Here is a 72,089-nt window from a genome sequence, read left to right on the forward strand (position 1 = left end):
TTGCCCTGTATTTGGCTCCATCCATCTTCCCATTAACTCAGACCAGCTTCCCTGTTCCTGCTGAAGAAAAGCATCCCCACAACATGATGCTGCCACCACCATGTTTCACGGTGGGGATGGTGTGTTCATGGTGATGTGCAGTGTTAGGTTTCCGCCACACATAACGTTTTGAATTTTGGTCTCATCTGACCAGAGCACCTTCTTCCACATGCTTGCTGTGTCCCCACATGGCTTGTCGCAAAATGCAAACAGGATTTCTTATGGCTTTCTTTCAACAATGGCTTTCTTCTTGCCACTCTTCCATAAAGACCAGATTTGTGGAGTGCACGACTAATAGTTGTCCTGTGGAAAGATTCTCCCACCTAAGCTGTGGATCTCTGCAGCTCCTCCAGAGTTACCATGGGCCTCTTGCCTGTTTCTATGATTAATGCTCTCCTTGCACTGCCTGTCAGTTTAGGTGGACGGCCATGTCTTGGTAGGCTTGCAGTTGTGCCATTTCCGGATGATGGATTGTACAGTGCTCCGTGAGATGTTCAAGTTTTGGGCTATTAATTTATAACGTAACCCTGCTTTACACTTCTCCACAACTTTATCCCTGACCTGTCTGGTGTGTTCTTTGGTCTTCATTCTTTGGTGCTGTTTGTTCACTAATGTTCTCTAACACACTTCTGAAGGCTTCACAGAACAGCTGTATTTATACTGAGATTAAATGACACACAGGTGCACACTATTTACTAATTAGGTGACTTCTGAGGGCAGTTGGTTTCACTGGATTTTAGTTAGGGGTATCAGAGTAAAGGGGCAGAATACAGATGCACACCACACTTTTCAGATATTTATTTGTAAAAAAAAAATTTGGACACCATTTATAATTTTCATTCCACTTCATAATTATGTGCCACTTTCTTTCGGTCTATCTCATAAAATCCCAATAAAATACATTTATCTGTTGAAGAGGAGACGGAAATAGGAATCAATGACTTGTACTCATTTGGGGAGCTCTGATCAACTTGTGTGGGTGTTGTTTTATGTTTAGTTCTCACACCTAACTAGTATGTAAATAAACCAAATATATACTCTTTGGAAATGAAAGACACTGCCTATGGACAGTGACTGCGGTGATTCAATAAACATCTGACATTGTTGAAGTTAGTAATTTATGTTTAATTGTGATATTACCAAGAACAGTTTTATCAATAAGATATATAAGCACATATTTATAACTTTTCAAGTTCTACAGTCAGAAATCGTCCTTAAGAAATCATCTTATGTAAACTGATATAACATTGGAGCCTCACAATGTGTATAAAAATATTGCTTTTCTGCTTCACTGCAACATGACTAGCATCAGACACACTTCATTTTTCCTCAAAGCTTGGGAATATCTGGAGCAATTTCATAGTCTACCAGATCTAAATAAACTCCAACTTCTACTGAAAGATTCTAAGCATGTCACTTTTCTTTTCTCCCTCATTCTCTTGTATAAGTATTTTCATACAGCTTGATTGACACCGACACACCCTAACCCATAACCCCTGAATCTAAAAGGAGAAATATCAAGTATCACATATTGACACTTGAGGTATCAAGTATCAAGAAGTATTACGTTTTTTCCCCTGTACTGAGCTCCCCAATGCCCTGTACGGTTTAGCTTCGTTCAGCTGACCAAAGAGCACTGAAGTAATAAGAGATGTGATCACTGTTAAATAAAATCAACATCAAAAAGCAAATCCATATTTTAAGATTTTAAAAAATGAACTGAATTGTGTGATCCCACTGAACCCTGACTCACCATGACTGCACCTTTTTAAACGTCAGTCCTGCAGTCCATACTGTAGATGTATCCACTAAAGAGATTGCTATAATTCTCAGTATGTAGTTTTTTGTTTTTGCCTTGACTTCACTATGAGAAAGCCGCAGTGATGCAGAGAAGAACAGTCAGTGCTCTAAACCAGCTTGCATGTCTTCCTATGTTTGATTATAAGCTCTGTCTACTGGTATTATACACGTGTGGCCACTCTGTGTCCATGTCGAGTCATTGTGGAAGAGGATTACCTCCCTGATAGCTTTTCCATGTGTGAGGGTTAAATCAAATGGAGGGAAGGAGGAGCGATGTGGCTTTGGCTTCCGTCGAGGACCAGCTTCCTCAACACAAACAGGCCTCCACCCTCTCATAAGAACTTCATTCAGGAGGAACAAGTTATTTGTGCATGTGCGTGCTTTCATTGATGGAGGCCTGCGTCAATGTGCCATCACATACGTCAATTTCACTCCTAAAATCAGGAGCTGGTGAGTGCATAGATGTGTGTATGATTAATTTATAAATGTAATGAATCACAGGCCAATTTTGTGAGTTTGAATAGTGACCAACTTTGTCTTGGCACTAACAAGGTGCCTGTGTTTCAGTGAGGCCCAGTAACAGAGTGATGTGAGATTAGTCACTGCTCAGTCTTCTTGACAGCAAGCAGACAGCGCTAATGTGTTGAGACCTTAAGCCAGAATCTTTCTGTTCCAGTCTTGATATTTGGCTGATATTTGGCTGATATTTTTCGAATATATAGCCTGATAATTTTGTTGTTCTTCCCAAAATGATTTTTTTCTTGCCAGTGTTTTCTATGCCGTGATGCAAAGGCAGCTGCATTTTGTCACTCATGGCTAAGGATGAAATATTTCCTATTAACTATAGTCACTGCTTAGAACTGTTTGATTTTATGGGCCCTCAGGTTTACAGTTTGCCTTGTTACTGATTGCTTTCAAGCTTAATAGTTGCCAAAGCTTATGTAAGGGATAAAAAATGCCTGTCATGCCATGAACAGGTTAATTATTTACAGCTGAACATTGCTAATGCTAGCAATATTTTTATTTATTAAATAATGATATGTAATAGATTTCACTGTTTATAATTACCTTTAGAGTTGAGCAATGAAACAAGTAAGGTCCTGCTATCACTTGCATGCAACAGTTATAAACATACATTCTTTCACCAGCCTCTCATTTTTCTCTCTTTTACAATTAACAATTCATCCAGAATTTATGTCTGAGCCATCCAGAATTTATATCTGATCACCGTGACCAATCAGAACAGAGTGTTAATCAGAATGGTATATGTAATGATATTAAATAGCACAGACAGGACGTGTCCCAGTCATATAGATATGTTATAAAGGTTATTTCTCAGGTGTATATGTTCTGGCTGGTTGATGTTAGCAGCCAAGTGCGTGCAGCAGTGTGTTTTTGATCAGCACTCAGCTGTTGCTTCAGCTTCTTTCAAAGCTCCTTCTGTTCTGAAAATAAAGGCAGGGAGTAAAATGAATAAACCATCACTCATGTGCCCTATCACAAAAGAAAACAAACACATCCTGTCAGGGAGGTGTTGGTTGACACCCTGTGTGTTAAGTCTGTGCCGCCTGTAGGAAATTTGATTAAATGCGTCAAAGAGATGGCGACCACATTTGTCTGGGAGTGGAGCTTTTTCATTTGTCTTTAATACCCAAGTTTAATTTCATGATTGACTAAAGCTCCAGGTGCTTAGTTAATGTCCACCAGATGAGCGCTGCCACAATCCCAATTTTCCAGTGCAAGCTGTGGCTAATAAAAGCCTGGAGTCTTGCAGATACCCCTTGTATTTGGCCTCTCCAAGAGTCAGAGGGAGAGTGAGTGAGACCGCAATGTTATATTATGTTTTTATTAAAGCACGTGATTGACAGCTAAGGAAGATTTTTCCAGTATTAAAACCTAGACCCAATTGGATGGAATAGAGTGCAGTGGGATCTTGCTCTCAGCTGCTGGTCCTGTCTTTTCAGTACTCTCTCTCTCTCTCTCGCTCTCTCTCTCTCCTTATGTATATGTCTGTATCTGAGTTCTTTTACAATCAGAAAATGTTAATTCTGCCTCTGAATTCAAAAGACAGAGGGTGAAAGGTCTGAAGGCTCAGTGTAACTGGAGGAACAAAAACAGCCCATATGTCTGATCCGCATCCAATTAGTCAACTATAAAATCCACATGACCCAATAATTTATTTAATAATAATGTATATGAGCTATTTATGCGTTGATAACTATATGCCATATGCATTGTTAACTATAAGAACTCTTGAGACTGTGTGAAGTCACCAGACTGGGACCAGTTTCTGTAAGTCCATCTGCACTGCCATACAAAATATTCCAGAAATGTGACAATATTAAAACCATGGTTCATTAAAAAAAATGAAAGACCTGTGCACAATGAGAGGTAAAACCTATAAAAGCAGTGATAGGGACTGATATCTGGAACAGCATCAAAAAGATGACTAAGTGGGACTACTCCAAAGGGACATTTAACTTCTGATTCTTACTTTAAAAGGACTATAATTCCTACCAAGACATGTGTCATCTCCTTTGTTCAATTTCTTTCCACATAAAATGTACATAACTGCAATGCTAAAGCCAAATGGAGGTTTACATTTGCACACAAAATTAAAATGACAGATATCGACTAATCAGGTGAGGTATTGTATAATATATAGTTGCAATATATTGCAAATATTTATCGGTTGAATTCGCTGTGGAAAAACAACAGATTATTCATTGCAGTTATACCAGCAGGAAACAATTAGTTCAATAGTCCACAAGCCAGTAAAGATGGAGAAGTGTTGTTTTCTGACTGCTGGATGATGACAGGATTAGTTGGCAGGAACTCAAAGTCCAGACAAGGATCGTACAACTGCAGAGAGTTGAATATGTGAGCAAGAGAGAGAAGGAGCTGTGGTGAATGTGGATTTACCATCTGTAGTTCATTTATTATTCCTCTACATTCACTTAGAACTTTATTGGGAACACCCTTTATTCATTATCTAATCAGCCAATTAAATAGCAGCAGTTCAGTGTATAAAAGCATGCGGACACATACAAGCAGCTTCAGGTAATGTTCACACAAACTTCAGCATAAAAATGTAATCGTAGCGATTTTAACCATGGCACGATTGTTGGTGCCAGACAAGCTGGTTTGAGTATTTCTACAATTGATCCACCTGAATTTTACTGGGACACATACAACCTTCTCTAGAGATAATACAGAATGGTGAAATAAAGAAAGAAAAATTAATTAAGCAGAAGATCTGCTGACAGAAACACCTTGGTGATTGAGGTCAGTGGAGACCTACTCAGTGTAAGTATGTGTTCCTAATAAAGTGCTCAGTGAGTGTATTTACAAGATTCCTCTAGGGGAACTAAAGGAATTTAATATTTTTATATACAGTAAAATATATGTAACACTGTCTTAAATTTGACCAACCACTTATTTACCTTTTTATTGTGTCATTTCTTTTTGTTGTCTTTTTATTGTCTTTTTGTTCTACATGCAAGTTACATTTCACTGCCCCAATGCTGTTGTTATTGTCTTTCAACTGCTCCACTTTTGGGGTCACCGGTTTGGCACAGGTTTTACTCCGGTTGCCCTTCCTGACTCAACCCTCTCATTTTATCCAGGCATGGGACTGGCACTGATAATTAATGGCTCAGTGATTTTATTGGTTCCCTGACCACAGCAGTGAGATTATGGGATCCTGTCGCTGGATCACCAGGGAATTCGTTCATAAGCCTTACTGATAAGCTGTTATATTTGTTGCAGCAATATCTAAGTGTCTACTTGCAAAAACACAGATGACAGTCCCATTAACAGAGAAACAAATGTTTAATACAGACAAATATACATTCTGAACGAAACGAATGCTGCAAAAAACAAATGTTTTAATCCCAGCATTCAGTAGCATGGTCTCTATAGTAACAGGAAGTTAGGATGGCCCTTCAGTTCTGAAAATAGGATCGTGTTGCTGTTAGATAATGGAATCAGAAAGAGGAAGTGGGATCAAGTGGAGTAAATGATCTGAACAATTTATCCAGATGACAAAGTTCAGAGTTCACAATGTGTTTACTGGCTCAGTCAGCTCTAACCTGAAGCTGGCTGAAGAATTATGTGGAGCTCTGTGGTGACCCTTTGAAGAAAATGGCAGTAAGGTATTTGTTTAATATTTGTTTTCAATTTTGAAAGTTTTATTCATTAAGTCTTTTATTCATTTATTTATTCATCTTCAAGCATCTCAAGTGCTTTATTGTGGATAGTGTAACAGTGGATCCAGAGTTTATCCCTGCAGGACAAGGCAAACCTGAACGAGCTGCCTGTCCATCATCATGTATACACATGAGCCCAGACTCATTCACACATTTAAGATCACCAATCTACCTACCAGTATGTTTTATGGAAGAAAACAAAGAAAATCCACATGGATACAGGGAGAGCATGCAAAACTCAGCACAGAGAGTTTAGCGTTGAGCTCAGGATTGAACTGGAGATCCTGGAGATGCAAGGTGGCAATTCTGTACAGTTGTACTACCTCTATTTTAGAACAGGGTCTCTGTTATCAAATTACAATCAGCCCAATGCTTAACACAGGATGAAAACTTTCCCAGAAGTCTGTCTGATAAGAATAAACCAGTTTTCAACAAGAATAAACATAACATACAAACCTTACATATTTATTTTTATCTTGTTGTCACAATACAAAGGACATGCACAAAAAACATATAATGCATGGATCATTCCTTTTTAATGCCTAACCAAAATGCTGAATTTATAGACTATATGATTATTGTGCTATGCTGAGATTTGAACATGGATTTTGATCATAAATATTAAAGGCAATAAAATGCTGAGCAGGAATGATAGAAAAGAAGAGCATGGAGAGTGATCGAAGTAAATGACTGTGTGTGTGTGTGTGTGTGTGTGTGTGTGGCCAGGGGCAGGGGTAGATGTGTAACAGAATCTACAGGTAAAGTAGAGGACAGGTTGTGACTGATAGTTTGCCAGAACTCAACCTGCAGATCTCATCTCCTGTGAAAACAAACCTCCAATGGTCTCACACACACATCCCTTTACTTCTCTGTCTTTCTTTTTCCCCCTAGTAATTAACGCATTGATTTAATAGCAACTAGTGAAGCACTAGTGTTTCGTACATAGAAAGGTATTTTGATACCAAAATCTGACAAAAGTAATATTAATAAGTGACACAAACCTACAACATAAATAAGATTGTTTACTTCACATTATAATGGTATGGCATCTGCATATTTCACATTGTAAGCAAATCAGACACAGGTAAGGGCCGATGTTTATAAATCTGAAAGTACTTTATTCCACTCTTGCCGATAAAGCTGGAGCAGGTCAAAGGTGAACTAATTCATCTCCATGATAATATGGCATTTACCAAATCAGTGCTGATTTCTTCGTTTGATATCGTGAATATTTTATGCAGTCCTCTGTCTTCTCAAAGCTCAGATTTATATAGAGTCTTAATGTGCCCTGTTCAGCACAAACATCGTGTGCTAATGCTGGAAAATAAAGTCCTCAAAGCTCTGTCACATGAAGCAACTGCTGCACAGTGATCGGTTTAGTCCACAGTGATGCAGTCCATTAATAAATGTACAATTACAGGATAAATAAAAGTTCATGTATGATACTGCAGTAGCATACTTACAATAGATAAGGAAAAACATAAAGCTAGAGTTCAGGTGAATGCACAGTATGTTCTTCTTCATCATTAACTTCTTATAGCTGTTTTTCTTTCTCTGTCTTTGTTCTGAAATACCAAAGAAATAACAATAAGTCAACTGCATAGCAATTTCAAGATATTAATCACTTGAATTTATTATAATAGATCTTGATATGAACACATAAAATACAGACACTAAACTAGCTTTAATCTTAAATGGCATAAGTGACCATAAAAAGCCGCCAGCCTTTCTTCAGTGCCGTGAGAAGTAATTAGGGGTTTATCTGAAATTGAGTGCTTTTAGGGAACCTGATCTCCTTGAGGTACAGCGTGTCTGGCCATAACGTCAGCTGAGGGGGCAGCATGCCTCACTTTTTCCAATTACACTTATGTGCTGTCAGAGCCAGCTGGCATTAATTAGTCTTGTTCACACTGTTAGTAACCTGAGTTTAGTGCCATCGCTCCACTCAAACCATGCGTCTGTATCTGAATTCTGATGTGTATTGCATGATGTGTAACAATATATAACTGTGGATTACTGTAGTCAAATTAACTCTTAAAGGTTAAAAATGAGTAACAGTTACAGTATGTGACAGTAATACTACATCACTGCAGCCATGAGCCATGTGCTCCAGCTGAAACTGATTGAATTACAAATTTCTTAAAGATGAACAGAAAAGGACCAGAATGTTTAGTGTGTGTGTGTTTGTGTGTGTGTGTGTGTGTGTGTACCTGCATCTGTTAGTGCCTGGACACATTAAAAAACAGTGTTATTGAATTACCCAAAGCACATAATTATATTTTGTGTTTAATTTTAAGCATTAATTCAGCATTCAAATATGTCAGATAATTTCCTTTATGTTGTATTTATTGAGCTACTTCCTTTGCATGACTTTCTTTTAAAGTTGTTAAAAAAGGTACTAGACTTTGGTCATATGGTTGTTTGTGATAAAGTGATGATTTAAGAGCTTCTGCAGGGAAGCTGGCACTAATTAGGATGTTAGGGACATTCATAGATCTTAGACCAGTGATCTAACTGGAATTGTAGTAATTTTTTGAGCCAGATGTGTCCAGATTTGCACACAGCCATGTGGGATGCACAGTCATTTGTCTATAGCCTTCTGTGTGTGCTGATGTCATTTCACATACTCACTACCATATTCCTGAATTTTATTGGCTGTTTACATGTTATACATGAATTGCTTCACACAAACTCTGATGTTTCAGAAGCTATATTAGTCAAGTTTTGTAGATTGATTATGGTGAAAATGTAATGCAAAAGTATTATCTGTATACATGTGCTGTAAAATAATAGATGCACTGTCTATGACACTGAACTGGGAGTGTGTGATGCAGTCCGGACAGTTACCTTGAAATAAATATGAAGTGTTGGTTGAGTGATTGAGCATGTAGTGCGACTCTAAAAACCTTTCATCAATTTCTAGTTATTATTATAAATAAAAAAATAAAAATGAACACATTTTTATTACATAAAAATAAATACAAAAACATATATACCATTATGCAGCATAAATCCACTAAATCTCCAAAAATCACAAGTTAATTAGGGTCAATTAGGGAACAAAGAGACTTTGCAATTAAATATTTTTTTTAATCAAATATAAAGAATAAATGTATTAAATAAGTTAAGGATGAGAACTTCTAGATAAATAAACAAAGGGAAGGTGGTTTAATTTAAATTACTTCATATAATATCAGCAAATTTCTCTATTTTTACTTTCTGATACTCACCAGTCTTCTCTGGTTACTGAGGCAGAAAGTGCAGATCTGTCTGGGCTGGGAGTTCTCTGAGTCTGGACTCACATCTATAGTCTTATGGAGATGGTTGTGTAGAGCCCCTGTGCTTTTATGGCAGGGTTGCCCATCTCCACATGCTTCTCCCACCAATAGTACATTTTCTAGGTGAGAGATGTAGCTGGAGGCCAGCCGTAACGTCTCGATCTTGGACAGCTTCCTGTCAGCCGGTTCAGTGGGTATGAGTGTCCTCAGAGCTGTAAAAGCCATGTTCACGCTGTTTGTGCGGTCCCGTTCTCGAGCATTGGCAGCATTACGCTGGCGGGTCTCTGGGATTGGCAAGTGAAGATCTGTGACTTCGACTGATGGCCTGCAGCCGTACTTCCGTTTGCGAGAGTCTGCTTTGATAGCGTTGTACCCAGGAGTGGAAAGATGAAAGGATTTGTCTTCAGATCCTGAGCTTTCGCTGCCGTTCTCATCATCCTCTGAGAGAGTGCTAATCTCAGAGTAAAGGAAACGGGCAGGAGACGGGTGAATCATGGCGAAGGACATCGTCACCTGCTCTGTCTTACATTCGCAGCCTTCCAGCAAGAGGGGCTGTGGTCTTCCTCTTCCTCACACGGAAACAGGGACAGACCTTTACACGACTTGTTGCTCCTCAATTCTATTCACCAACACAAAACAAACTGTTGTCCTTCACTTAGTGAACAGCAACACTCTGCGGAAATCCAGCGTTGTCTTACACCAATCCTGTGATGATAGACTCAGCCGCTTCATGATGATTTAATCATTATGAGTTCATATTCCTTCTGCAGATTGCTCTTTAAAGAACCAGTGTGTCAAGCACTAGCCTGAGTGGGTGAATAAGTGGAAAAGTATATAGTGTGTTGCACTAGCGTTCATCCCTCAACAGTTCCACATGTTATTATGGCTGAGTGTTTCCTTATGCCTTGGCTTTATAGGGTGTGGGTGTGCGTGTGTGTGAGAGAGAGTATAGTAGTGGTGGGGGAGTGGCTGGGGACTGCTCCCCCTCTTTCACTGTAAATGCAAAATACAGGGTGAAAATGCGATGGAGCTCAAACACATTTATTGATTTAAACATGTCTCCTTCACTGACTTGGTGAGAAATTGAAACCTGATGGTCTTCTACAAACTGTGTTCTGTATCACCACTTAAGATCTAAACACAATGAACACAAACAAATCCCACTCTTCAACCCACAAATAGTGAACACTGCTAACATGCTAACCTAAAGGATATACAGTTATAATAAACAGAAATTATTACAGTTTCTTTCTGAACCCCTGAAACCCACAAGCTGTCAATGATGTTAAACAAAGATCCATTATATTCCTGTTAGTCTCAATGTAGTCAGTGAACAATTCATAGTAATAACTAAGTAATATGATTTGTGAGGCAAAGCATACTGAGCGTTTAAGGGTTAAAACAAACATATGCCTGCTGAATGTGAAGGCTACAGGCAATTTTATATTATTCTTATTATATATTCATAACCTTAGCTAAATGTGCACACTGGAGACTTTGTGCAGAGCGCTGATTAAAAAGGAAGTGCTTTAGGAAAGCGTGACACAGTGGTGCAGTAGCTAGTTTTGCTGCCTCATAGCTCCAGGGTCTCTGGTTCAGTCCTGTACTCAAGTTACTGTCTGTGTGGTGTTTCTGTGCATGCTGTCTCTCTGACTATGTGGGTTTCCTCCAGGTCTTCCGGTTTCCTTCCTCCTTTATAAAATGTGATCGGTTTAGGTGGATCCGAGTAGGTGGATTTTGTAAGATAAATGTGTGAAAGTGTGTGGACTGGACTTTCATCCCATCCACAGTGCAGTCCTGCCTCATGAAGAGTTATCACTAGAACCAATCTCACCAGGTACTGTAAATTGTAGGTGTTTACAGAAAGGGAGTGAGTTCTTCAGGCAGGCCCTGAAAGGTGACAGAGAGTAGAGGATAATGAGATTAAACTAATCTGAGTTTAAACAAGTTTCAGAAATAGGCAACATGATGAGAAGATCACTGAAGGCATTGATAACTCACTGTTGGTCAGCGAACGGAAAGACAGTGAATGACTTCAAGACAATGACAATGCCTTAGCAGCATCTAAAATCACAAATAATGATGGAGATGAAGTGTTGGATTTGGTTTAGAGTTCTCTTCAGCGTTTTGTATATAGCTCTTTATTTGGCTAACTTTTTAGATATTCAGCGTTACTTTACTTCGTAACCGACATCACCTGCCCACAGAATTTTGTCACTCTAAACCTGATTTTCTTCATTATCCATTTCTCAGTGTCACAAGTGATATTTAATATCTCTGAATGAGTTCAGTAGCAGAGCTATGCTGTCAGCATCTGATTGCTATTACTCCCTCTGCCTCTCCAACTTCCTCCCTTCCTTCCACTGTTAAAATCTAAAAACTATTCACAGAGAACCCCCCTCCTTCTGGCTTTTGGCACAGGTTAGAGAGCTGTCAAAACTCGGAACTAATCCTTCGCACAGCACCGCAGACAGACCGACTGGCTCATTACGGAGTCGGCCGAATGGACGGGTGGACGGCCAGAATGCTGAGGGACACGATTGTCTAGCCCGTGTTGGGGAGATGCCAAGCTCACAAGTACCCGACCCTAATGGGACACAGTCTCTGCATCTGGCCCATTTAAAACCAGAGAAGTGGGACTGAGAGGAAGAATATTTTACATGTCACAAAAATGGCATAAATAGTTGTGAAATGTTATATCTCATTAGATATATGAATAGACCAAAGCAGTTTGAATAGAGCAGTGGAGCGGAAATAAGCACTTATAAAGTCAACTTTGTAAGTAGGAATAATTTGGCAACACAAAACTCACTGCTTTGATGCCTTCTGGTAATTGCCTATCTGTGGCCCTGCTTTTTTTGACTACCGGTCTCTCTATTTCAGGAGCACAAATGAAGTCAGTCCTCCCTGAAATTCCATGCTGTAATTGTCCCGTTACTCAGAAGCCAAAGAATTCAGACAGTAAGCAGGTCAGTGGGCCTGAAAGATGGAAAAAGTGAACTGCTCAGAACCTTGTGGAATCCAGTACCCATCAAAGTCACTCTGACAGTCCTCATAGATTTATATTACTCTTTAGTTTAAACAAATGCTTTGATTTTGATACCGTCTATATTATATAAAAAAGAAAAGACAACCAGATGGATCACATTTTAACATATTCAGGATCTCAGTATTTTACTTCTACAGGTTCTCAGCTTTATGGAACTTTCAGATTACAAATATGTTACCTAATGACAGCAAATGTGTTAATAGAAATTGTTAGCCCTTTAAACTCTCAGGGCCATTTGCCAGGTCCAGATTTTAAACGCCTTACTCCTTAGCTACTTAACTTTATGATTATTTTCACAGTACACAAAAAGTCAAATCCAGATCCTGTCAGGTTTCTTCATGTGTCCTTCTATTGGAACCGTTCAACTCCCAGGGCCATACAGCAGTGTGTTTTTCTGTCAAAAAAATGTCCTAGCTCTGATCTATAACCTTTTCAGGAACATAACAACGATAATATGTCTATAGAATGAGCCCAGCAAAGATCATATCCTTTGAAAAATAACAGACTTTAAGATGAATTAATGAAGATTTTTAGACTTTGAAGCATAAGTTTTAAAGAAGAGATTCTTCTCATTAATAAAATTGAATTGATTTTAAATTAAATTTAGTTAGGGATCCTTAAGACTATCCACTGTTATCAGAGTTTCTAAACATAAGCACTAAATAATTTTATTTTGAAAAGTCTGAATACTATAAACTACTGAACCTCCATTTTCTTACACAAATGATAAGGGTCCTCATGCCATACAAAAGAAGTCATCATACTGACCCAATAACCTTGCTGCGTTTCTGAAACTCCATAACCCATGCTAGGTGTGGTCTGAGTCAGGACCTCATCTTTGAAGTGTGCCTTGTAAAGGAGGCAGCTGGTGAGGGCAAAACCAACGGGGCCTTTCAGCCTGGCCTTGTAAAGTCCATTTCAAGCCTTCTTAAGCAGAGCTTTGGGACCAGCCTGCTGCTCTGCTAACAATGCCTCTCTGCTAATTTAACAGATCTTTAAATTCAAAGCATTCTTTTCTCTATCCATTCTCGCTTGTGAGAACTTCCTTATGTATTTCTGCACCAGGTGCTATACTCCATAACACCAGATCAAGTCAAAGTTCTCCTACACTACAGGTGGTAGAGCCACTAAAATTAAATAGTGTTTTTAACGTTACTTAAACTTTAATTACTTAAACCTAATCTACCCCCCACACCAAGATTTCTAGGTCTATTTTTCAGATAAATTACATATACATTTTTTGGTTTGAAAATGTAACGCAAATCAAACTTAAATCAGCATCCACCTGGTTTCATATCTTTATATCACATTGACATTTTTTGTCATTTACACAGATCAATCAATGCTGGTAACATACTTTAGTTAGCAACTCCTTTAGGTTTGATTGTGGTCATTGTGGGGATTTTTGTATAAAGAAACAGTGGCACTAAACTTAATAAACTTCCAGAATAAATTATATGTATGGCATATTTAGGGTCAGATTTCCTTGTCAGTGGTATTGCTAGGTGACAGGAAATTTCAAATTTGTAGTGATTGTTATTATTAATGGATATTAGCAGGCTTGCCCGGTTTCCATTTTACTCTGAGAGGTAGAGGGCAGGGGGTCACATACGTGTTCCTTATTACATTCAGCCGCATGGTTTGGAATATATTAACTGTGTGTAGTAAAATCCTGCTTTGTGATGAGTGATGCACTGTGATTAATTCAATGCTCTGGGAGGCACATGGCCATGAGTGAGTTTAATAAAACTGCTTGGGTATATGTAGGTCTTTTATATGCAGGCCTTTTAAAGCTTTATCAGAAGTTTAATACTAATCCTTTAGAGAAACCCTGCACAAAGAACACAGTGCACTTTATCTTAAGTAAAGAACACTAATAATAGCTGTAGGTCAGGCATTATAACATGTCAAACACAAAAATTGCATTAGCTTTCAAATCACAGAAGAATGTAAGTAGATATAAATAATGATGTGTGTCCCTCCCTTTTCACAGCACTGATTTATCTACTAAAGCTCTGCTGTTTGCTGCTTGTGGTCATTTGTAATGTAAGCAGTAGCTAACTGGTGGCTTATATCATCCCTACAGCAAGACCTATGAGCTCATGTTTTTGGCTGTGAGGCTGTTAGCTAGAGATTAGGACCCAGAAATCAGTCATCCATTTTGTGTGTGGGGATGTAGTTTTAGGACAAATATTTGCTGCCACTTTCCACCATTCAATCATACAATGTGCAGTTGTGACTATCCAGCTCAAGCTTTGGCTTCATAGTTGATTTTCTTTATGGTTTTTGGCAAACAGTTTATTGCCAGGTTGCCATGCCTAGAAATAATTGAAAATCATTAATGCAAGCTATAAAGTGTTCAAATGGTTTTCAAAACAGTTTGAAGTAAATTTGAATTTTGGAATTACAATCAATTTCTAATAGTAAATTCTCAAACTGTTAAAAATCAGAATCACTGATGCAAAAACAAACAAACATACAAATACTGTTTGTGTGTGTGTGTGTGTGTGTGTGTGTGTGTGTGTGTGTGTGTGTGTGTGTGTGTGTGTGTGTGTGTGTGAGTGCGTGTGAGAGAGAGAGAGAGAGAGAGAGAGAGCTTGCATGTGTGTGGGTGAGTAGGTGTCTGTGTGGTGATGTGTGTGTTCAGTATATATATATATATTTGGGTGTGTGGGTGGGTGTGGTGGGATAGCAATGAGGTAGCAGATTGGGTACATATGATGGTCATTAAATGTAGAGTTCATGACTGAGTGCTGAGGAAATCCAACAAACAGAGCCAATATAAATCATTAGCTGAATCAGTTATTGATATAGGTAAAGTATATTCACCTGAAGTCCCCAATTTATTTGCACATAATGTGATTTCCTGTTCTCATGCTTGTCATTTGGTTATCTTTATTTGCTAAACAGATTCCAGATTCACAAGCATTGCCTCACTGTGTTGTCTTCCAGTTGCAACCCGGAAAAACCTTGTGCATTGTGGGTACACTAAATCTCTGTTTTTCACGTTTGACCTATCTTATCTGAATTGCTGCGGTGAAGTTTTGACTTTGTCAGTAATGAATTTCTTGATACAAAATGACATACAGTGACATCATGTTGTTTTGACCTTCACTCTCATTCTGTCTTCCAAGTGGATTGAGAATGATCCTGGATGAAATGTCCTCACGTTAACTTGCAGACACTACAAATCATACAATTCTGCTTGTAATGGCTGTAAAACTGAAAATAAACACACAGAACGAACAGTTTACAGCTCGAATCCTTTGCACGCTTGATGAAATGCAATAAATTACTCTCCAAAAAAAAACTGGATTTTTTTCCTTCACTGGAACTTGAGAAATATTTTTATTCTTTCCAGAGGTGAGACTTGAGATTTATATTGTAGTGCTATGTGGCTGTCAAGTTCTAAGTGGAGTGGGATACAGCTTTAAGGCTAACGTACAATGACCATATGAACCATATGAAACTGTACAATAAAAAAGAAATCACATAGCCTATAGATATGTAGTTCAAAAGCTCTAAGAGGCATGATACTATGATTTTCCTCCCATCTGTATTTGTACTGATATATTCACATGGATCCAAACTTCAAAATTTTACCCAAAGGAAAGATCACTTGGCAGAAAAAGGAATGTTCCATATATTGTTGTTACTTTCTTTGTTGGGTAACTTGTACTACAATGCAATATTCCAGTTATGGCAGATTGCAGAGATGGCTAAACAGCTTATTCTGTACTTATGAGCTATTACTTCTGTACAATATATTTCAACCATTTTTGGTTATCAAATTTTCTTTTCCTTTAAGGTCATGTTCAGGTTTGTTGTTGTGCAGTTGTGCTGCAGAAAACAGAGCACCAGAACTTTAGCCACTGAACCACTTAGTTATTAAACCACTGTAGAGAGAGAATAATTCATTCACATTCAAGTGAAAAGAGCAACACAACGATTGAGAGATTGGTGTTCATTTCCTACAATCAACTTCACTAAGGAGTCATGAACTAAGTGGTTGGAGACCTCAGAGCATCTGGTATGTGAGATGCCTAGTTTTGTACACCATGAAGTAGGAGGAGATGGGGGCCACTCCAGCACATGCAATGTACTACTGCCTCCTTTGTCTACAGTGCTCATAAAGTCCAACCACACATGCATGGACAATGAGGCTCCTTGTGAAAAGTAAGATGTTCATAGAGAGTCTTGCCAATGGAAACATAAGTAGACAGAAAACCAAGAGTGAGTCTGGAAGCCATTCTTCTGTTCATGGCAAATCCATCATTTACTAAGTTCTACATGGGTTGTGTCAACAATGTATTATGGCATATGATAATGCTTTGGGGTTTTGGAAATTTGTTTAACCTTTTCCCCTGTCTCAAAACTCGATATGGTCTTTTTCTACCCACTTGATATGATGCTTGTCTGGCAAAATGCATTTTAGCATCATCAATAACGATCCTATTTACTTACCGGTTACAAAACCTATATTTGGCTTGCATAAGTATTTACCCCCTTGAATGTTTCCACATTTTGTAATATTACAACCTGGAACTGAAATGGAGTGAATTGGGACTTTATATTATGACTTTATGTTAAATAGATGATAATACTGATGTGGAACGGGAAAAACTACTTAATAATTATGATTGATTGTATATGGTTCACTGACATCCCTAAATTAGTTCTGGTGCCACCAGTTGCCTTTAGAAGTCGTATTATTAGTTGAATAGAGTCCACCATTGTGAAATTAAAGTGTCATGTGATCACAACATAAATAGACATTCCTGAAAGACTCCAGAGAACATATCTAAACAAACAGCTTCATGAAGACAGAGGAATTATCAAAAAAAATCCTGGATATTCTGGAGTCAATTTTGAAATCATGGTTTGATTATTAAATCAATAATAATAAAAAAAACAAACAGTTGTATATGGCACAACAGTGACTCTTCAAAGAATAGGCAATTCATAAAAGAAAATCAGTGATCAATTAAGGATGGCATTATTCAGAGAAGGAAACTGGTGGAAGAATGCCGAGTCATATAAAATTCTCTTTGGACTTTTAAAATCCTCTTTGGCCACAGGACAAAAGGCCACTCTCTCACTCACTTACTCACTCACTCACTCACTCATTTTCTACCACTTATTCAAACTACCTCGGGTCACGGGGAGCCTGTGCCTATCTCAGGTGTCATTGGGCATCAAGGCAGGATACACCCTGGACGGACTGCGATGGGCAGCGCACACACACACACTCTCATTCACTCACGCAATCACACACTAGGGACAATTTTCCAGAGATGCCAATCAACCTACCATGCATGTCTTTGGACCGGGGGAGGAAACTGGAGTACCCGGAGGAAACCCCCGAGGCACGGGGAGAACATGCAAACTCCACACACACACACACAAGGCAGAGGCGGGAATCGAACCCACAACCCTGGAGGTGTGAGGCGAACGCCCAAAAAGCAGTATCTAGCTGACATCCAACGCTCTCCTCACTCTGAGAACACCATCCCCACAATGAAGCATGGTGCTTCTAGCATCACGTTAAGCTTTTCCTTCCACTTCATTATTATAGGTTTAGGGTTCTGATGTGATCATTACCCAAAGCTGCTATACGGGATCTGCATGAATGTGTAAATGTACAGGTGTTTTTCATAATGTGCTTGGTGAGTGTAATGGTGCATACTTATATTATAACTAGATGAAAGCTACTGTAGTCTAGTTTTGAAATGAAATGTGCCTAGATAAGAAGATGTGCCTTATGTGCCATCAGATATGAATGATTAGATCTTCATGATATTATCCGGTGAAAATATCCAGCATTATGACGTTACCATTGATGGTAATAATAATGGCATGCTGGGCTTGTTGGTAATTTTTGATTAAAATCTCATTACATTTTGAAGTTTTCTTCCAATTGAGACATTTATGAGGTATGGTAGGAGAAATTGATGCTCTTAATAAATTGGTATGCAATAAGAAGACAAGAATGCCAAGCACAGATCCTTGATGTACACCGCTTGCTACCAGCAGAGCTTGGCAACAAGACCTTCTGCAGAGCTTGTTGACATAATGGACTCAAACCTATTTAGAACAATTGTGCAGTGAGTACAAAAGAATGATCTGACAGCCACAGTATTAAACCTGAACACTCGCAGTCCATTTAAGCAAATTATATGAAATCATTATTAATGTAGGTTTGTAGTACAATAGACTAAAATAGGATAGCAGGCCTAAAAAGGATGTAATATAACTGTAATATATAATAACTGTAATATATAATTTTAGGTAAAGTGTTTATTTGTGTATATTGCATATTTCAATGCATGTATTAGGTTATATTTCAGTTTACCTTTTTTTCTTGTTTAAAGTTTATACTTGACAAAGAAATGTGTAATTTCCTTTTACATCACAGACTTACAGGCCACAGTTCACCTAACTATAATAGCATATGTCCTCTGGTTTAAAAACTTTACTGTCTTTTGTTGATGAGTTTCTGAATTTGCATTCAAAGCATAAAAAGTATTTTTTTCCAGATAAAACATAACTATCACTTGAGGGTTTTTAGGCCACAGATGGAGTACTATGCTTAAAATATTTAAAATGGTTTCCAAAGGACTATTGTACAACTCATCCATGACCTTTATTGTTTACTAGAGCCCAATAACTATGAAATAAAATACTGTCTGTCCTTCCTGCCAAAGTAGTCAATGGAATATGAGAACCACTTTAGTAGCTCATGTATGAACAAAGTTAAAAAGGCCAATATAATAAAATCATAGAATTTGTGAGTCCTGCTCACATGAACTGAGATAATTTGGTATGCAGTGTCATCTCATAAAATATTTAAATGACATCACATATAATCACAGTGATTTAAAAAATGATATTTAATTCACTTTATGGCTTGACACACTGCTTTACTCTATATGTATCATTTACATTGGCAGTAATTACATGTTTAAGTGCATTAAACAATCCAAGCAGTTAACCTCCTTATTTAATGTACAGTATGGAAACTGCAAGCTGATTATGAACTAAAGCTATAGCTTTAACATTTACTTATATATATATATATATATATATATATATATATATATATATATATATATATATATATATATATATATATATATATATATATTTACTTGCTGTGCTTTCGTTCTTTCACATTTATCCTTTGATTTATTTCCATATAGTTTTGGGTCAGCTGTTTGGTAACACCAAATACAATTACTGCTGATAGAGTTCAAAATGATAGCATCATAATATATAAAAAAGTGGGAAACAAAAGTAAAAATTTGATCTCAGTGAATGTGGCTTAGTTGTTGCTGATCTCCAGGGTTTTCATTCAGAACAGTTCCTAGAGTTTACCCAAAATGGTGTTAGAAAAAAAAAAACGGTCAGTGAACAGCAGTTATTGATGAGAGAGGTTAGAAGACAATGGCTATATTGATTCAAACTAGGGAATTTAAGCTTATTAAAATTACAGCTCTTTAAAACCATGGTGAGCAGAAAAGCAGATTATGCCAGACTTCATGCTGTGGAGGCTACAACATCAAACAACCACATCCAGTTCCACTTATCTCAGTCAGGACTCTGAATCTAAAGCTACAGTTTGTAAAGACTCACTGACACTGAACATTTGGTGTAACTAACAGACCAGGTGTAACCAACAACCATGCAACAGACAAAGCACATTTTTCCCATTCTGATGTTTGATGTAAAAATTAAATGAAACTCTTGACCCGTATCTGTGATTGTATGTGTTGTGTTGCCGCATATGATTTGCTGATATAACAAGTGTATGAATTTGCATTTGTTCAGGTCAGCTGTTTATACGGTAGTTTTATGGCTGTAGTATTTTATTGTGTTTATTCCGGTATTAGGATGCAATGTGACATCCCCCTGTGGAACAACTAAGCAACCTGAAGACATTTCACAATTTAACATTGCAGAATTATCTTCCCTATATTCACATGCACACTGGTTATAGCAAGAATTTAATGGCTTGGCTTCAGATGGATGGGGTTACAAAGAAAATTATTCGTTTTTGTCCAGTCCAAATTGGACAAAAAATTGCAATATTGAGTCTCTAGGTAAATGTTGGTTTTTGAATACGTGGCATGGATTTCAGGTTCATTTATAAAGCAATAAACAGCAAAAATGTGTTCATTACCTCAAAACACAAACCCTGAGGTTTCATTTCTGCTCCAAGTTATTGTTAGCAATGCATTAGACTCTGGAGTAAAGTTATGAGCAAGATGAAGTGCTCCAAAGGCAAGCTGTCATATGGATCATATGGTGTGCATAGTCATCAAAGAAGGATTCTGAATCTAATGGTATGCTGTGTTTCCATAAACTCCTCTCATTTGTTGACTTTTTATTCTCATAAACTCCGTGTCACTGTAAATTATGGCAGTTTTATAAACCAATAATGCACTCACAAAAGCAGTTAAACACTTATACACTTGATGGAGGATCCTATCTGCTTTTCATAGTGTGGACCATTAAACAATTCCCCTTTTCTGTGATCTGATCCATGTGATAAGAGACCATGTGAAAAGTCTTCCCAATTTCCTTCTTGGTTTGCTCAGCGCTCTGTAGTAAACCCAGAAATTTTATGACTATTGCGCAATACAGCGAGCAGTTTTTTGGGAAGAAGTGATGAGATTTATGCTAACGCACTTTCTCTCATGTACACTATCTTTTACCTCATCCTGTGAATGACATATCTGTAAATATCATTTCATAGAGAAATAGATAGAGAAAAGTCACCCCCACTCCCATGTTTCCTGTAATGTACACACATTATTGTGAATCCAGGAGGGATACATATATCTTACAGAAAACAATGAAGCAAAGCCACACATTCCGTACAGTCCACTTGGGTTATAATTCCCATATTCATTACTACATGGGAAAGTGAGAATTGTATAAACGATGCTACTATTAAATAATTTATAGCAGTGGGTAAATGATGATATTTATGTACAGCTATGTAACTAGGAGTACAATAAAGAAAGAATGTGATATGTAGAACTAATACATATGAATCGGGTAACCAAATACCTGAAAAAACACAAATAATCTCATAATGGTGTGCAGTCCAAGTGGTAGATGATTGCTCATGGACTAGAATTTTAACAATTGCATATATCTGAAATTTACTAACTGAGAAATTTGGCTGGAAGCTGAGAAAGAAGGGGTGGGCTCATATTTTGCAAGTGCTAAGTGTCCTCGAGAGAGGTCTAATAGTAGTAGGGAACAGCTGTTCAAATACAAAACCATTTCAGTGTGGTTAATAAGAATAGGAACACAATGGTCATATTTTGTTTTATTATATCAGTGTCTAATGATGAAAAACAAAGAAAAAAATCTTGCTGTGTGCAGATCAATGTTGAAAATCCAAAATCCTTTCACTATAATAATTTTAACAGGATTTTAAACAGTAGTGAACAATTACCTGCAAAGATCAAGACACACATACTGAAGAAAAATGGTCATTCATGTAGGGTAGCATTGTAATGCATTGCGATGTGTTGCTGCCTCATAGATATAGGATTCATGGTTCGATTACTGAGCTTGGGTTACTGTTTGTGTGGAGTTTCGTACGATTTCCCCCTCCCTGTTTTAGCACAAGTTTCCTCTGAGATGTCTAGTGTTGTGTCTATAAATATGTAAGTAGGTGGTAGGCAACATTAAGTAAAGAGGTAAGAAATATGACTACAATCTTTACATGAATTATGTGATGCATTAGTATCTGCCTGGACTGGTTCACAGATGTTTACATTAGAAAAGAGGATTCCACATTATTTTGGTAAATAGAACAAATGAATTTGTTACAAAAATCATGTCCAGGTACAAGTAAATATACAAAGTGTGTAATCGGAATTGAAAAACATCTCATGGACATCTCTAGTTGAGCCCAATTATGAACTCAGGTGAAGTAGATGAGGTTGATGTATTGTCAGGATCAGAACTCACAGACCATACTAACAGTGCTGGGTATTTGTTTAGAGGCATAGTGCTAGGGTTTAAATTTAATATCTAAAACTAACACCTCTTCTAGTTTAGCCATGTGGATGCTTGGAGCACTAAATGGATACAGATAAAGATACAGGTACAGGTATTATTTTGCTATATAGTCCCTATATATATATATATATATATATATATATATATATATATATATATATATATATATATATATATATATATATATATATTATGTTGCTATGTGGGAACCATAGCTCTAAATGCAGTCAGGCCCAGAAAGCCCACAGGGCTTCCCATAGCAGCTGTAATCCATCCATGATTATATATTCCATTGTACAACAGTAGCATATTGTATATCATGTGATTTGTCCAGCATATACCTTTACATTTGAAGTGATTCCTGTCAAACTAAAGAGGAAAAATGACTGCGCAATGGGTTTGTTTAGGGGAATGTGGTGAAAAACCCCACAAATGTTTATTTGAGCTCTAACCATGTTTCCCATTGCCACATAATCAATCAGGGTACCCAGTCAAATGTACTTCCACATGGATGTAGAAGTAAACTTTGGACCTTTATGACATCTGGTGAGATTTCTGAATGTCTGAATTTAGTTTCAGTATAAACCAGAACATTATACTTTAAACTTACAAGTTTCTATCTGTCTTTAATCAGTTAATGTTATATTTAGTAGCATGTAAATAATAGATGTATATCTTAAATGTTTTATACCAAAAAGTTGTGTGTGTGCATGTGTGTGTTTGTTTTACTTAATATTTTTATATCATATTTAATATAAATACACCATGCACACACATACAAACCTTGCATAGCCAATCCACCAACTTACGTTTTTGAAAGGTGGGAGGAAACCAGAGAGCTTGAAGGGAACCCTTTGTGTACAAGGAGAAAAGAAACTCCAGAGAGACAGTAAACCTGAGTGCAGGATCCAAAGCAGGGACTCTGGAACATTTAAAAAATAATAGTTTTTATCATACTCTCCTGCATTAGCATCAGAGATAAAACTGTAATGTATTCAAATCTTCAAGCTTTACAGTTTATCTGTCACATTACAAAGAAAACTTGTGAGGAAAGCTTATCACTGTCATTTGTCCTGCACTGTCCTCTTGTCTTTTGTCCTGCACTGTTTGCACCAGATTGCACAGCTGCACTTTATGTGGCTAGGACTAACTAAGTCCTTAGCTGTGTCTTTGTTTTATGTAGCACAATGATCCTGTAGAAACGTTGTCTCATTTCACTGTGTACTGCAACAGATATATATGGTTGAAATGACAATAAAAGCTTCTTGAATAGACTTGATTGAAACTCAGTTATACTGCTGTTATAAAACAACACAAGCTAGAGAAAGATCTACGTGGTTTTGTGGCAGTTTCACAAAGGTAATTGAAATTGTAATTATTCGTGAATAAATTGCTTGATTCTTCAGTAAAATAAATATGATTAACAATGTGAAGAAGAATAGAACATTAATTGTTGATTATTTATCTTCCCATCATGTATAATTCATTCTAAATTATAATGGTGATTGTGGATGTAAACATGGTTATAATGTCAATTTTAAACCATAGAATTTACTGATTTATTGAAAATCTTTTTAAATAGTGCTAAAAGCAGGAACAAAAATAACAGACAATGTTTAATATTTTGTATTATAAATATGTGTATATTTATATTGGTGGTATTTAGCTGTATGCACTAGACACATAATTTAATGCTATGTCTTCATGTGTTGATGTACTAAACATTAAATATAGATGTTAGAATTATTTTTAGACTAGCTAAAGTAACTATCATTAGCGAGAGAGTAAGTATAATGGGGGCTCACATGCTCCTCAGTATGACTTCACCTTCTGATCTCATTTTTTTTTCTTACGAGTCTAGAGAAATACACAATGGGACATTACAGGCAGCTCTATGGTCATATTTTCACTTTGGCATTATGGCTTATCATTTCTTGGACAGAGATCTTGTTGTAAGTTTTAAGTTTTAGGACCATAAAATTGCAGCTGTGTGACAAAATAATGAAATAGCAAAAACTGCCGTTATAATTTATTATTTCAATTTCCTTTGTTTGCGTTCTAAGCCATACCCACTTGTACACACACACACACTCTCCAGACAGAACCTTTTTTTTCATGGCTTAGTTTAACTCAGCCAGAAACCAAACCTTGATATTTTAATCTCACTGAGAGGGTGAACATTCAAACACTCAGAATACTCTGGTTTCCAACAGAGACAGTAGTAAATAATCCTCTGTCTCCTGTGATCAATACCTGCCTCCCATGCTTTGTTTTCAAACATTAGGTATATAATCAACTTTGTGACCCGATACTTTCAGTGATCCCATCCAAGGCATGTAACAAAAACAAACGGAACAGTTCCCCTTAGATATCAGCTGTACCTCAGACAGTCGTGTGCAGGTCAACAGGGACAAGTGTCTATGTGAAGAATGTCTCAGCTCATTCAGCTGTACAAACAGACACGAGCCTGTATGTGCAGGTTCGACACTGATCTGGGTCAGATACTTCCTCTGTGTGCATTAGTTTTTGTTATGATGGACAAAATTGATCCACATATAGAGCTGGACTATGTTGTATGTTTTCCTTATTCTCATCATCTCAGCGCTAGGTTTTTATTACTCCAACTCAAAACATGTTTTGTTAAATGTGGCTGAGGTTTGTGCTGGAGCAAACGATTTGTCATGCCATTAAAACGATTCAAGTGAGTGTAAGCTTCCACTGACTCACTGTCTGAGTGACTACATTTTATTGGGCATAATTATTTAGTTGCAGTTTGACTTGTCTGTTTTAAAAAGGACTTTCCAGTTGAAAATATGACCTGAAAACATTGCTAACTGACTGCCTTTTATGGTTGCCAATCCTTCACATTTACACATGTGCAAGCACAAGCCAGGACATAGTATTAGTAACGTTGAATTTCTGTATTTAAATGGTTTGAGGTGCTGCACAAGGCTGGCGAGTTAATCTTTGTTTAATAAAACTGGAATGTTTTTGTCTCACTCCTTGCAGTTAAGCTTAAGTCATGGCTCTGGGAGAATGTAAAACACAAGCAACATGGAAGGTGAAGCTTGTTTCAGTTGCCTTGTAAAATATTTAGAGGACATTGTCACATTGCCCAAACTGTAAGAGGCCCAAATTTATCCATTTAATAGTCATCTATCCATTTTCTCTACTGCTTATCCTATATAGAGTCACAGGGAGCCTGGAGACTCCGCCAGGAGACAAGGCAGGGGACACCCTGGTGTAGATACCCACAATCTCAGTGCACAATTTATAGATAAATAAGTTATTTGCAATTGTTTTCAAATAAACTGTTTCTGTAACGATGGCATTTGCTTTATTATCAGACAGATGTTCTGTGACTCGTTAGCATCATGTCTTTGAAATGCATCTCAAACCATTCATGTTACAGGTAGCTTCATACATTTGAAGTGCTGCTCTATAACATTATGACTCATGAGAGAACATAAACAACCAGGCATCAAGGCAGCTCATAACCCTTAACCCTCCCTCCTCCAGGGGCGCTGTATCATGTCTGCCCCTGTGCTCCGACCCCAATCTCCTCAGTTGGGATATGTGAAGAAAAGAATTATGCTGTAATGTTTATGTGGTGATAATAAAAACTCCCCAAATCATAGATTATAGCAGGTACACAGTTTCACATGTTGTGGTGACCACACTGACAATTTTTAAGCTTTCCTCAGTGAATCACATAGAGTGCACTAAAACTGCTACTTTTTACATTTAAAACAAAACGTTACCTACTGCAGCTTTAAATAAAAAAATTATGCACTAACGTGATGTTCTGAAAATATGCCTGGTTCTAGGAATAGAAAGCAAATTGTCCAGAGTAAGTGGCAGAGTGAGAGAAAAAAGAATAACACAAACCTGCCCTGAAGCAAAGTTTCCTGTTTTCATTTGTCTCAGTATTTCTGCTTTGACTCCACCACATAATGCTACACACACACACACACACACACACACACACACACACACACACACAGACAGTCCTATGTCTCACTTTGCCTTGGTATTAAGGAGTTATTTCATGCAGTCTCACAAAATCTCCATTCCAAATAATCATCTGTGAAGCACAAATTTTAAATCACTTGCCTTCAAGCTTTACTTGTTTGTTTATTCACTACGCTGTGAGACCTTTTAAAATGTCAATTTAAAATTGTGCATTATGTTCATAAAAGTGAGCTATATAGAGCAGGGATTCTTACATTTCTTACAGCCAGGACGTGCAACTGTAAAATATATTCCACAGACGCACTCAGTACAGATTTATTTCATGAATATTATTTAAATGTGTACACTATTTTGATTATTTATTGGAGCCATATAACTTTTTAATAGTGAACTTTCCACTAGCAAATCAAATTAGCTTCAAGTTTAAATTATTTATAGATTTACTTGTTGTCTTGGAATTCATCGGGCTAAAATCTATAAGAACTCAATACTAAATATAACAAATGGTGGATTGTGAAAAAAAAATCACTGTAAAATCACTGACCCTCAAGTTACGCTTCACGGGGCCCCTGATATAGACTATACAAAGGTTCTGGCTAAGATCTTACAAGGTCACATACATAAAACTTCCTGAAACAGAAAATCACTGTTTCTATTTCTTATGAAATCTGTTTAAGTGTAATTACATATTTAATAAACCATTTTAACACTATGACTTTTTAATGTGAATTCAGAAATAACAAGAAAAAAAAGAAAAATATCTCCAGAAAGTGAAACAGCACTGCACATCAATCCTTCATGGTAGAAGTTTAGTTGCAAAGAAAAAAGTAATAAAAAGTGCCAGAGTTTAGCTCTTTGCTCATGTGATCACCGGAAATAAACCTTAAAACTTGCAGTCCTGCTGCCTTCCAGTTCTGCTGCCTTCCAGTTTGTGTGATGCCTGCCTAAAATAAAGAATATACCATTCTGCTGCCTTGTTAAGTGCCACTAAAGCTACTTTAGACAGTGGGGTAGTCTCAAGCTGCATGCTGTAAAAATAAGAAGCATGAAGAAGTGGATTTACCACACCGACGAAAAACGTATTTATAACGACTCTGCATGAAGACGAAACCTGAGCCATTCAAGCTCCCTCTAGTGTAATTGACTCCAATTGTTCCATGATTGTTTATTGGGGTAGGTGAGGGTGGGGTGGGGGTGGGGGTGGGCTGGGCAAACTGGTGAGCAAACTGTTCACTGTTAGGAGCTACGTAGATGCCGTTTTGTTGACTGCATTGTGAGGAACATCATTTCTAGGTCGTCCGTAAGATTATGGAGAACTACAAATGAAATGAAGTGCCTGAATTTGAAAATAACAACAACAGCAACAACAACAACAGCAAAAACAATTTGTATTGTATGGAATTTTAAATAGATCAGTGATTCTTAAAGTGGTATCTGGAAAGCCTCAGAGGGCTTTGATTTTTTGGTATTTTGTTCCATTTGTGGAAATCACATGCCACCATCATTAAAGTCATACGTATTATTGAGTTCTTATAGATATTAGCATATTTGACTTGACCTGAATAGGTTCATACTAAACCCCAAGAACTAAAAAACTTACATAGGTCTCTAAATCAGGTCAACGTTGATGATGGAAAGCTCTCTGGCTTTAATAAATAGTCCTAATATTTGAATAGTTGGATTACGTTCAGACGAGATCCATGACATTTATTTTACTGCCAGAGAGGTTTGAACCCCTGGCCAATCTGGCATTCAGTGGACCTCAGTTAACACAGTACGTTTTGGGTATTACTTTTATATAAAGATCTAAAAGTTTCCAGCTGTGTTTCAATAAAGCATTTCAGGATAAATTGTAATCAAGTGCAAAAGCTGATCATCTACTTCATAATAAGATTTTGCCCTTACTGCTCCCGAGCAGCATTTACTCAATGGCCAGGGGAGCATGTGATTGACAGTTTAAATCTGGACACAGCCACCTTTTACCCAGAGCACAGGGAGCAAATTTAGAAGGGATGGCATATTCTCTCTCCTGTCAATCACAGCAACACTAACCAGCCTTAGGGGTCTAAGAGCCAAGGATGCATGAAGTAGTGGATCTGAGGATGCTCAGATGGCTTTTCATTTAGCTGTAAATGCTGAGATAATAAAGAAATAGAATAAATAAACCTTAAAACTAAGTACTTTGAGTTTTCTGTCAAAAATAATATTCTTCAAACAGCACAACAACTTGACAACAATTAACATTTTTAATGTGTTTATAGGAACATTTCAAAGGAACATCCACAAGACTTGTCCTTTCTGGTGTCTCTGTAACATGACAAGCAGTGTTTTCTGTCCTGTTAACTTCAAGAGTGGGAACAACTGTATGTAGCTGTGACAGTATATGTGATAACATCTGAAATCAGCATCTATTGGAATATCATGGAATATCATGCTGAGACATGTACTGCTCAAACCAGCAAAAGCTGAAAGATCATTGATGATCTTCAAATTTCTGGCTCTGATTATTTATCAGTTCAGTTTGGATCGCCGTGATCTATCAGCAGGATCTTTGACTTAAGTCCTTTGTTGAAACACCAACAGCAGACAAGTTTCTAGCCAATCATGAACATTCATTTGAACATACATTTTCGCATTACACCCCCCCACCCACCCGACACACACCCACCCACACACCAACACCCACATACACCTACACCCGACACACACACCCACACACACCTACCCACACACACACACACACACACACACACACACACATAAAGCATAAAACAAAATTCCATTCCATTCTTCCTCACAGGTGATTGGCTGGTCTCGGACACGCCCACCTTTTTTTGTCTATTTTTTATTTACGTGTGTATTTTTATTCTCATCTATTTGTATTGTCTGCGTGTTGTTCTTGTCTCTGCGTATTAGAAAGCGATGGCACTAAAACAAACTGCTTGTATGTGTAAACTCCTCTTATCCTGCTTCTGATGTACACAGTCCTGTACAGCAGCAGGCCACCAGAGGTCCATCCGTACTTATGAGTACGCTAGTATGCAGTGTGGGACGCAGCCAGGAAGCACATGATCATCGGTGTTTACATGCAGCACAACATATCACTGTTACTGGCTTTTTGACGGTTTGATTAAACATCAGTGACTCACAGACTCACAGGATCTGCGTCAGTCTGACGATTCAGCTCTGCTTCATACACCGGATTGGGGATCTATGTGGCTGTGTTTTCACCAAGCGAACAGAAAGGTATTGTAGACTTTACACTACCGTATTAAAGCTTTTAGTGGTATTTGTTTAGTCCCCGGTTGTCATGAGGCTAACGTGAATTAGCACGCTTGCTAACTAGCCTTGTTCAGATCAACGGCCGAGGAGGAAGTGAACAGTTAGCTACATGGCTAACTGACAAGGCAGGTCCATCTAGGTCTGTTTACATGTCTTTAATATTCATAAAGAATAAAGTCTAAACGGGAAATAGTCACAGATATAGATGGAGGATGTCGGTGTAAAGCTGTCATCGTTATATGTTTGTGTTTATGGGTTTTTATAGCTTTTTGCTGAAGAAATCTTTCTTCCTCACAATTTCTGACAGTTTTGAGCTCGTGGGATTGTTTGGGCTTTTTAAATAAAGCAAATGATTTTTTTTTTATTTTTAAACCTATATTCATATAATAATAATAATAATCATAATAATACATTCATTGAATATTTATGTCAATGGAGAGTTCTTATAAGCAGAATAAGACTGTGCATGTGTATGTGTGTGTGTGTGTGTGTGTGTGAGTGAGTGAGTGTGTGTGAGTGAGTGTGTGCGCACTAGTGTTGTGTATTTAAAGGCCAACAGCAATAACAGATGTATAGCTATGTGATCCCCAGTGAATGAACCCCAGTGAACTGCCATGGGTGTCATCGAGGAGAGTGATGTGGAGCGTAAGTACACACGTTTTATTACATTTATTTCTTCTCCATCATCAAAGGTTTCATCAAGAGCTGGTCTTTGATTTTGAAGGTCTGTTTTTGATCAGACCTTCCAGTGCACCATTATCTCAAACTGGGCTAGAAAAACCATGAACGGTTACCTAACCTGGTGCTGATCTGGTGCTGGCTGCAGTGTTGTTATGAAAAGTGCTTCTTTCACCCAAATTCAGTTCACCAGAAATGTACACTCGTCTATCTGCCTCTTTATTTCTAAGAATGCCAACACAATATAGCAGCATAGTACAGAGGTAATGGCATGTTAAGGATTAAACAGCATTCTGACATCAATCTAGTGCTTAATGTGTTATTCCTTGTTCCCTTTTTCATGATACCTAACATACATGAACGTACATAACGTTGTATAGACATCATACAATCATTGGGCTCTATACAACTGATTAGTTTACAGATCTTTCAATTCTGCTTTGGTTATGGAACAAAATGATTGGCTTTTTCCCTCCTTAAAAGTGAATATAGTATTAAATCAACATGATCAGTTTCATCTAATACCAAGTGATAAAAAGCCTTTCAAATGAAAATTTTAAGGTACACAACCAAGAGGAGGATAGTCTGAATAAACCGTAGAAGTATCATTGTCTTGAGGTTCTTTTGAGATATATGAGCTCAGGGTTAAATATGGGCACCATTTAAAGATTCAGTGCATTTTTACTTAGAAATTCCCTATTTTAAGCCTCCACATTCTTTACTTTGTTATAAACAGAATGTTCTCTCAGTAACACTGCTGGCCTGTACTTTAATCACTGTAATCCACCTAGTGTGATTGAACAACAATGTTATTTAACACTGTCTGTTGGTAGAGGGAGTAGGAGGAAATGTTTTTTTGAGAAGTGTTAGTTCACAGATCTGTTAAAGAAGCACTATCTGATTTTTGCATCATAGCCACAATACTAAAATGTGATACCGTTTGGCTGACGGTCACATGCCTTATTGTCATGAACAGGAACTATCCTTTGAAAGTGTGGTTTAAGGCAGTAAAAAGCAATAGTTTTCCTCTGAGGATAGAGCTAGGACAGCTTGTGACACTCTGGATTTTTTTCTAACACTATTTTTCAGACAAGGAAACTAAATCTTGTCTAGATTGGGTGTGTGTGTGTGTAGACATTCCAGTTCAGTACAAGGGAATGTGTTTTGATAATTGTTTGATAATTGATGTTTTTTTTTCTGATAATGTGGCGTGTGTGTGTGCTTGTGTACACAATCAGAGGTGACCCTGGCTCTGCTGGATGCAGCTAATGATAAGGATGTGGGTGTACAGGAGCAGGTTCGGAAGTCCATCCTTACGCTGGGGAACCAGCAGCCAGATAAAGTGCTGTCCATGTGCCAGAACTACCTGCTTAAACACTCCAAGGTCAGGCAATGATGTTGATGTTGACTTTTTTGATCCTGAAACTTGACATTAGCAGTTTTTGTTAAGTACACATACAAAAGACGGTTTGCCTTAAATTAAACATCATTTTGGTAGCAAATCATGTATATTTTTATGTAACATGTGCTTTTCGTCTTTTATAAAAGAGACTCACGGTGGTTTTGAGTCTTAAATAAGCATCTGCCATCCCAAGATTTACACATATCCCAGCCAACCAGTTGATCTATGATTGAAAGGTTTTTTTTACTCAGAAATGTTTGGACAATGAAATATAAGAAATGGACATTGATTAAAGGCCCTCGAGGACTTTTTAAAAATATCTTTCTACTAAAATATGACAGTCCTGCACTTAGCCATTACAATGAATTTGTCATTTCCTTCCTACACTAATGTAACTCAGCATGTGATCTCTCTGATTATCTGTATCACATCAGTCTGCAATATTCCAAGTGCTGTTTATATTGGAGGGTGGGTGGGGGGTGAAGTTAAATGTGATACAGATGAACGCTTAAGTGCATGAGTTTCTTGGAAGAAAGTTTTTGGTCGATTCTGACCCAGTATTCTGACAGTATTCAGAAAATTAGGGCTGCATGATGTCTGTTATTAGGTTTTGAACTTCCCATGTTTTTTCTTCATAAATCCTATTTCTATGTTTATTTTTAGCCTTTGTTAATCTAATTTCTCTAATTCAGTTTGCGAGAGTCTTAACACGAACTGCTGTCGTTTGCTTAGCTGGTGGCAGGGCACCGAGTGGTGGTTCTGAAGACCATAGAGCTGGTGGTAAAAAGCAAGATTGAGGACATCAGTTATCCTAAAATAAAGACCACCATTACACTGGCCTCAGATGAAATGACCAGGTCTAAGGTAATAGTTCAACATTTAAAAAACAAGAAGGAAAGCAAGGATTAGACTCACAGTATTGTCTGATTCTGATTTTGGAAAATTTCTTGTTATTACTTTCACTTTATTAGTATCTCAGCTATGTTTCTTCTCTGCAGGAAGTTGTCAATGACTGGCAGCAGACGGCTAGTAACATATTGGTCGCCATAGGGAACAAGTACATCAATGAAATTATGGAGGACATCCTTGGCAAGTTCCAGCCAGGGGTTCTACCTCATTACTTCGTGGTCCAAACATTAGCCAGTCTCTCAGACTCCAATGGTACATATTTTGCCCTGAATACATTAAGGCTAACAAGGTTGTTTGCACCTGTTTAAACTACATGTCTGTTCTCACTGAAACTTCATATTAAGCACTCAAACACATTTGCTGTGATGATTTGTTTTATTTGACAGATTTGCACATTCTTTCCAGGAGTCCTTGAACATTAAATATAGTGTTTATCTTTCCTTTCAGCTGATGGCTTTGTTTCAGATCCTTTTTCAACCTCATGTTTATCATACCATAGTATGTTAGATTGGAATGACTATTTTACTTGGTCTTCATTGTCACTTTCCTCCAGTAATGTCACACTGTTTTCTGAATGACTTCTACCTCTACTTGCAGTTTATGGCATGGTTCCGTTCCTCAGTGCTATCTTGGGTACCATGTTGCCTATGTTAGGACTGGCCAAGCAAGACAACATGAAGTGGGTCTTCTCCTCTGGTAAGTCTAAGTTTAAATGGATGCAAACACGAGTAAGAGCTCCATTTTTTTGTTAACAGCATTCATTCAATCATTTATTCATCCATCTTCTGTAATGCTCTTATCCTGATCAGGATCATGGTGCTCCCAAAGCATTTCCTGGAAACACAAGGTCCAAGGCAGGGAAACTAGTTCATTGCAGGGCTCACATATATTCACACAAAGGAGTAATTCAGAGTTGCCAGTCCATCTACCAGCATGATTCTGATAGATAGGAGAAGACTGGATAACCTTGAGGAAAGCCACACAGAGACAACATATATGTTTATGTACATAGTTTAATTTTTAGATTATGTTGTTGTTTAATATTATTCACTTTAGCTTTACCTTTAAGTTGATGATTATAATATTTGGCATAGTATATATGAATTTAACTTCACTGATTGACTGTGTTAGAATAAATATGATTACAATGAATCAACATGTTATGCCCACATCATTAAGTGTCCTTATTCCCCGTAGCTCTTTCACGCTTCAGTGAGAGCATTCTGGAGTACCTGGCCAACTTGGACAAAGCGCCGGACCCCACAGTACGCAAGGACACGTTCTCCAGTGAAATATATGCTGCTTATGACATCCTCTTTAACAGTTGGCTTCAAAGCAGAGATGCCAAGGTACAGTAAATTAGACAGAGTAAGAAACCAATTAGGGTTAACTTAATAACCCAGTTACACAGAGACGGTTTGAGAAGACGTTAGTGACCTAAGTCTATGATGGGAATCTTTATTGTTTTTAGTTAAATTTGGCTATTTAACCTACTATATATTTAAATTTGGACCACTTCCAGAAATCCACAGTGCAAACTTTACTCTGCTTCCTCAAATAACTTCAAGTTTCTCAAATACATTGAAGTGGTTTTGGTATTTAAAGACCTTCGTGGTAGAAATATGCTGTTGCATTTTCAGTTAATCAGTCAGTGATGCCTCTGTCTGGATAAATCTGTAGCCATTTCAGACCATTTATTCAGTCAGTCCCTCAAGGAGTTCACAATTTCACGACAGCAGAAATGAATGTAAAATCAGGTAAATTCTGCGATTATTGGGAGGCGCTTGTAATTTAAAAAAAAAAAAAAAGTTTTTCTCCAGGCCAGGATGTCATGTGATGTCATCACAACGCACAACACATTCAGCCAAAAACCATCTGAAGAATCTTTTATTTCTTTCTCAGTATTTCATTTTGGTAATTTTTTCCCTTTACTTTAGTCTTTCCAATGCCATAGCGTAAGAATATCTAGCAGTAACTAATTATTACACTGTCTTAAGTACGAAAGCACATTCAGCTCTTCTTAATTTAAACTTAAACATTGCAGTGTTTCAATCTTTCATTTCATAGAATTTATTAGAATTCATGGTGTTTTTCTATCAAGAGCAGGAATATCTGATTATTTGAATGTGTAGGGACATATGGGTAGTTCTCCTGAGGGAAAACAAACACTACAACGTGAAATGAAAATAATTAAAGACCGTGTATGCATAGCATTAATTGGTCAGTGAAAGGTCCTCACATGTATAGTAAGAATGTGTTTGCTTGTGTATGCTCTTACCTTGCAGTTGCGTCTGACCGTAGCAGAAGCTCTGGGGTTGATGAGTCACTTGATGCCTCATGACAAGTTGGAAGAGCAGCTCCCTAAACTCCTCCCTGCAATTCTTAGCTTGTACAAGAAAAACCTTGAGCACTACATCATCAGCAAGGTGCAGCTCTTCATGTATTTACTCTGATCTTTACCATTCACGTACCCCTGAAGCTCCAGTGGAGCACTTAATTTACGGTCTTTGCCAGTTTCATTTAGAAATACTTTTGCTTTTATTGCGTCAGTGGAGAATAATGATCAAAGCGATTACCTCAGTCGAGCATGTGTGATTTTGTTCAAGCAGTTCTGTGTTGTGTGTGTTTGTGTGTTTGGGGGTTATAGAGCCTTTGTCAGATCCTGGAGGCCTCTGTGAACATAGGCAGCAGGGTGCTCGAGACTCAGATGGATAGCCTTCTAGTTGCTCTGTACCAACAGGTTGTGGAAGTGCTTTTTTCTCTCTCTCTCTCTCTCTCTCTCTCTCTCTCTCTCTCTCTTTTTTTTTCTTGTGCAAGACATAAATGGTCTGTGTCTTAGTAGTATGCTGTTGCAAAAGAACAGGTTTTAAACAGGCTCGGTTTGTTTAAATAGCAGATTACATGTGCAAACCTGCCAAAGCCAAAAAAAAAAAAAAAGATCAGTGTCATGCACGTAAAACATTTTTAAGTAATGAAACTACCTAAAAATATAATTACCATAATTGTATGTTGGTTGTATAATTTCAGGTTCAAGCACACTGAACTGTTTATGACTTTTTACAACGTTTAAAAAAAAAAGATCTTTTTTTTTGTCTTCAGCAACAAATATTTCCATCTTTCTCCCATGATGTGTTCTTTCAGGTGTGTTCACCTGTGGACTATAATAATCCTCCAACTGTGAAAAACCACAATGAAATTCTGCGATGCTTCACAGTCCTTGGTAGGTTTTTTAAACTTTGTAATTTCAGATTAAAAATCATTTGTTTCAATTTTTAAATCATTTAAAATTCAGTGGATTTAAGTGAAAAAGTGACTTCTACAGCATATAAACCCTGTGAGAGAGGGATTTCTAACTTTCACTTATAGATCATTAATTCCTTTATGAACAGTTTACTCTTTTACAATATTGTTCGGTCCTTTGGTGACTAAAATGTGAATGGTTTTGCACAGTGAGAGTAGAATATGTGTTCACAGTCAGGTGACTGTCTCTGTAATGCACTGGCTGGGGTAAAAGGGGATTAAGTTCAAGTTGAATTAATCTTCAGACGCCTCGGCTCCTTCGCTTGCTGAAATTACATTTCACAAGTAGATGTTTGCCGTATTGACTAGGCTTTCCTAGGGCTTTTATAGAGATTTTTCTCTGCTTGTGTAATTCCTAGTGGTTTATTTGAATCTGAAGAATACTAAGTGAGCCAAATAAATGTAAAATGCACCAGCAGCACATTTTTGCGCCATTATTTCTCTCGATAATAGTAATTGCGATTTCTAACTAAGGTTATACATTAACTAAACTATCTAACTAAGGTTATACATTAGTCTTGAAAGTGATATTTGAAAGATGACTGTGAACCAAAATCAAGTAAGCTTTTCCCATTGGGATGTTTCTCCACATAACTCAAAATCATATATTGTTGTAATTAACTGATAGATTTGCAGCTCTAGTGCAAGCGTTTGAGTGAGGATTCGTTAACTTGAGTGCCATTTCGTTAGAAAGCATGTGAATAGAAGAAAATATCTGTATACACTGTTGTTTTGTGTATTGTAATGCAGTAGTGTGAGTCCTAGTCCTAGTGTCATACTTACTGCTTTGTCTGTCTTTGATACAGCTAAAACGTTCCCAGACCGACTGATGGTGTTTGTCCTGCAGAGGCTGGAAAACAATAATGAGAGAAACAGAATAAGCTCCCTGGCTGTACTCAGACACCTCATCAACTCAACAAGTGAGACTTTGTCGTCATTGAATATTCCACTTAAGTGAGCGATTTAAGAGGCTGCTGATTCAACACGTCAGTGTTATCTGATGTATCATGTGTGGGAGATGTTTTCAAGTTGTTCTTTTCAGACACATTTTATTATTATTTCAGTAATCTATGAAATTGAAACTATGCGTGCTAAATATGCACACAAGATAATATATTGGCCTATTATTTGTAGCTTCCATAATGGAAAACAAGAAGCTTCTTATTCTTGCCAGTATGAGACAACCGTTAGCAGACAACAGCAATAAGGTGAGATTATTATTGGGCTGTGTATGTTGAGTATAAATTACTTAAAAATCTTTGTATGCACATATACTGAAGTTTATATTTATTTATTTATTTATTTTACCATATTTAACATTTTGAGGGAAAAAAATACACACATTGGATATGGCGCCTAGAACATTTTTAGGGGTTGACCTGTCTCTTTATCTGTGCAGGTAAAGAAGAGTGTTGTGCAGGTCATCAGTGCGATGGCTCACCATGGCTACCTGGAGCTGGAGGGAGGAGACATTCTTGTGCGCTTTATAATTCAACACTGTGCACTTCCAGACACTTACCATGTATGTAGCTATTTTAAAGCTCTATTCACAATCATTGAGTCTGGCATCTGAATGAGACTTGTTGTAAATGATACAAATTTAATAGCGGAAGTCTTTTGACAACTCAGTAACCACTGATTACTGAGTTATTCAAACCGTTAATATCATATTAAGTATTTTTCAATTTTCAATAATAAGAGCCATCTATCCTGAAGTATAATATTAATATTACAAAATCTGCATAATGAAGATATTTACTTCTTGGTATTCTATGAATGATTCAGCAGAACAGTGTGACGTCTTGTATGAATCTTACTATAATTAGCTTAAGGCCTTGTCTTTTGTTTTTTAGCTGTTTTGAGATTGTTATTTTAGTATTTTGTTCATTTGTATAACCTGAGGATAATTTAGAGAGGCTACTTTCTAAATAGACAGCAGACTGTGCCAATCTGCCTGATATCAATATTGCTATTCGGAGCTAATGCTAACGATCTTGGATTGCATTGCAGCGAGGACAACGTCCCTTGGATCCAGAGGAGGTGACTAATGAGGCACTGAGAAGCATGTGTGATAACACACTTCATCTCTTCACCACGACTGTGGGCCACCTGACAGATGTGAGAATTGCAGAAATAAATACACACATTGGCATATGGACAGAAGGATAGGAATAGCTGTAACACTCAATATGGACTGGAAGAGAGGAAGCTTTTATTATATTGTTCATTAGGATGTACATAGGATGCCTTCGAACATAACAGCTAAGGTTGTTTAACTCTGTTCAGCCTCCATTACTGCAATATTGTATAATGCGACACTAGCATAAAAGCAGGATTAGGAAGCATTGTTGTATGTGATACATAGCAGTATTTTAGCCTGGTAAAATAAATTGTTATCTGTATGACACCACAAGGAAGGAACGTTATGAACATTTAACCGTAGTATTGCACATTTAGCCAGCATCAGCAGCACTAACCCATAATAGCAGTGTCTGTGTGTGTGTGTGTTTGTTCTGGAAGCGGTCAGCTCTTTTTCTGTATAGCTCCCAACATTAACAGAGGACCGATGACAGAGCTCTATCATCACGCTGGCACTGTGAGAGCTTTATAAAGTGTGGAGAGAGAGAGAGAGCTATTTTTAGTGACTTTGTTTTGAGGTTCTTTATATAGGACTACATAGATAGATGCTATCATCTGACATTTGTACTTTATCAATTATGTTATAGAGAAAAATCTACCAGAGCTCTTGTGCTGTGTGTAAGCCACATTGACAAGTCAGTTCATGTGCTGTAGGTGCTGTGGCCGATGCTGCTGTGCTACTTGACCCCAAGTCAGTACTTCAATGCCACCACCCCTCTCTGCAAAAGCCTTATCTTGCTGGCCAATAAGAAGCGATCAGCCCAAGACCAAACTTTCACCATCAACTTCAGTGCACCAGGTGAGTACTGTTCATCAAAGAATGTAGTATTCATACTGTCTCACACACACATACACGTCATCAAATGCATGTACATTAACTCATTCGTGATGTTAACACATTCGTGATGTCACTGATGACTGTAGCTTAAGCTTCAGACATTTTTAATTTAGAGGGCTTTTCCACTGGCTAAGTTATCCTGTGCCGGTTAAACTAGGCCATTGCATAAACTCACACTCTGGCTCCACAGATGCTCACAGCTCTGGCCAGGTGCCTTTTTTTTTTTTTGCCTGCCTTTTTCCACTTCTTTTTGGAAGCAACATTTCGCTTACAGACATTTTGTTTTTATTAACAGTTGTTTGGCTGGCCAGTACTGTCTGGTTCTAATTAGTCAAACCAAAAGCCATATTTATCAGATGAATATAGGTCTGGTGTTCTGGAAAGGCAGGAAAATTGTTTTTCACCGCAGCAAAGATTAAACTGCACTCGCAACTGACTGATCATTCAATTTTAATTGTAATTCTTTTGTATAGAGCGACTGTACATAGGTTACCCTTGTCTTCCCTTTTCCTAATTCTCTTGGTATTTCTTTCTTTCTTTTTTTTTTTTCCATTTTGTCTGCATAGGTTCCAATATTCCCTCTCCGCATATGCTAATGATAAGGCTTTTGGTAAGTGAATCTATTAACCATTTTCACCTGGCCATTATAATCCCCTGATAGAATTTCCTCAGAATAAATTTACTTTATTAAAGGTTTAAAAGGGGGGCGCCTCATACTGTACCTCCGCTGTTGGGGGTTCGATTCCCGCCTCCGCCTTGTGTGTGTGGAGTTTGCATGTTCTCCCCGTGCCTCAGGGGTTTCCTCCGGGTACCTCGGTTTCCTCCCCCGGTCCAAAGACATGCATGGTAGGTTGATTGGCATTTCTGGAAAATTGTCCGTAGTGTGTGATTGTGTGAGTGAATGAGAGTGTGTGTGTGTGTGCCATGCGATGGGTTGGCACTCCGTCCAGGGTGTATCCTGCCTTGATGCCCAATGACGCCTGAGATAGGCACAGGCTCCCCGTGACCCGAGGTAGTTCGGATAAGCGGTAGAAGATGAATGAATGAATGAATGAATGAATGAAAAAGTTTTAAAGATTTCTTTTCACATTTAAGTTGAATCTAGTTACAATTTGCCACATACACAACCGTACACAGTGAGACATATAGTGAAATGCTTTTTTGACTGTCTAGACTAAGAATAGAATTACAAGTAAAAATAGAATTTAACCATACAGATAGAAAGTAAAAAATATATTAAGAAAATATAAAAATCTAATAAATGAATACAGTTAGGGGGCAAATCTGTATGAATATGAAGGAGCATGTGTGTAGATGTGTGCAGTTTTAGTGCAATACGTTCAATATATGCTATACTGTGTATCCAGCTGTGGTAGTGAGAGTAGGAAAATGAGTAGGTCAAGGTCAAGCTCAAAGTTTTGTCCTGGTTAAGGATCTAAATGGACTGCAGGAAGAAGTTCCCCTTATTTAGCAAAGATATCTTTTTTATAACCTTTTACCCATCTTTGAACACGGGTGCCAACCGACGAATTGAAGCTGCAGATGACTGTTCCTTTTTATGAAAAATTAGACTTTATCTACATTTTAAATAATAATTTGTCAGATAACGGCAGCAAACATTTATATACAGTGTCTTTTAGACTTCTGTCTATCTATAAGTACAGTATATAAAACATGAATTACAGTATGGAATGACAATATGCCTTAACTGTTAAAAAAAGGTTATTTATACTCATTGTTTATTGCATTTCATATGAACAAATTAAAACCGTTCCGGTGGTGACCATTAAAATGATTGTATGAATATTGTCCTAGGTGAATGCTGCATTCCCATTCTTGTATCGAGGGCATGGGTCTCCCTCTCTGAGTCTTCTGAATGCCATCGGTCCCAGCATTAACCCTAAAGTAGAAGCACTATGGGAAAGTGAGATCCCAAAGCTGCTTAGCCATCTGGAAGGTCAGTGTTCAGGTTTCACCTAATCTGTGGCTGAAAGTGTCAGTAGGAGACAGTGCAAATAATTATTTAACAAGTCTCATCCAATATGATAAATGATCTACTCGCTGTAATATATTTTATTTATGGGGCACACTATACGATTTAAGCCTTTTCACAGTTAAACACCCAACATCACTTTATGCACTTTTATTTTGCTACACTTGTTTTTCCACACTGAGGACTTGTAAATTTAAAAGGTATTCTCAAAATGTCTGTTAAAGTGAAGCCTTAGCTAAAAGCCCTCATTTCTCCAAAAACAAATGAATTCCTACGTGATATATGACTGCCAGACGTGTCAACATGAGAGCTTGTCATTTTAATGAGGAAAATTTCCTGACATTCTCATAACGTTATATGGTTTAAATAGCATTCCTTTTTACAGTTGGATATAATCATTTTTATTTTTGCTATTTCATTTCTAATAAACTGTTCTTTTTTTTTTTTTTTCGTCTTTTTGTGATCAGAATTCACACCAGAAGACTTTGACAAAAGGTCCTGGGAAGACGGACTCCTTCGGGTAAGCAGACGTAGCTCTGCGCGTTTCTAAATGAATCAATTTGCTTTAATTTGCTTCTTGTTGAAGTGTCTGTTGTATATTACGATAATCATGTTTCTCTCTTGGGAAAGTTTCTGTCTAAAACTCTGGTAGCCATAGATGATGGCCAGTGGAGCTGTCAGCTGGTAGTTGAAGCAATTCGATATCTTCCTACCTACAATCATTCTTTGGAGGAGAAGGTCAGTATTGCTAATGTAAATCTCCTCTGTTGAATTTTACACATTATGTTTTATGATTTTACAAAGTCAAGCCGTTAGAAATATTTACAAGTTGTTTCCGACACTCACTTGGCTCTAATGCCCTCAATACGCTCGATACCCTCTCTAGAGCTTCCTGTATAAGTGTATCGGTGTGGCTCTGCAGCAGTCCAGTAGTAAGGAGCTGGTGAAAAAACAGCTCCAGGAGATCCTGATCAGCACCCGCCATAACGACGCCACAGAGAGAGCGGTACAGCAAAGAAAACACATTACATACACTGCTCTGTTTGCCTTCAAGCCTTTTATCTGCCAGCATCTGTCCAGCCTTTCATTCATCGTCTTAAGCACTCCAGATGCTGTAATCTCAGTCATAGGCTTGTCTGCTCACTTGTTTGACGTGACCTTTAGTGCAGTTTCCTGTTTGAGCATCCAATTAAAGGCACATGGCTTCACTGTTTGTTTCATTCTATCAGGACTGCACAGAGAATTGTGGTCTTGTGACAAGAATGTATTTGAAGCTCGCTGTTAGTTTGCAAAGGAGGGGGGTCATGTCTAGGCTCAAGGCTGGTCAGCAGGATGGATTTATTACAGAGATTTGATCAGAGAATGCAGCCCAACGGCTCCTAATTGCGGAATGGTACATACTGATGATTGTACTGAGCCACTGCTTGGAAATTGTATACTTAAACAACCATTTAAAACCTACTAATATATAATAATCAGAATAACTGTAAGTGACTGGTTTCACAGGGAGTAGCGATAGCTGTGGGGTTGTGTGCCAGCAGTCATTTGGATGGCACTCTGGCCAAGCTTGACGAGTTTGGGAAATCTGATACCTTCAAGAAAGCCTCTGGGATATTCAGCTTGCTCAAAGTAAGTTCTGTTGGCTTCTTTGGTCAATAGAAGGCTCACAGACATGTGTGGTTATTATTATTACTGTTCTCATTACTGCTAATGTTGTATTTTGTGGATGTCTTGTCAAGCAGGATAAGAATGATGTGGATGTAGAGAAGATGAAGAGCACTTTGATTTTATGCTATGGCTACGTGGCCCTGAATGCTCCGGTGGAACAGCTTCTCATTCGCCTCGACAATGACATACTCCGCAACATCAGCAAGCTCTTTAACACCAAGGTAGAATGAATAGGAGCAACACAGTGTGTTAAAATGCTGCTTTTTTATTATAAATTATTTGCACAGGCACTTTCCTCACTCATTCACACCCTGGTCAACACTTCTTTAGATAAATGAATAATAAATGAACTCATTTTATAATTTATAAACATACTTTATATAAGGGTTATTCTGTTAGGGGAACGGCTCGAACAAGGCGTAAAATTACATTACAAGATTAGCTGTATATTTTTATTTCGACATCCTTTTTGATTTAAAACTTCCATTTTGTAACTAGACACAGTTTTAAAAAAAAAAACACGAAAGGTTAAAAAAAGTTAGTCAGACCACTGTATACCTCACTTCGTAATTCTTTCCTAAATGGAACAAAAAACCTCTGTGGTTTCGTATTGTAGTTGAAAACCAGTGTCTGCTGGAGAAGCAGCCGTGCTTAGCTTGGCACTCACCCTGAATGACCTAATGTCAATGAGATCCTGACTGAGTCCTCGGAAAGGCCCGCTCACAATTGTGTGAGGTTTAACTTTTAAAAAGTTACAAATAGCAGCGGTGTGCTTCATTCCTGATATGATTTCTTTGATTTGCTTTGATTCATAGCAGTGATATCAGTCAATCCCTTCAAAACTTCTTATCCGTGAAGTTCACTTTGTTACGGCGCAGGTTGTTTTGTACAGTGACGGAGAGTTGTGCAGTAGCTGGAATGTGCGACTGGTCTGTTGACCAGATTTTGTTATTAATATTAGCTCTTTGCACATCCGGATCATTAAAGTTAATTGCTTTATTGAAATATTTTTATTGATGCAACTAATGAAGACCAGGGGAAATACTTTTTCTTTTGTTCATTTTAGACCAGGTGTGGATGATTTTTTTTCTGCACACTTGTCAGTATTAACAGATAATTAATAGCTGTTTATTTACATCAGCCACATACATTAGCACACTGAACAAATTACACACAAGAAAGCTAGAATTATTCATTTGGGTTTATTTTAGTGTATGTTTGAGTGTGTGTGACTGAGTGTGTGTGACTGAGTGTGTGTGACTGAATGTGGGTGACTGAGTGTGTGTGTGTATGAGTGTGAGTGTGTGTGTGAGTGTGAGTGTGTGTGTGTGTGTGTGAGTGTGTGTGAGTTTCTATTTTTCTTTCTTTCTTTCTTTCTTTCTTTCTTTCTTTCTTTCTTTCTTTCTTTCTTTCTTTCTTTCCTTCCTTCTTTCTTTCCTTCTTTCGTAACTGAGTTTCTTTCTTTCTTTCTTTCTTTCTTTCTTTCTTTTTCGTTCTTTCTTTCTTCCTTTCTTTCCTTCCTTTCTTTCCTTCCTTCTTTCTTTCCTTCTTTCGTAACTGAGTGACTTTCTTTCTTTCTTTCTTTCTTTCTTTCTGTCTTTCAGAGTTAATACTGTTTTGTTTGTTTTTTTTGTAAAGTATTACATTTATGTATATAGTGTTACACATAAAGAACTGTGTTGTGTCATCCTGATATACTGTATTATAAATTAAACTCCAAAATTACTTTTATGTTGCACAGGTTCTTGGAATTAAAGTAGAGACCAAGGTACAATAAAGAGCCTCTTTCTTACTCTGACCTGTACAGAATCAGCTAAAACTTTTTTATTTTTAATCTTGGAGCCTTAAATGAAAATTTGAAGAACATGAACTTCTGAACTTCTCAAAAAAAAAAAAGCAAAAAATAAATAAAATAAACATTTTGATTGTTTCTCTGAAAATTAGTCTCTTAGACAAGATAAATTGAAACCCCAAGACCTTTTAGATGTTTATTTAGATGTGATGAGGTACTGAGTTATCTGTAGATCTCCTCTTAGTGCCTCAGTAAACTTAGTTCTGTGGCTTTGAGAAGTTCAGAAGGTTTAAGAATGATTCTCTTCTCACTAACCTGCTGAACACTTTCTGTTACTACATTTTCACCTTGATGGTTCTGTGGACTTCTATGGACTGGCTCTTTAAACGTTTCTTACAGCAACATACTTAATCTGTCTTTCCACTAACAATATTGAACTTGAAGGTTAGGACTTGCCTTTTTTGCCTCTATTTATAGTGGATTATATTAGTATTCCAAATGCAGAATGATCTGAATAGTTAAAATTGCTTTGCTCAGTAGTGGAAATGCTCCTGAGGTGTATTTGACTTTTTCAACTTCAGACATTTCAGCTAAACTTTGGGTGCCTTAATTAAGATGAATCTGAAATGAACTTATTTGATAAAAAACAAAAACTCATTTTGTGGCATGCCATCCTGACCGTGGTCTTGGTTCAAATACTAATACGAGTATGGCTTATTTTGAGAATGGTGTGTAAAGTGATCAAACTTCTGATTAAGTTTTTGTTTATGTCTTTCTCATTTTTCTGTTTGAAATCTTCACAGGACCTGACCATGAAGCTGAGTCTAATTCAAAGTATTGGCCTCATTGCAAAAGCCATTAATAACTGCGTTCACAAACAGGGATACGTCTTTACCCGCAAACAGGAGCTCGTCGGAGTAATGATGGTTTGTGAATTTTGTGGCATCAATTGAAACACTTGAACGTGAAGCCATTTATTTCCCTTCATGCTTTTAGATTTGCTCTAGTGGTCTGATGAAGGAACTAGGACTTTGTTTTTTAGATCTGCCATTAAGAACGTTTTCCCTTAGGTTGATCAGTGAAGCAGGTTAAGATGCAGGAGAGTTTAAGTTATTGATGTATTGTTTGCCAGATTATTATGTATTATATATTTTGCAATGTAGTGCACACTCTTTCTTGGCATTTTTTTTCTTTCTTGTGGAAAAAAAAAAATTGTCTATGAATGCATTGTAGATGTTGAATGCATTGTGCAATGTACCATTTGGAAATAATTGTGTTGCACAGTTGCTTCTCATTTCCAAGATGTCTGAGAGCATTGAAATCCAGCACTGGGATTCTGAAGCTACTGAATTTTCCTTTGACTTCTCAGATTTACAAGCTGTATATTATCACTGGTAGCTTTTCAGATTTTGTTCTATTTGTGGTAAGCTCTTGAAATGGAAATGGCTCTTAGTCAAAGTTGCAGCTAGACGTTTAAAGGACACTAGAACTTACACCGATATGTTCCACCGCTCAGTTGTAATCACATGATATATGACTTCATTGTATAAGAAATCTTTTTTTTTTATAACATGCTGTCACTGTAAAAATGTGAAACTTCAACTTCAGAATGTTCAAGTCTTACCAGAGAAATCTTGTGTTTTCCATCTCAACAGGATTTCATCAAGGCAGAGCCAGTCGATGCCTTGCGTACTCCAGTGCGCCACCTTGTTATGACCACATGTTCCAACCTCAAGTATCCTTTAAGTCAGCAAAGCCAGTGTTGTTATAGGACTTTCTTCTTACACTTCACAGTAATTGTAGTAATGAGATTAAATAATATTTAGCAGTTTTTTGAGGCTGCTATTTTTCAACCTTTTTGTAAGCTTATTCTTATAAGGTTGTGATGTCTTTGATGTTGGCTATATATATATATATATATACACATTGCAATATACAACAAAAACATTGGAAAATAAACTTCACTTAATATTTCAGTATTTTGGATCCACCCCTGGCTGAAAATGAAACTTTTGATATGCTGAAAGTGTGCATAAATGGGGTATTTGGGCTTCCTTCATTAGAAATGGTGGAAAAAACCAAAGATGAAGAGCTTCTTGACCCCCAGGAACGAGAGGTGTGAATGAAACCTGGCTGACAGACATGCACAATATTGATTTTCCTCCACTGTTTTTATAATGAGATGGTATATATGTAGATGTCAGAATAAGATGTTAGTGGTAGTTGCATATATTCTGGTTGATCATAACTTTGAACATTATTTTGGAAAGTTCACATTTATAAAATATGGATGATGGTTTTTATGAACCAGTGATTTTTTTTTTTTTTTATTTCATTCATAAAGATTCATTTTGAAGCAGAGTCATTGTTAGATGATTTATATGAGTTTTGGGGAAAATGGTTACACTTGCGAGAATATTTCTAGCCTTTTCCAAAGTAAATACTGTAAGTCAAACTGCAAAGACAACACAAGATTAAGATGTGTTCAGAAATGACCATTTGGCATGGAAAACCGTCCAGCTGGAGATCATAATCATAGCTAACCTGGATCTGGTTCTCTAGAACCATCATCTAAGCCCAAATCAAATTATATAGTACAGCTATGTATCACTTGACACCGAATGTACCACAATAGTTTTGTGCATTTTGTTACAGTGGTTTCCTCTAAAAAACATCCCTACTATAAGAGATGGGACATATGATAGAATCCAGATGTAGAAAACCCTTCTGTTTTTCAGGTCTTGTATGCATCCACCTTCAGCGCCCTTCATGAACTGCTGTGCAGTATTCTGGCACGAGATTTAACTCCAGACGGTATTCAGACTATGTTCAAGGTAAGCAGAATTCCACACACATTATCTCATGTAGTCATACAATAAGCCCTCATATTTAAGTGCATTTGTTTTTTTCCCCCAGCATATAGAGAGCTGGTTGAGCTCTAAACAGGACCATGAGCGTGAGAGAGCAGTGAGGACTGTAGCTGAAATGCTGAATTTCTACCTGGACAGTCTCAATGTCAAGGTGTCCAGTTTTGCTTATCTTCAATATTACTATTATCTTCTAAGTTTGTATAACAATGAAGGTGAACTCACACGTTATGAAATGACCAAGAGAAATGTTAAACAGATTAGTTCTATTTTAAATTCTTAACAGTATTTCTGATGAAGCTTTGCACACTTGTCTTCGTGAGAGAGCATCTCGCAGGGGGCTTTTTTAAATTCACAATTGCCTGAGTTAAAAACTAAAGTTCTACTCAGAAATTGGAAAATAAAAAATGTGTTCATCAGATGAAGACACCGTTTCATTGAAAGTACTTAAGTTAAACAAACAAACAAAAAAAAAAACTCATACATGGACTTTAACGTCACTTTTCCCAAATTTCACCCATAAGCCTGTGTTAAAACATGTTTATTGCTATGAAAACTATGCATTTCCGTATAATCTTGTGTCCAACAGTATAGTGATGGTGTAGTAGATGGTGCTGGTAATTTAGTGACTTATACTACTGAGCATTTTGGTTAGCCAGCTTTCACCCAATCATACGTGACTTCATATATCGCATCCTGCTATGTGACATTGTATGAGATTATTAGGCAAGCATCTAAGACAATTTCTGAATTTTTGTGCAGACCTTAGTGACATTCCATAACCTCGGGACTTTGTTGGGGCGTCTGGCCCCACGCTGTACAGACCCCAATGCTGCGGTGCGCAGAGCTGCCATAGACTGCATTTACTTACTCTTACACATTCAGCTGCGTTATGAAGGTAACACCGCTATGTTATAATAATACTACCTGTATTATTTGTGCTGCATACTGATGGACTTACTGTACTTATTGATCATTAGCTCAACAATCTTTCAAACTATTGGTAACTTATTTGTGTTTTCAAATCTCAGTGTTTGTTATATGTAAAGTAAATGTAAATATTAAGTGTAATAAATGCACAGACACTAAAATAAGCAGTTACTTTATTTATGAAACTTGGTCTTAATCCTATGAATGTATTCATTTAAATGCAATTCTCTGAACTGATATGGTTTCTTTTTGCCATTAAACTTTGCAAGCTTCAAGCTCTAAGTTCTTGTTTAAGTAAAGCATGTTAGGCCAAAGACATTGACCATGATTTTGTAAGTGAGTAAAATGCAGTTGACCCCTAACTACCATTTTTTCCTTTGTTTGTGCCTATTCTGTGCTCTTCAGGCTTTTCGCTGGACTACAAGGATGACTCAGTAGAAAGTTTATCATCACTGCGAGAGCAACTTAATGACCCTGACCCATCAGTCCTCTATAAAACCTGCTCTGAACTCACTAAGGTAATGAAAATATTCCGTATACGATGCAGTTACAACACGTTAACACGTTTGTTAAGAAATAATGCTCTGAAAAAGGTACGCTTGCCTTATTTAATACTGTATATATCATACTTTTCTTGCATAAAGTTTTGGTATTGTCAGGTAGACAGTGCTAGTAGTAAAAATGAGTAAAATAACACAGTAAAATAACATACTGGGGCAGCAATGATAATGTGTGTCCAATTAGGCCATCATTATCACTTTTCTAACATGTTAAGATTACATAACATATGGCTTGTTTACATTTTTTGTCTTTCTGTCTTGTGGCAGATCATCAGTAAACGTCTGCCTCAGCAGCAGCTGAACACACTGATCTTCATGCTGTTTGAAGGTTTGGTTGACTCCCAATCCAATTGCGCCAGAGCCTCAAGTGTCATTCTGAACACACTGCTCAAAACCAGAGGGGCGATGCTGCAAGACCTGGTAATGATATGTACACTTCATGGCTGGTTGTGTAAAAATAGCTAGTCTTACATAGTTTCCCTCTGAACGGTCATGTTAATATGCAGTGCAAGCATATTTTGTATATTCTCACTACTTTGCAGTTCATCGCTTGTTTCTGTGCATTTTTGTATGTCAGGTGCCAGAGATGTTGGAGGAGCTGCACAGTCGGCTGCAGGCCATCTCTGAGGAGCAGGTGAAGGTTGCAGTCGCACAGTCTATTTTGATCCTGGCCACACAGCACTTGCAGACGGTCATCAACACACTCATTTCATATCCTCTTCCTTTCGACAGGTACAGAATATTCAGTCTGTTTTCCTATTATGGTGGGTGGAAGCGTCTTTTCAGACTGGATCTTGAATGTTTGTGCTGTCCTTCAGTTGGATAAGTGAGATGTGGATCGCCCTGGGAGCAGACAGCACTGTAGCCCGGCAGATCATGGAAATGATCATGGAGAAGTTAAACGTCATTGTACCCTACGTGGATAAGAAGGAGTCCATACTGAAACCAGGCATGACTAAGGTGGCCACCAATCAACCGTTAGCGGTGAGTGACTTAGACATGCTGGGATTTTGCTAATTAGTAAACAGTTAGCAAAAAAAAAAAAAAAACAGATAAAACTCCAGTTGTGGGCTTTATGTATTCTAGTCTGGAAAAAAATAGTCCCTGTGGCGTATTTCTGTAACCTGGTCAAAATTAATGAAAAATCTGGTTTTGATCAAAATCGAGTTTTTCTTCAAATAATGCACTTTGATTTTGATATAATCTTTTTAGCCTTAGATTTAGCCTGTCATACGTGTTTGTGAATGTGTGGGGCTGCATGACGGTATCTGTGTTATTACTCGTCTGAGTAGATGACACGTCTAATCATGTGTGTAGATGACATGCGCCCTGCGTGAGATGATGCTGAATGGACACACGGAGGAAGCTGTGGTTAATCTTTTCCCTCAGCTGTTCAGTGCACTGCTGGTCCGGATAGGCTCCAGTGTTGGGGTTCAATTACCCAGAGACATTAACAGCAACAGTATCAGAGCAGAAGGCAGAAGCCCCAGCAAAAGCACCTTTGATGTCTGTGGGTGAGTCACACATTTACATTTACAGCATTTGGCAGACGCCCTTATCCAGAGCGACGTACATAAGTGCTTAAATCTCTAACATTGAATACATTAATGCTGGATCACTAAGTTACATACTTAAGATACCATGAGTTTAAAACATTTGTTCAAAGTTACAATGAAAGTGTCAAAGGTGTGTTTTTTTTTTTTTTTTTTTTTTTTTTTTTTTTTTTTTAAATGCAAAAGATAATGAAAGAAGTGCTAGTTGAAGTGTAACTGCGTAACTGCGTCACACAAGCGTAACTGGATAAACAAGGTTCAGACCTTTTAGTTTCTGTAGCTTGTTCAGATTAGTTCACTAATTTATAAAGATGCATCTCTGACTTGCTCGAGTAATATAGAGCATGATGAGGACTATAAATAACACTTGACAAGCATATCATATTTTTAGACAACCAACAGCTGGAGAGATGTAAATGTAATCCATAGCCATTTGTCTTATTATCTGGAGATCACAAATTTGAATCCTGGTGATACCACAGCCATCTGTATACATGAGCTCTGAGAGGGAAGAAAGGCATGTTTGTCTAATCTGTTAATTATAGTGTTATAGTATTATATTATTATTGTGTGATATTATAGTATAATGTCGATGATGCAGTATGGAACGTAAGAAGGAGACGTCGTTGTTTCCCATGCAGGACTGCAGTTGAAGCTTTGCGCATCCTGCTGGCTCGAGCTCATCTGGATGTTGTAGTGAATGTACTAGACCAGGACGCGGTGTGGGACAAGATGAAGGACCCTCAGCAACATACAACAGGGGTCACTCTTCTCTCCAGGTATGCTGCTTAAAGCCCTTATTAATAACTTTTGATACATTTATTTGTTTGAATTGACCAAATCTGTATAATGAGTAATGAATATTTGGCTAGTTGAGTTAAAGGGTCGTGAGTTTATATCATGTACGATGTATTTTTGTTTCATTCAGAGCAATGGCGAAGCATGCAGGGCCACGAATCCCTGCTATAGTGGAGAGCATGTGTCCACTGATCAGCAACATCTATGAGTGCCAGAGAATCACAGTCACAGCTTTCTTCTCTGAGGTAAGAGCTCTGAAGTTACCTTTGGTGTTGATAGATATTAGCTTAATATTGGCTCCATTTATTCAGTGATTTTTGTCTGAACATTCTGAGAATATGTAAGTAATAAAATGCTATGGATTAAAAAAATCTGTCTTATTGAAATGAAAATGCTTTGAATTATAGCAAATTATATTACTTTAGTATATTATATTGCTTCACATGTGAGAAATGAATTAAAAATGCCCATTTTTTTAAAAAAATCATTCTGTTGTCTAATATTTTTCATACTTAATAATAATAATAATAATAATACTTAATACTTAATAATAACCCGTAAGGGAAAAAGTGTAGAAATAAGTAATCACATTCAACTGTAATAAAAATAAGTGTCATGATTTTATTATGCAAAATTCAATAAGTTTTTATGAACCCGTCTGTCTCTCTATATTCTGTTCTATTCCATAGTTGATTTGGAACAGATTTGTTATACATGACTCCGATGCATAAATACAGTGTTTTTTCTTGTCATAGTCTTTTCCATCATTGTTTGATTGCAATTTTTAATAAAAGCAAAACCACATCACAATGTGGAAGGACCCCTTGAATTTTTTTTAAACAAAATTTAACGAAAATGTTTAAATTATATTTTAATTTAAGTTCACATGATTTCGCAGTCATCTGTGACTTCCTTTTTCACTGGGATACAAATCCATGGTGCCATTCGGGAAAGAAATTTTTCCATAGCCTTTAAAACACTTCTTTAAAATGGGTGTCAATAATTCCTGACCTGGCTGAACAGACAATAATTTCTTATACTGAATTGCTGCATCATTATTTATTACCCTGAAAAGTCATAGGCTAAGAGGGAATGTGATTGCGGGGGGAATTAGAAGCCATTTGGGACTATTTTAGACACTTTGCTTCATGTGAACTTGAGTTCAGGTTAAATCTAATCGATGACCCCAGTTTTAAAGGGTTTGAAAAAGCTCTAAATGAAAATTGCTCCGTATGGAACATTCTTAGAACCAAATTTGGTTTTAAAGCAATATGACGCAAAACTCTCTCTCGCTTTCTCTTTCAAGCTGCTAAACCACCATGTTGTGACCGAGCTGATGATGATTGATGTATTGATGAACAACATGATGGAGAGGATTTCAGACCCATGTTGTACTGTCCGTATGCTGGCCATCAGGGGCCTGGGGAACATCGCCACTGGCTCACCAGAGAAGGTACAGAGATCTGATCTACAGTGTAGGCTGAGAAAGCCTGCAAATATCCATCATGTTGAAATTGCTGACAGTATAATTGGTAACAGCTAACTCCCATAGGAGACATGGGTACAGTTTGTGTAAACATGTAGCCAGTCAGTTGCATACTTCCCCAGTTATGCTAAGAGGTCAAGATTTTATTTGTATCAGCATTTTTTATTAATGTAATGCAAGAGTAATGGATATGCTATACTGAAATCTGCTGAGAATCCAACACGTGCTCATTTCACCCTGTCTAGGTGAATAAATATGCTAAGGAGCTGTTGGCAGCCATGAGCTCGGGAATGGAGGAGAAGGACGACCCAGGGAAGCTCATCACTCTTGAGGCTATGTCTGGCATGTCAAAAGTGTTGCTCTACCTGGATGAGAGGAATGTCCACATGTTGGTCGTTTACATCTTCATGAAGATTAAACCCTTCCTGGAGAATGTGAGTGGAAAAACAAGAACTGGGATTTCATATGCTACATATTATTAGCTTCTTTTCACCTGGTTATACAAGAACAAATAAATATTAGGTTCCAATAAACTTTTGATTTTTTTTTTTTTTTTTTGATACTTTTTGAATAACACTAAATGGGCTTTTGTTAATTATTTAACAAGAATGCACCATTGTCCTGTTGAGCAGTTTAAGGCAGAAGGGTCCCTTTAATGTAATAGAGACATTCTAGTAAACATCAATTATACATTAATGAAACCATTGGCAATTTCTTTAAATGGTTTAAAATTAGCTTATGAATGGATTTTGTAAACCTGAAAGCTAATTGGGTTCCATGGATCTATGATCGTTTTTTGACCATGACTTAGTGTTCTGGGTTATTTTATGGTCTTATTTATAGCTTGGCTTCTTCACATATATTCATTTTGCTATTACAAACAGCCAAATCAATGTCATTTATCATTTAAATCATTTAACTACTGTACAATCACCTTAAACTACATAATCGTGACTATGTGCAGCAGCCCTAGAGCACAGATTCCTTTACTTATTTCTTCATGAATTTCTATGAGAGAATGTTTTTACATTCACTCATAGAAATGTTTGTACCTAATGAACAGAATGTACCTAAGACAAACCTTTTAGAATAAAATTGTTTAAATTGGATCTATTATGCAGGAGAACGACGAGATCCGCTGTGCTTCCATCATGCTGCTGGGGAACCTATCGAAGTTTGGCTCAGGTGAACCTGTTTTTAAAGACCAGATTCATAACGTGTTGGTCGGTCTGCTCCTGCACCTCAGTGACCCAAATACACAGGTCGTCAAGGTCAGTGAGTTCCTGCTTGAGAACCTGCCTTTATCACCAGCCGTCATTTTTTTAACATTATTGAATAAAATGGACATAATTGCAAAAATAGTGATAATGTCTGTGTGTGTGTGTTTTTCAGGCATGTAAATATTCCATGCGTGTGTGCGCTCCTGTCTTGGGTTCTGAAATGATCACCAACATGTTTCAGAACCATCTCCACGAAGAGAAGAGCCTTCACTATGGCGAATTCATCAACGACCTTGTCAAATACCTAGTGAGTTGCACTGTCAGACATGCTTATGTACATATTAGCTGCTTAGAGAAGTTACAGTCTACTGCAACCTTTTTCATTTCTTTTGGTTTTAAATCTAAATTTGAGTGGCATTTTCATTTCATAGCAGGACCTCAGAAAGAGTTATGCCTTGAAAGCAAATTCTTAACGACAACACACACTTCCCTGAATACTCCTACTTTAATCAGTCAGAGCCAATTAATCAGCATCTTGCATTTGCCTCATTTTCCTGTGCTTCATTTATACCAAGACTTTATTCAAAATATGCTATGATTTTCTCAAAGATTCAAGACTTCCCAGGAATGCTGAATTTCTACCATGTCACAGTAATGCAGTTCTTCAAGAGCAACTGGGCAGAGATTAGAGCAAGTGCCGCTATGTTCATAGGTAAGATAATCCCTGTATTAATGTCAGATTGATGATGATTATAGTAACAGAATGACTCATGCTCTTGTGCGTGCTTGTCATGGTTTGTGCACATATTTGTTTTTTTTTCACAATAGATTTATTATAATTGTGTGTGTGTGTTGGTGTTTTTCTTTATTTTAGGATTTCTACTGAGAAATTTGCCTGATGAGCACTTCTCTCATATCAACTTGGGGATAGTGACTAAGGGTAAATAATGCGTACATAAAATAAAGTACATCACCTCTGTGGTGCTACAGATATTGACTCTTTATATGCACAAGTTTTCTTCACTATAGCACTATTCACTTTTCTGTTGTACTTAAATAGATAAGAAGTTTCTTGTAGTATCATCATACAGACACACGTTGATATTTGGCATACACCGACTTAGTGCTGAAAAGAACATATAAATATACGTTATGCTTGTTTGTTGATTATTGAACTATTGAAGCTTTTCACATAACAACTTCATTTGCTTTTCTCTCCTAGCTCTCGTCATGCTGCTACAGGATCCAGATCCTCTGGTTCGAGCAAAGGCAGCAGAAGCCATGGGGTACTTTCACTGAATAATCACTCACGCAAACCCAAAGCCAATTATAGATGGTTGGAAAAAGTTGACAGCCTATATGTTGTACTTGAATTATCCATTTAGTGACCAAAGACTGTGCACTACTTATAGAACGTAAAGATAAATAGATAATTAGTAAAGATAATTAGAAGCTCTGTAATGTCATTGATGAATTGTTGAACATGGCAAATTTTGACAGGACTTGTCTATATAGTAATTATGTATCATGTCCCTACTCATCGGTAATAGATTTATGCAGTGTGCAGTAAATGCTGTAAGGCTACCAGAATCCCTTTAAACATTGGACATCTAGAAATTATAAACATTTTTAAATATATCTCTTATAATCCATCTTAGACAATTGTGAATAATTACTATTGACTGAGCAGACAGAATACACACAATTTGTTTTTATTTTCTTTTGGTAATGGTCTATTTTGGTAGGCTGATAACGTGTTCTCACAAAAAAAAACAGCAATAAATTGTAGAAAGTGTGCAACAAGCCACTGTTCTCCACATTGACCGTAAGGAGTAGTGCGTTGAGCAACTGAGCTATCCTTTTCTAGTATAATGCATTTGAGGTAGCAAAAGTTCATCTACTGAGGTGAACACATTTGTGTTGTGCTACCTGTAGACCCCAGGCAGGACATGTAGACAAAATTACATTTGACAAAGTCGAGCCATAATAGTGCCAAACATAGTGTTGTAAACTGAGGCAACAGTGAACATTTTCATTGTCATTTTTAATGCAATTCAGCTGCTGGTGGTGGCATCACAGTAGTATTTTCATATTGGACAATGAGATGCTTAATTAATACAACTGTTGATAACTTGATAAATGCATATAACTATTAATATATCTAGTGCAATGTAGCAGATTTTGTGATTTCTGTGTGAAATACTGTGTTGTTCTTTTTTTTATATATATACACACTCTTTATTAATTCATTAAAACAAATTATGCCTGGAAGATAAACAGTTTATTATAGAATTCATGCTGTTAAACCAAGAACTCTAAACTCCATTGAAATTATGACTCCCACTTACTGGCAGTACAGCCCTGTTGACCCGAGTCGAGATGTGTTTATAAGTGCTTTTTTGTGATTGTGGTTTTCACATCTTTATGAACTTTGTCCTGTGTCATTTTTTGAGAAACTTTTATATGGATGATCATGGACTATGTGCTGATTCAATAAAGTTGTTGGAAGCACACCCGACACTTTTGCATTCATTCTGGATCACAGCTGATATTTACATTTACAGTTTGTTTTGTACATTCTGTATTGCAGCCATATATATTCTCTTACATATCCATTTAGATGGATAGCATACATTATATTATCATTATCATTGATATTAATCTGCCCTGCAAGGCTGACTTGCTACAAATAGCTGAAATTTCAGTCACAACTGTCATTTTTTTCAGCTGTGTGTCAGTTTATTGTTCAGTAGCCTGTATTAACTCACATTCACTGTGTTTATCTTTGCAAGGATTTTTATTGTTCCATTCAGTAAGCAGCAATAACTTTGCTGGCTCATTTTCTTCTTTGAATATTCAACATCTCTGACTAACTGGCCTGTAACTTATATGAGTTTAATCTGGCTGAGAATTTTTCCTTCACCAGACCATGGACTGTTTATTGTTGAGTCTGTGAAATTGGTCTGTGAAAACATGTTGTTTCTTTTATATAAGGTTGGTTTTCCTTCATAGATCCAAATAAGTGCCATGCTGCATGTGTCTGAATCCCTTGGAAGCCAAGATGGGCACCAGTTCTGTGCCTACTGCCTTGGCTGGCATCGACTATCTTAACCATGCCGTGTCTGACTCCAACACAGCAATGGCAACAGGGCATACTCAGCTGGCACTTTTACCCCCTGATTTGCTATAGAATATGACCTGCAACTCAAACAGCTTGCTAGTCACAAATTTCCACATCCAGTGAAGAATGATAAGCACAACAAAAACAAATTCCCATTGAAAGACTCTAAACTCGCCTTGGCAGCCAGTCAAATGATGGCTGCAGCCCAAGCTGTATTAAATGGTGATGTGTAACCCACAATACTGAGTGCACCCTTTTTTCACAGTACTGGTATTTTATTAATATCTTTAAAGGGGATTTGGATAGTCTCTTTGTATACCTGTGCATGAAATCTGTGGGCCTATGAGGCCTTTGGGAGGGTGTAATTCTTAGCACTGTGATAAGACCTAAACATGTTAACCAGTCTTAAATGAGGACAGTTCACTGGCTATCAAGTTCTTCTCTTTGGACATGCAACATTGCCATATGTTGGTTTGTACAGACAAGGTTGAGACGGTCAGCAATATCAATCATCATAGTGGTACGAGGATGAGCTGCTCTCTCCACTTTGCACAGACTCCATATCCATAGCCAGCTGTAGAAAGGTGAGGTGGACACACAGTGGACTGTCCAAGTCATTCAGCAAGTGGCATCTGTACCCACAAATCTTAAGCCGATCTGGGAATAGTTTCTGTAAGGAGAACCACATCAGGCCTCTTTGACTGAAACGACAACTAAGGACTAGACTTAACAGATGAGAAAACACTCCTGAACACTCAGCTTTAGTGAAAGCTGCTCTGAAAATGATCTGCATTTTATTTGCTGGATGTAGTGCATGACCTGATTCCCAAAAATCTACTTTTATTTCCAGGACGGTTAAATGGGATTTTTTGTATGATTTTAGAAAGCATCTGCCCATCTACACTCTAAAGGTTATTCTGTGCATGACAGGTCCATGGAAGGCATCACTCTGGGGTCTAATATTCTTATTACTATTATTATTATAATTATTTTCTGAAAAGGGTTCTGTGCCTCCATTTACTGTGATTTTCTAGGAGCCCAGCAGGGGATTCTTTCTTGTGGACTCTTCCTGATGTGCCAATGATGGATGCTGAACTGAAATGTTATCTCTGAATTTTTGCTAGTAATAACCTTGGACAGTTGACACTGAAGTGACCTTGTAGTTTAAACTGGAATCACCAAACTTTGTAAAATGGATAACTGACCATGAAGCTTTAAATGAAGGTGAGTCTGCAGAGCATTCCTTGTTGTGCCCTGGGGTAGTATTTAGATTAAATGATGCTCAGACCAACTATGTCTTAGCAGAAGCAGATTCACTGGCCAGTGTATGCCATCACTGTGATCTACAAACAGGCTAGACGCTCATTCTCTGCTGTTGGATACCACTTTTTAAAAACCATCTAAAACAGGCCAAGCTAATACGCTAACAGGCTTACTGAAGCACACAGTTTATATGTCTCTCCTTGAGTTTCACACATGCTTTACTTCAAACGCCCTGCCAGCATTTATATGGAAATGAGGGCAATTTTCTCATTTCCCCTGTTTTACATAATGACACTGAATATCATTTGAGAATGAAAAAACTTTGAACAAGCTTCTGGAGAACAAATTTGGCATGCAGAGTAAACATACAGTTGAGCATATATGAGCATATAACAGCTTAAACATGCTAGAAATTCTAATACTAATGTATCCTCAAAAACACTTCACTAAACTCCACCATGCAAGTGTTACTTTTATATAGAAGTATTGTATATAATTGTTGGTTGGCCTAAACTGGTAAGCTATGACCACTAGATGGACCTAGAGCACACATTTTCATTTAAAATATTTGCAGCATTCAACTAAAGCTACAAATTTAGCTCAAAACACGTTCACTAAATGCCTGAATTTGCATCAGGTTTTTACCCACTGATAATTCAATGGACTGAAAAGTCAAACTATTCATGAATATGCCACTTTAATCTTCAGGCGAACAAATTCCTTTAATCCTAAATGTTGAGTTTCTAAAGGTTAGAGGTTGAATAGGGAATAGAGGACCTGTGATGTGCGTGTGTGCTTACAGGCAGTATTCTCTTGGACAGTGTGACTTTTACTGTAATCAAGCGGATCCTCCCTATAGACATCCTATTGACTTCTCTAGCATAGAGATTAGGAATCATTTTCACCTTAGTAGGGATTATTTTGCATTGCTTTGCAGTATAAATGATGGCAAAATATAATAGTTTGTGTGGGTGGCTATGTTTATCGGGTTCCTTCCATTTAACATATAAATATCTAATTCATCATGTAAAGTACCTGTTATATTACCTGTAAAAAAAGTTGTAAAGTCTGACTGTGTACTAAATATTGCCACCTAAATTATGTTTAAAGCAATTTATTCAGATAGCAATAGTTAATTTTTTCCTTAAATAATAACTTGTACCTTTCTTTTTTGTATTTATTTTTTGTCTCTAAGAGAGTACAAAGGATGTAGCGCGATCGTACAAGCTTCGTAATGGACAAGGCAGCTCTGCCCATGCAAGACAGATTTAGTTGAAGTCAGGGCCCTGAGGTGGTCAAATACATATTGTAAATGTTCCACTGGACATTTCCATTATGTCTTTAGTAAATGTTAATTTGCAGTCTGCTTAGATGGTTTGTAATGTGCTCAAAGTGCACTGGAGCTGGACTGGAGCTTAATAAATTCTCTTTTGCTTTGCCTTTTTTTTTTTTTTTTTTTTTTTTTTTTTTTTTTTAACAATGAATAATATTTTAGCTGCAACACATCCTACAAGGCCATTTCTTATAAGAAAGCACTGAGTTCAGTGCCAGACAATAGTGCCAGATGCTGAGCTAGCATTTGACTTGATCCTTTCTCTTAAGGAAATGTATCCTAAAGAATTCACCGTCAAGATGCAGACGTTATTTTCCGGGGCTTCCTCTGCGATTTTCAGATTTTACGTTTTGTCTATTTTTTTTTTAATGGTGGTTGAACAAGACATTTTTTAAAAATAAAAAAGTTTATTTGATTATTTCTTTCTGACAACATTTCTATGCATATTTATTTATGCAATTATTGACAATTTATCAGTGTGTTAATTTAAACAATTTAAAAAATGTCACTTTTAGGAACACAGAATAATTCATTGTCATCTAATACACACACCAGGTTTGGCTAGATAGTGTGGAATATGTAGATATGTAGTGCTGGTTGTAGAACAAATATTTGTTGTAATAACCAGCGTGCTGCATAAAAGGTTTGATGAATTGTGTCCTTGCAGCCATCTCATAAAAAACAATATTTTAACGACCATATAATGCACTTTTATTGTATTCATAAATATTAGGCAGGTGGTTTTAATGTTATGGTCAATCATTATATATAAGCACTACTTGTGTTAAAAATTCTTTCATTCTTAATCAAATTAAATTGAATGAAAATAAACCATCCACATTTTTTGTCACTGCGCTTTTCTACATTGCAGTGTATTTGTTTGCGTTTTGATGGATCGCATGATGTCTTACATGGTTAGAAGGCATATGTGAGCATGTTTAAGATTACTTAACACCACATGTTGTGAGGAAATGTCTGATCATTCTGCCAGAGTGGACAACAGGGTAAGATTAACTGGCTAAAATAGTTTAAAAAAACAAACAAAACAAAAGCAAAGTCAGGATTTACAATCTGGAACAATTGTGTTTTTTTAATGTATAGTGGAACAAAGCACATAGAACACGTGACTTATGACCAGAACTGGGATTTCATTGTGATGTAGTGTTGCAATGATTTCAAGAAAGCTGAAGCTTTTAATTAAAGCTTCTAGGGAGAATCCAATTAAAAAGCACAAATGTATTAACTTTTCAATTGTATAGCACTTTTAACAATGGGCATTGTCTCTAAGCAAAACATAATACAAAAAATTTTAATATTAAACAAAGATTAATATAATACAAAAGTTCAAGATTAATGTTGGACTCATATATAAATGTAATTGTATTTATCCCCAATGAACAAGTCTGAGGTGACTGAGGCGACTTTGGCAAAGAAAAACTCAGATGGTAGAAGAAGAAACCTTGAGAGGAACCAGACTCAAAAGCAAACCTCGTCCTCATTTAGGTGACACTGCAGGGTGTGATTATAAATATACAGTCGGACAATTGTGTACTGATTAAGGAGTTGTTGTAGTTGGCATCTCCCATAACTATTTAACTTAAAAAAAGGAACAATATTTTTTACTTCAAATTGCACATCCATACATTTAATAGATAATTTCTTTTCATTTTTCCATTAATATCTGAATTTCTTTTATAAAGAGCAAAAAAAAAGTCTCTACTCTTGCAACTCTTGCATACAGTTGTATGATTAAGAATGTGCTGTGTATCGGCTTTCTTTACCAACCTGCCTATCTAGAAAGGCTGCATACAACTGCATTGAATTATTCAGTAATAAATAGGCCTACGGCTCACCAACATTACATCAATGCAGCATTGCTGCTGTCAGAAAAAAACGACTTCATCAATCATGAATGCTTCATTTAAGTTAGTAAAACTGGCAACTTCTAAAGCTCTTCCATTACATTCCAGCATATTGTATTATTGTAATAAATATATTTGAGCTTTTATGCCATATGAAGAAGTAGACTCTAAGGTATTATTTCATGTTGCTATTTATGTGTGCTTTAGCTATAACACATTTTCGCTGCATGTATAACTACACTGTAATCGATACACATTAGATGCATATCAACATATAAGAAGATTTTAAGATGGAGCTTACTTTCTCTCTTTTTTGTATCTCTGTTGGGATTAAGCTCATTTATTCCTCTCTGTCAGAGGAGGAGAGTGTGACAGAGCGTGTGTGTATGTGGAGTTGACCCGGCTGTGTGAGGACATATGGGTCTAATCTAGAGCTCAATTGCTTTGGCTCACATGTGATAGTGCCCATCAGTTCATAGCCTGGAATAGAATGGGAGACTATTCTCCAACAGTTCAGGCCATATTACATACTGGACCTGCAGTTATCACCATGCTAGACTGGTGCAGGCCAGAATTAATTGTCCGCTTCTCAAGAATAGGAAATCAAGGTCAGTCCTTGGAAACAGTTAAACTTGGTAGTATGTAAACTAGATGCCTTCAAATCCATCTATAGACGATTGACCTTCACTTTCTATTAAATTTCAATTCTTATTTTCATCTCAAAGTAATTGTTTGCCTTTCGCCTTCTAACATCTACAGTACATATTCATCTCTTGGTACTTGTTTTTAATAATGAATGATTCATGTATATATATATATATATATATATATATATATATATATATATATATATATATATATATATATATATAGGAAGCTCTTTTTTAATAGTAAGTTGAGTTTATGTGTGTTTGCTTGTTAAAAATGTCCTACACTTAATGAGAAATAACCAACCATTAATGCTCTCTTAATTAACTACCAATCACCCACTTCTTTAAACTAATTAAACGGCATTTGAACTACTTAATTCAAATGCCTCTTAAAGTGTTTTAGTGGATGGAGAGAAGCACTATCCCTCAGGGAATGCAGGGAATTATTTTGTCACGAGGACATTCTCAGAATTAGTGCGCTTCTCCAAATTAAATGTCTGCTTGATCCACTCAGAATCAATTTAAAGTGTCACTGCAGTAGAGGACATGTCATTGCTTGTTAATAACTGCTATATAATGAATTGGCCCTCGGATGGCCGAACTCATCATGGTTCAGGAGTATCGTCTCATCGTCCGTCATTAATACTAATGACGGCGAGATCTGAGGAGGACAAATCATAAACGTATCCCTGACATCAGATATGATCAAAACTACTATCTCAGTAATCGCCTTAATGAGAGGAATGAAGGGTCATTTTCTCAATATTTTGGTGTTAATTCAATTGTTGCTGTGTTGATGGATCACTCCACACTTCTAACACCAAAGCACACACTAGGCATAAGCCAGCAAGGACAGATGAGTGCTACAGAGAACTGGGGAAACTGAAGGAAGAAGTGTCAGTATGGGACAAAAAGGAAACTATTGAAGACTGTCTGCTTCAAGGAGTCCTTGTGTGACTGTTGAGTTGTTTAACTGTCATCTGAAATATGTCGGTTATTCTCTCATTTCACACTGAGATAAGAAGTGCATGTAATATATGTCTGTAAAGGGAAAAAAACAAGCTTGGATTGGGTGGTGGAAATGATTTTCTGTGTTCGTCTTAAAGAAAAACACACTAGGTACATGACCATGTTATTCTGAGAGAATGTAAAGTGATGCCTTGCACAAGGCATGCTGGCTAAGCTCTTCATCCAGTCCAAGAAAGATGAGGAAAATCAACAAAACTGAATGAATCCTGTTCTGGTCATAATGGTAGCATTAGTTTTGCATGTACTGCACTGTGCTGCCTGCTTATTAGTGTACTAACACCTGAACTTTCCCTCTGCTCCTCACTGTTGGCCCTCAGCATACTGCCATGGCCAGAGGTCACTCAACACCAATTTATACTGATGCATATCAGCCCTGTCAGTCTTCAGCCTCCGAACAGGGAATAATTATAGAAGGAGCATCTGCTTTCCCTGAGAGGCTGAGACAGGCAGCTTGGACACTCCAAATCATGTTTCTTTTTCAAGACAATTGGATTGGAAGTGAAAGAGAGGGAGAAATACTGTGAGAGGAACACCTGGTGAAATCTTCCCTCAGTGATAGCTGCATATGTTTAATCACTTCACACTGGCACTAATTGGAATAATTACCCGGAATCTTCCATGAGAACGAGAGCGCAGGATATCCTGGGGAGAGAGAAATCAGGAGGATAGGCTGCCGCCGCACATCATTTAATTGTCTCTGGTACAGCAAACGACATGGTAGGCAATTTGTCTTGAGATTAATGATAACGATCTTCATTGCTAGTTTTAAACAATTTAGGAACAAAAATGATCTTTGTTTAATCTACAGCTATTTGATAAGGGCTTAGGTGAAGCTAGCAATTACCCTGACCATTTTTCCATCATTTATTTGAGAGCCTAAATTACAGAGAATGACTGTCACCTTGACTGTTATGCATTAAATAATAAAAAGGTTTGTTTATCATGTGACACAAGACATCAAGGCATAGATACTGGTTAAAGTAAATTCCTGTGTAATCTATTTCAATGAAAACACTTTTATCCAGTCATGTGAAGATGCACTTTAGACATGTGGCACTTCTTTTTTGCACTGTCACCATCTCCAGGCTCTTGTTCTCAGATGGAGATTTTTTTTTGCACATGTGCACATGCTGGTATAAAATCTATACAAATTATATTTACAGGTGGAATGTTTTGCATTGTCATTAAAGGCTAAACCATCCTAAGATATCAGTGCACTTCCCAAAAGCAGAAAACAATAACAACAACAACCAATAGATTATTGTATGCTCACTGACTTTCACTGAAGAGAGACATCCAAACGGTTAGGGGAGAATGAGACTCCTGCTGTAGATAAATATAAATGTGATGATTCCAGATGCTGTGCCAAAGGAAAGCTTATTAGCAGAGCTAAGTGTGTTAGTTTCACTGCAGGTATTAAAACATCCCCGAGCCTGGTAATAATATCCACAACAGATACTAATTACAAAAAAGAAAAAAGAAAAAACAAACAAACAAATATATATATATATATATATATATATATATATATATATATATATATATATATATATATATATTTTTTTTTTTGCTGTTAGCTTGATCCAGCAGAAACCTCCAGCCAGGGTGCATGGGAATAAAAAGAGGACTGAATAAAATAGCTGACTGTAAGAAATTTTGTCACTTGCTTCTAATAACTTACACAAAGTCTTTTGTAAAGAGTTCTCTGTGAGAACTGGATTCTAAATCTTGGTTCTAGACTTAATTGTTGGGCTTTGTTTAAGATTTAAGACATTGCTATAATATCACATGGTGTGAGTGCTTGTTGTGGCTTCTGAAAAGCATTGAGAAATGACTCAGCACTTGGATGATCCATACTGTGACCTGCTCTTTGAAACACACAAGTGCAATGATGTATAACATCATTCCCATGCTGTACATCCTGCATAAACAACTAAGCTACCCATAATTATACTTTCTGACAGCTGCTGCTGATGTATGCGCAAGATCATATACGAAGCTTATCTTTATATAGTCAGAGAATAGCGAGCACACACACATATATACACACACAGTATCTCTATAGGTAGACCAGCACTCTGCTTGCACTTCTTATGAATGTGTAAAAACCATTTTAATTAGAGCCTCTTTTGAATTTGAGGCTGGATCGTGAGTGTGTGTATAAGTGTGTGTGACACTCAGGTCTTTTTGTGAGGAAGTGCTCGTTCATCACTGTCTCTGGGGACAAAAGGGACCTGTAGCGCATGCTAAGCGGCCCAGCCTTCCACATGGCTGCCGGAATACATCAGCAGCCCAAAGCACACAGACACACACCCCTGCGTTTGGTTGCAGGGTGAACACACTCACACTTATCTAAATGGTTGGATGAATACATTAAGGCACTCACACACACACACACACACACACAAATCTCTGATAATGAGCACTGGATGCCTGATGCTTCCCTGTCACTCTTAGCCATCAGCACAACAGACGCACATACACACACACACACACACACACACACAAACACATTGTCTAGTCAGCCACTGACACAGAGGATGGCTTTTATCTGGTAGTCTGTAGAACAACAGTACATAGACAGAAACACAACCATGTACTTTTCAAGTTTTGTTCTTGTCTGTCCATGATTTATGAATTCATCTTTCATTGCCAATCCAGGTTGCAAGACTGAGTGTGTATGTGTGTGCACGTATGCGTTTGTACATGAGGGGGTTCTGTAATCAGGATTAGCTTGAAGCACAAGTCTTATCAGGCTAAGTCAGACCTCTAGGGCTGCAAGTTTGTTTGGGATTGATATAGTGACTAAATTAAATCTAGATTCTCCAACAAATATTCGCTTCATGGTGCCAATAATTGCTCAGCTTAATGCTCAATGATTATACAGTACCTTATCCCATATAAAGATGATCTCACAGCCTCCTCTCTGTCAGTACCAACCCACTGCCCACCTTCAATTCTCCCCATGTGTGTTTGTCCTGTATGCTTGAGTAATTGGTGTCTGAAGTGGTGGGCTCTTTGTCATTAAGCATGCATAAGAAGCTCTTGCTCTCTCTTTGTTCTTCTCCCCTTTGTAGGTCTATCTCAATATTAAGATGTTGAAAAGGCACTTCAGTGCAATTCGGGCTAAGAGCTCTCAATGAGGGCATAAAGAGTGAACAGGGCAGGTTAATGAACATTTTATCTTCACATAAGGTACAAATAAAATTCAAATAAAGGTGCATAGAGTTTTGCACATTTTACAAGGCTCTGCAAAAACAGAATAAAGCAAAAGACAAGTGTAGCTGCAAACAACTAATGAGTGAAGTAAACTTTGTCTTTCCAGATCATTAGACAAATAAATATTTCTATATTTTTTGCATCTCTCTGTGTTCTTGAGTGGCGCAACAGAAATGTATAGGTAAACAAACTGGAAAAATCATGAGGAAGAAATCAAAGAATTCTTCCTAAACACTAATGCATATGCACAAAGACCATTGTGGGGTGGGGGTATTATTAGGAGTGTACACACAGACAATGGGATTTATGTGTGTCTATCAGCTGTAAGAGCGGTTCTTTTGCCACTATTTTTCAAGTACACAGTGAGAAAAAAAGCAGAGCATTTCTATGATGTGACCCCAACCCAGACCTTCATTTCTAATCATGCATTTTCAGCTTCACCAGCTGGTTTGTCTATCAGCATAAACAATAATGCCTTAGAGCTTTAGTGGAACTGGTCACAATGAACTAAGCGCTAAAATGGACGTTTGAATAATCAACCTTTTAAAATGAATTTTGTACATACAAATGCTATAAAAGAAGGTGTTTCCTGTTTCCATGCTATACCAGCACTGAGAGCTCCTTTAAGCCTGAGATAAGCTGAGCGAGAGCAGTCCAACACAGGCAGGTGGATTAGATCAGGCACACCAGGCAACTTTCCCTCTTTTCTCTCTCTCTCTCTCTCTCTCTCTCTCTGTCTCTCTCTCTTTCTCACACACACACACACACACACACACACACACACACACACACACACACACACACACACACACACACACACACACACACACACACACACACACACACACACACACACACACACACACACACTGTCTGCTACCACTGTCTGAGTACCCAGCTGGGACATTCACCCCCAGGACTCTCTCTGACACAACACAAAAGAAAATTTTTAGAAAAGCCTTGTTGTTGTCCCCTAGTTGTGCCTTGCGGCAGAGTTTCCCACCCGGCACCTTGAAAATCTCCAGGCAGTCCGTATTTTTGTTCTATTACAGCTCACAGCCCAGCCAGGTAGTGCTTAATTTCGTTTTTGAATAGGGATTTGGCATAGAATAAATGTGTATCTGTAATAAGTCCATAAGGATCTAAATCTTCTGTTGTAAAGACATAGAACTCCTCAGAACTCCACAAGCAACCAAGTTTTTTCAGTGACAGAGTCCCATTAGGAGTCTTTGTGCAATAGGCTCAGTGTAGTTTACTGTGATGTCTCCATTTTGAAGCATCTCAGCCAAAATTACATCATGGGGCTGTAATCGATAGGTTGTGCTGAAGGCAATACAGTTTTTTGCCACTTTAATGGCTTTGTATTTCAGTTTATTACACAACACGGAAATGCTCTCTCCCTGTTGTCAGAGTTTTGCTCATGTTCCTAGACTTCTGTCCAATAGCCAAAATCAATCCCAAACCTGCAGCAGGATGATGGTATTCACCAACTTGGGATGAACAATTGGGTCTGGGGAGATGTGAATGAGATTCCGCTCTCTGCTCAATTCTGCCCTTTTTCTCCTCCCATTCCACTTCTCTTTCATCCTGGCAGCTTGTCACACCACCTTGAAAAGATGGAAGGAGAGAAAGAAAAAAGATATGGGGGAGGGGAAAGGGAATGAAAGACACAAAAATGAACAAGCAAAAAACGAGGCAGATAAAGAGCCGGTCGTAAAGCTGCTGTAAAAGCTGTTGGTGAAGTGAAACCTGATGGTCAACACAGTGGGAAATCACACTCATACAATCATCAGCTGCTGCAGAAATCACTCACAGGACCAATAAAGACTAGTTTCCAAAGTGTGCTACAGAAGCAGATAACTTTATTGTTCTTAGATACCACTAGATGAACAATATAATTGTTATACCTATACTGTAGCTGCAGCTGAGTTAACAAATATGGCTTTAAATTAATGATTATTTATTAATTATTTAAAATTAAATAATAATAATAATAATAATAATAATAATAGCATGTTCGCCTCACACCTCCAGTGTTGGGGGTTCGATTCCCGCCTCCACCTTGTGTGTGTGGTGTTTGCATGTTCTTCCCATGCCTCGGGGGTTTCCTCTGGGTACTCCAGTTTCCTCCTCCGGACATGCATGGTAGGTTGATTGGCATCTTTCCGTAGTGTCCGTAGTGTGTGATTGCGTGAGTGAATGAGAGTGTGTGTGCCCTGCGATGGGTTGGCACTCCGTCCAGGGTGTATCCTCCCTTGATGCCCGATGACGCCTGAGATAGGCACAGGCTCCCCGTGACCCGAGGTAGTTCGGATAAGCGGTAGAAAGTGAGTGAGTGAGTGAGTGAGTGAGTGAGTGAGTGAGTAAATAAATATTATTATTATTATTATTAAATTGCCTCTGATGTACTGTGTGATTATATGGATGCTTGTCACTGCATAAGCTGAAATGCAGACTGTAGGACCTTTGGTGCTAGTAGTTAATTGTGATAATTGTGATTGGTGCTTACCTCATTAAACCAAAATTTACAGTGAGCTTTGCCTTAAGCATTTGCAGCTAATTACAATAATTAATAGATTTAGACCATTACCTGGACATGTACAAAATTATTGCCCATTCTTAAACCATCATCTGTGCTCTGATTTCTGATTTAACTTTTGGAATTGTTATATTTAGCTTGAGATAGAAAGAAAAGTTGGCTGTATCACATTGTCACTGATCACCACAGTGAAAACCAAAGAGCTTTCAACACAAAAGAACTTGTAAAAGTCTGCAAATCTTTGGTAAATAAGATATCAATGATGACTTGCACAGGGCTTGCACAGTTTAGCTGATTCTCATGGTTGTCAAAACAACAGTGAAACACCACACCTAGGACAACAAAAATACACCTCCTTAAAGCAATCTTCAAAACTTGTAGTCCACCCAGCACAAATGCAAGCACAAATTTTGTGTCGGTGATTTTGGATAGATTATGTCCATACACACATCCATACATTTTTTGTACAGTTACCTTGCACAGGTTTGCAGGGTGCCTGAAGTCTGCCTTAGGGTGTCCCTTGAAAGCACGTGAAGCACGGGGAGAACACGCAAACTCTGGGTGGAAGCAGGAATCAAACCCTCAATTCCAGAAACCAGAATCAGAATCAGAAGCTCTTTATTGCCAGGTATGTTTTCACATACGAGGAATTTGTTCTAGTACAGAAGCTCCACAGTGTAAACAGAGTGGCATTGACAAGACAAGAACACATATAATATAGACAGATGTATGTACAGTGGAAAACGTGCAAATTGAAATATAAATGTGCAAATTGAAATATAAATAAGTATGTGTTTTAAGTAAATAATGTAAGAGTAGTGTTGTGTGTTTCGTGTATGTCAAGTGTTCATCAGATGGATTGCCTGAGGGAAGAAACTGTTCCTGTCTCTGGTCATTCTGGTGCTCAGGGCTCTGTGGCGTCGACCAGATGGCAACAGTTTGAAGAGTGAGTGTGCTGGATGTGAGGGGTCCAGAGTGATTGTCTTTGCCCTTTTGCTCACTCTGGAGAAGTACAGGTCTTGGAGAGTGGGGAGAGTTGTGCCAATGGTTCGCTCAGCAGTCCGGACTACCCTCTGTAGTCTTCTGCCTACGGTTCCCAGGAATCTGAATGACTCAATGCTGCCCATGATGGTGAGTGGGGGGAGAGCAGGGGGATTTCTCCTGAAGTCCACGACCATCTCCACTGTCTTGAGCGTGTTCAGCTCCAGGTTGTTATGACTGCACCAGCCAGCCAGCTGGTCAACCTCCAGTCTGTAAGCAGACTCGTCATTGGATGAGGCAGATCAGTGTGGTGTCATCTGCAAACTTCAGGAGTTTGACAGAGGGGTCATTAAAGGTGCAGTCATTTGTTTACAGGGAGAAGAGCAGTGGGAAGAGGACACAACCCTGAGGAGCGCCAGTGCTGATGGTGCGGGTGCTGGATTTTAGTTTTCCCAGTCGCACTAGCTGCTGCCTGTCTGTCAGAAAACTGGTGATCCACTGACAGACAGAGGTGGGCATGGAGAGCAAATGATTTCATGACCACAGAAGTTATAGCCACAGGTTTATAGTCATTTAGTCTGGAAATTTTGGATTTTTTTGGGACGGGAATGATGGTGGAGCTTTTGAAGCATGAGGGGACTTCACACAGCTCCGTGTGATCTGTTGAAGATCTGTGTGAAGATGGGGGCCAGCCGATCAGCACAGGTTTTCAGACAGGCTGGTGAAATGCTGTCTGGGCCTGGTGCCTTTCTTCTCTTGTTCTTCCTGAAGACCTGGCACACATCATCTTCACTGAACTGAATTTTAGGTGTGCCGGAGTCGGGGGTTACAGGAGGTGAGAATTGGGCTTTTTCAAACCTGTAATAGAACTCGTTCAGGTCGTCTGCCAGTTGTTGATTCACCACAGTGTACAAAACACTAAAAGCCACTGTGCTTCCCATGATATATTATTATTATTATGAAGGAAGAAGAAAAATCATTATTTATCTTACGCTTTACTTTGAGCACACATCATATATTTCTGTTTCTTTTAGAGAGATGATGCTTTAGATTAAGCTTTTGCTTGGATTACATCCGCTGTGGTGAAATCGCATGGTGATTAGATCATTGTATATTGTTATATTGATTCATTGTATATTGTTATATTCTTTGTATAAAAAACAATCAGATCATTTTCCCTGTTCTTGCTTTGACCTTGTTCAGACGGGATATTGCAATGGCCTTGCCTTCAGACACACAGTCAAATTAGATCTGCAACTTTTCTTGTTAATGCTTCTGATTTTGGCTACTTGATAATAAGCCATCTAGTTTTAATCCATATCACCTCAAAAGCTTTGCATAATCAGGCAAAATCTTCAGGCTGCAACCTCATCACCATCACTGCTCAGCGGCCATGGGGTGATCGCATTAGTATGGGTAATGCTGCCCGCTTCATGAGGAGGTGCAGTAATGCGTTGCTTTGCCTAGAATTCCAATAATTAGCTTGAGCTTCACTGATCAAGGACCCTGCAGTCATTGCACAATCACAGCAAGGTGACTTCATGGAGATTCCACCTATGTCCTTGGTTTATCAATATGAGGCTGACAGATTGATGCTGGAGCAAAAAGCAGAGGTGTAGATAATAGCAGTACATAAAATTATAAAGCAAGAACTACTTGCCAATTCTTATTTTAAGAAGGTGAAAAACTGTGAGCTTGATGTGCTGCTGCTGTTCACACTGTTGGTCAATTGTATCTATAAACTACTGTATATAATGATCAGTTCTGTCAACTAGAGTTAACTATGAGATTTCCGAAGAAAATCTCTGCAGTGATATTTGCAACTTAAACGTAAGAGAGCCTACACAATATAAACAACTGTGTATTCTAAAGTTTCTAAGTGATATATCATTCTACACAGAATATTGTATTTCTCATGGCTAGTAAATGCAGCCTATTGGGCTACATTTCAAAGGCTAATGGACTGAGTGGTACAGCCCATAGCAAATATTAGTGTAGGTTTGTATTGATTTTGGATTGAAGCATTGATGTAAAAAGCAGTGATTGAGGCAACAGTCATAAATTATTATCTATTGTTATTATTTATTATAAACCAATTATTGTAGATTGCAATTAATCATATGTTTCTTATATTAAAAAGTAGACAACTACTATGTTTGTAACATTGTCTGTAAATATGATTTGTAAAATAATCTCTCTCTAGTGAAGTACCAATAGAAACCCAAATTCTGAACAAACTTGGTTAAATTACATTCAGAGGATAGTAAATTTAACCATATTATAGTGCATTGTG

General features: G+C 37.6%; 2 protein-coding genes across 5 annotated transcripts; one reads left to right on the forward strand and one right to left on the reverse strand.

Annotated features, from left to right (window-relative positions):
* Positions 1-4,590: 4,590 nt before the first annotated feature.
* scxb (scleraxis bHLH transcription factor b) lies at positions 4,591-10,263 on the reverse strand. Its single transcript, XM_060869412.1, has 2 exons — positions 9,278-10,263; positions 4,591-4,701 (listed from the first exon to the last, which is right to left on the reverse strand). The coding sequence occupies exons 1-2, from the start codon at positions 9,830-9,832 to the stop codon at positions 4,591-4,593; spliced, it is 666 nt and encodes a 221-aa protein (XP_060725395.1). The 5' UTR covers positions 9,833-10,263.
* A 19,173-nt stretch (positions 10,264-29,436) lies between these two features.
* mroh1 (maestro heat-like repeat family member 1) lies at positions 29,437-56,310 on the forward strand. Of its 4 annotated transcripts, none has more exons than XM_060870320.1 (43): positions 29,437-29,630; positions 30,202-30,311; positions 31,583-31,728; positions 32,479-32,610; positions 32,745-32,907; positions 33,253-33,351; positions 33,853-34,004; positions 34,941-35,081; positions 35,303-35,395; positions 35,797-35,875; positions 36,762-36,875; positions 37,090-37,163; positions 37,355-37,477; positions 37,966-38,073; positions 38,749-38,893; positions 39,499-39,542; positions 40,748-40,889; positions 41,393-41,445; positions 41,556-41,663; positions 41,812-41,931; positions 42,432-42,554; positions 42,668-42,814; positions 44,335-44,361; positions 45,189-45,311; positions 46,041-46,120; positions 46,363-46,501; positions 47,124-47,219; positions 47,302-47,406; positions 48,015-48,150; positions 48,588-48,700; positions 49,010-49,162; positions 49,320-49,474; positions 49,561-49,726; positions 50,060-50,256; positions 50,937-51,074; positions 51,224-51,338; positions 52,400-52,546; positions 52,825-53,013; positions 53,701-53,850; positions 53,972-54,106; positions 54,409-54,511; positions 54,674-54,739; positions 55,022-56,310. In XM_060870320.1, the coding sequence occupies exons 2-43, from the start codon at positions 30,281-30,283 to the stop codon at positions 55,096-55,098; spliced, it is 4,947 nt and encodes a 1,648-aa protein (XP_060726303.1). In that variant the 5' UTR covers positions 29,437-29,630; positions 30,202-30,280; the 3' UTR covers positions 55,099-56,310. The 4 variants fall into 4 exon arrangements, with proteins under 4 accessions (XP_060726303.1, XP_060726304.1, XP_060726305.1 ...); XM_060870321.1 differs by having other exon boundaries at positions 30,243-30,311; XM_060870322.1 differs by having other exon boundaries at positions 30,258-30,311.
* Positions 56,311-72,089: the final 15,779 nt, after the last annotated feature.

This window comes from Tachysurus vachellii, chromosome 5, assembly GCF_030014155.1.
Source record: "Tachysurus vachellii isolate PV-2020 chromosome 5, HZAU_Pvac_v1, whole genome shotgun sequence".
NCBI classification, from domain to species: Eukaryota; Metazoa; Chordata; class Actinopteri; order Siluriformes; family Bagridae; genus Tachysurus; species Tachysurus vachellii.

Coding starts and splice junctions, on each gene's coding strand:
- scxb (XM_060869412.1), bottom strand. CDS start 9,832: ATGTCCTTCGCCATGATTCACCCGTCTCCTGCCCGTTTCCTTTACTCT. Junction 4,702..9,277: donor TCAGTAACCAGAGAAGACTG/GTGAGTATCAGA, acceptor AACTCTCTGCAG/TTGTACGATCCTTGTCTGGA.
- mroh1 (XM_060870320.1), top strand. CDS start 30,281: ATGGGTGTCATCGAGGAGAGTGATGTGGAGC. Junction 35,396..35,796: donor TAGTTGCTCTGTACCAACAG/GTTGTGGAAGTG, acceptor GTGTTCTTTCAG/GTGTGTTCACCTGTGGACTA. Junction 53,014..53,700: donor TTAAACCCTTCCTGGAGAAT/GTGAGTGGAAAA, acceptor TCTATTATGCAG/GAGAACGACGAGATCCGCTG.